Raw genomic sequence first — 72,089 nt, 5'->3', positions numbered from 1 at the left:
CTGGGTGGCTCAGTCCTTAGCCTTTGGCTCAGGGCACGTGATCCTGGAGTTAGGGGATGGAGCAGCATCGGGCTCCCTCCTGGGAGCCTGCTTCCTCCTCTCTCACTGCCACACACACACACACACACACACACACACACCCGCTTGTGTTCCCTCTCTTGATGGCTGTCTCTCTCTCTGTCAAATAAATTTTAAAAATCTTTAAAAAAACAAACAAAAAACAAAAAAAAAACAGCCTGAAGAAGAATTTAGCTCAGAATCATCTAGCTGGATTATAGCAAAGCTAGGACCTAAAACCAGTCTCCATCTTCAGACTGTGCGCCTGGTTGTGTATAAAGACATGATGTGGCAGGGGAGGGTGGTTTTGATTGAACTTGTCTTTTGTTTCAATAAACATACATTGTATAAAATTGTACATAGATATACATATATCTATGTATACGTATATATTCCATACATATACGATATACAGGCTTGACGTTATTCCAAGCAATATCCTCAAGTGTGTAAATGGACAAACTCAAAACTGTGGTATTGTGACCAAAGATGAGAAGGCAGATTTGGCAATTATTATGCCTGTCTCACAAGGAGGTTTTAAAAGGAATAAAGTGACCACTGTCCCCAGCGGCGTGATGGAACCAGTTTATACAGGCTGTGACATATTCAGGAATTTTGCACACCGGTTACTTTCGGGTAGCTTGGAATCTACCTGGTGGGACAGTCACCATGACAACAGCAGGTGCTACACATCAGAGTTTCGGTTATTTTGTTTTTATTTTGTTCTTTGGGAGTACTGGCTTGCCACTAAGTAACTAACCCTTAGAGAAGTGGCACTTCATCAGTGTTAACCCCTGCTGGTGCTGGAAATTCATAAAGTGAATTAAAGCCATTGAGCAAATAAAAATTGCTAGAATCAAGGGCACCTGGCTGGCTCAGTCAGTAGAGCATGTGACTCTTAATCTTGGGGTCGTAAGTTCGAGCCCCACATTGGGGGTAGAGATAAAAATAAAAATCTTAAAAAAAAAAAAATTCCAGAATTGAAATGTACCCCCTCATGAGATTGGTGATTTCATATCATAACACTTGTTGGCTCCAGAGGAAACCGGGCAGCTCCTTTCTCCAGTACCCCCCCCCCGGCCTTTTTTAAATTTTTGCTCTTTGTCTAAGTGATTTTGAGGAGTGCCAAATCAGTATCTTCCCCTGAATGGCATACTGAGTGGCCTTGTTAATTTCCTCCTCACTGCTCTAGCCCTTCACTGTCGTGATTCACAGCACAGGCCCTTTACAGGAATGCAGACACTTAGATGTCTGTGTTGTTCATCGTAGTCCCAAAAACCACAATGTGACTTTCCCCCCGGGGCGATGCCAAGCATAGTCTAGGTCCTACACGCCTCCAGCACCAACTTGCCTTTTTTCTCCTCCCATATTTAGGGGAAAATAATAGACTAACGTAAGTTTTCTTGACTCATCTAAGACTTCTTTATGGCACTAAATATTTTGCTTCTTAATTGCAGACCAAAGATGAACTCTGATATGCAAAATACCTTCCCTTCAAATAATGGTGCTCTGAAGACTCTTCTTAACTGAAAAGAAGAATGTTTTTTAAATATTAATTCCATGGACAGTATAAAATCCACTGTGTGATTGGATTATGAACATATGTTTCTTCTTATGATGCAGTATTCCCATAACGATCCTTTAAAGCATGGTTTTAAAATTTTATAATAAAACCACTTTTATTTTAAGGGCCTGTGTTGGGCTGATTATTAGCTGTGTTTGGACTGTGGAGCGGTGCCCAGAGGGGGGTCTGGGCCCTGGCCTCCGTGTGGAGCATCACGGCAGCCACCACTCACCCGGACACATGGTTTATGTGACAAAGCAGTGAACTGCGGTCTTTATGCCACTGTGACTTTGGATATTCAGTTTCATGGCCAAACATGATTCTAACTCCGGTACCTTACAAGGCCTTTCATAACCCGCTTCTGCCTGCATCTGTAATCCAGTTTCTCACCAACTCCTAACATGTACCCTGAAGTCCAGCAACACCAGTCCCTTACCGTTCTGTTGAGGCCTTGCTTCTTACCTTCCTTGGTTATGCTTTCTCTTCGTCTGGAATGCTAGGACTGTCTTCTTCTGGCTTGGATACCCTCCAGTGCACACCTCAGGAATCCCTCTTCCGAATCTCCCCATCTGCATACTTGTATTACTATTGTTAACCCGCGGTGTGGTAGCAATCGTGTCATTGCCAGATTTGAAGCAACTTGACTGCAGAGACCATGATCTTCCAAGTAATCCAGTAGGGGTGCCTGTAACTAGAAAGACTCAATATCGAATGGGTGGATATTGAAAAATCACCTTGAAATGTGATTAAGAGAATTAAAAAGGAGCTAGAAAGCTTAACAGTGAAACCATAATATAATGTCCTACAAATTCCTTTACCCAATAGTTTTCCCTTTCATCTACCCACTGGTTAAATAATCTATTGCAAATTTTTTTAATCGTGGGATGTATCCTATACACAGAAGAATATAAACATATCTGCATCTTGAAGGTAATTATAAGAAAACACCCGTGTAATTACTGACAAAGATTCTTTGCTTGACCAAGCTTCAGTCTAGCTCCTGAACCTTCAAGGGCTATCTGCACTTCCTTGTAATATCTGGTTTGCACAAGCACTCAGCTAAGTTGGTTTAGAAAGAATCCCATCCTCCATATCCCATCACTCTGTTATCTAGTAGGGTTCCTGGTCCTCCACTATCCCCCAGGTGATTAGATCACACTGGTATATTCTCAGCAAGAACCCTGTTAGGTCAGATTTGCGAGAATCCCCCCATAACCCCAACAATTCCTCAGTAATTTTCTATCCAATGACCTCCACCCTGTTCCTTGGCTGTATATTCCCACTTGCTCATGCTGTATTTGGAATTGAGCTGGTTTTATACTGAGATCTCCTTTCCCCATTGCAATAGTCCCGAGTAACAATTTTTTTTTTTTTTTTTTTTTTTTTTTTTTTTGGTGCCACTTTACTGTTTAGCTCTGATTTGCTTTGATATTACCATTCGGGTTCAGAACGGAATGCTGCTGGTTCTTTAGAAGTGCCGTCTGTCTCTCACCCTATTATCTCCTGCTCACCTGCTCCCATGTGACCACTACTGTGATGGCTGTGACCACCTTTTCTTTGCACTTAATTTACAGTTCTACCACCTACATATACTTCCCTAAGCAATGTAGTTGAATCTTGCCTAATTTTAAATTGATATAAATGGAATCATACTGAACATATTTCTGTTGTTACTTGCCGGTTAATGCATATAGTGGCAGTACATTCATTTATACATGGACACAGGATTTCATCAGACGAATAGGATTGCTCTTTTACCCATTCTATTGTAGATGGACGTTTGGGTTGTTCCCATTTTTTGGCAATTCCAGTGAAAGCTACTATGAGCATTCCTTTTCATGTTTCCTGCTTCATGTTTGAAGATTTATCCTTTCCTTTCGCATTTTTTGGCTTCATTTCCAGTTTTGCAGGAGCAGGTTTGGCTAACAACCTCCCTCAGCCTTGGGCAGAGCCGACCTTCCTCTTGGGCATCCAGGCGGCAAGGCCAGTGCACTGAGAGCCTTCTCGAAGCCTGACTGCCTGGCCGGTGCCGCTCCTGCCCCAAATGATGATGATTTTAACATGGAGGAATACATCAATCTTTTCTTTTATGGCTAGTGCTTTTTGCAACTTGTTTAAAAGATCCTTCCTTATCCCCTGAATCATGGAGGGTTTCCTATGTTATCTCCTGTGTAAGTTTCCTAGGGCCGCCTCGGCAAATTATTATAAACTTGGTGACTTAAAACAGCAGAAATTTATTCTCTCAGCTTTCTGGAGGCCAGAAGTCTGAAATCCAAGGGGTTGGCAGTGGTGGTTCCTTCCAGAAGCTCTCTCCCTTCATGCCTCTCTTCTAGCTTCTGGTGGCTTCTGGCAATTCTGGGTGCTTCTTCGCTTATAGACACATCACTCCAGTCTCTGCCTAGGTCTTCATAGTGGTCTTCCCCTCTGTGTGTCTCTGTATCTTTTCCTTCTCTTTTATAAAGACACTAGTTATCAGATTTAGGGCCCACCCTAAAAACAGGATGATCTCATGTTGAAAGTTTTAATTATATGTGTAAAGCCTTTATTTCTAAGTAAGTACATTTCACAGGTAGGCATGTTAGGACATATCTTTCTCAGGCCACTATTCTACCCGCTACGTCTGAAAACATTCCTTTTGAAATTAGGAACATGAGGATTCCCACCATCACACACTACTGTTCAACATATTGCTGGAGGGGGCGCCTGGGTGGCTCAGTCGTTGAGCATCTGCCTTCGGCTCAGGTCATGATCCCAGAGTCCTGGGATCGAGCCCTGCATTGGGCTCCCTGCTCTGCTGGGAGCCTGCCTCTTCCTCTCCCACTCCCCCTGCTTGTGTCCTCTTTCTTGCTGGCTGTCTCTCTCTCTCTGTCAAAAAAAACCTAAAAAACAAAAAACAAAAAAACATATTGCTGGAGGTCTGAGCAAGCACAGTAAATGTAGAAAAAAAAATAGAAAGTAGGATTGAAAAAATAATAAATAAAACTGTCATTAAAGGCAGATACCAGCTTCAGTACACAGAAAACCCGAATGAATCTACAGATAAATTGTTGGAATTAACAAGAGGATTTTGCATTTGCTAAATACAAAACCAACATACAAAGTTCAATTACATTTCAACATACCAGTTAGTAACAGCAAACGAAATAAAAATGTTTAAGATAGCACGTAAAATAGCTTTGAAAACTATGAATAACATATTTGAGAAACTGACTAACAAAAATGGCAAGATCTTTACAGAGAAAATTATAAAAACTTAAAAAAACTAATTTAATTAAAAAATATTACATCAAAATCAGTATGAAAGATGTTATTTCTCCACCACATGGTGTATAGACTCAATGTAATCCCAACCAAAATACACCCTGACCCTATTTATGTGGAACTTTGTGAACTTTTTCTTTAAAAATGTACAGGCTTGTGAAGTACAGGAAAAATTAAATGCTCTTCAGGAAGGATGAATTGTGAGAACTTTCCCCACGATGCAGCAAGACTTTTATAATGCTATAGTATTTAAGACTGTGTGATATTGGTGCAGGGATACAAAATCCAGTAGGGGTGCCTGTAACTAGTTCTACCACCTACATATACTTCCCTAAGTATATACAACAATAACAGAATAGGGCTGCATAAACAGACGCAGACCCGCGTGTATGTGGAAACTCAACCTACAATCAAAACAGCAGGAAGGCTGGAGAAAGGTTGCACATTGCAGTGCAAGGAGCTGGGACACTTGGGTTTAATGATTCCAATGTGTGGGGGGTTCCCCACACTACCAAGCAATTCTCAGACACCAATTGGTTACAATTCAACTCCATCCTGACACTCTCTACCTAAAGATGCCATCAGATTCCACCGGTTAAGAGCTCAGTCCCACAAGACTGCCCTCCACTTCAGACTGCAATCTCAAATCCAGGTTGTTACCTGTACTTCTGACCAACTGGCTATAAATCACAGATTACCATGACCCCTTCTTTGGTTTCAATTAATTTGCAACAACGGTTCACAGAAATCAGGAAACCAGTTTACTCACTAGATTACTGGTTTGTTACAAAGGATATCAAAGGCTATGAATCAACAGCCAGATAAAGAAATACATAGGATGAGGTCCTCAACAAAGGTGTTCTTGGGCCCAGTGGCACATGGTTCAGGCTCATCAGTCTGGAAACTCTCTGACCCCCATCCTTTTGGGGTTTTACGGAGGTTTTATTGTGGAGACACGACTGATTTAATCACTGGCCGTTAGTGATTGACTCAACCTCAAACCCCTCTTCCCTCCTAGGTAGATTAGGGGGGGTGGAGCTAAAAGTTCCAACTCACTAATCACCCAGTTGGTTCTCTTGGCAGCCAGACCCCATCCCTAGCTACTCTACAAAAGTCGCCTCATTGCCATCACAAAAGCCACACTGATCACTCTCTTTGAAAATTCCAAGGGTTTTAGGAGCTGAGTGCCAGAAATGGGGATAAACACCAAATATGTATTTCTTTTTCTTTTTTTTTTAAACATTTTATTTATTTATTTGACAGAGATAGAGACAGCCAGCGAGAGAGGGAACACAAGCAGGGGGAGTGGGAGAGGAAGAAGCAGGCTCATAGCGGAAGAGCCTGATGTGGGGCTCGATCCCAGAACGCCGGGATCACGCCCTGAGCCGAAGGCAGACGCTCAACCGCTGTGCCACCCAGGCGCCCCCAAATACGTATTTCTTATTATAAATCACAATATCACAGGTACCCATATAGGGAAGAAAAGCAGTTTGATCCCTAGCACACACTATATTCAAAGATCAATTCCAGCAAGATTAATGACAAAACACAGAACATAATATTTTTAATCAGCAAAGAGGTTGTCTCTACATTATGCTAGTAGTATAAACTTTAGTAACTGAAATGGCTGAAGAATTATTACTTCCTTCACTTTGTGGCTCTGCTAAATAAAGCCTTAGGAGTTTTTACCAAAAACTCTAGAAGTTTCCAGAACAGGTGTTTCTCATTGCACAAGTCTGTTTTCCCCTCAGCCTGAGAGGTTTGCCATTTCAATCCTTCACAATGACACTGCCACTGATGGCCTGTGTGTGTTCCCTGGGCCTCAAATGACACACCAGCATAGCAGGAATTCCTCTCCTGAACACCACATCTAGTTGGAAAAATAAGTGCAAAGTAGGTGCTGACAGGGTGGGATTCATAACACACCTCTGCTTGTCTTACAAATCTGTTGTTTAAGTGTAAATGAGGAGAGCGTTGAGATTCCGGTAAGGAAGTCAGGAGGAGTGACTTTGTTGAGCATGGAATGTGTGACCTGTTGATGGATGGTAACCTTGGCAAGTCTCAGGGGTCAGTGTCCTTCAAAGTCTGGGTTAGAGAACCAGAGAACATTTGAGTTAGGGTATGAGAAATTGACTTGAAACCTTCATATGCTCACATAAGTGTATATAAATTTTTCCCTCTCCAAAAAACATTTTCTGCAACTGTATCCCTTTTCTGCAATTTTTCCACTCAACAACACCTCAAGGATCATGGGAAGATATGCCTGCAGTTGTAATGCTCCTTGCGGTGTGAGAAGGGAGAAGACTGGCATGTCCCCAGATCTACCCTACCCATCAAGGGTTCATAGTAAAATAGTCCTGCCACTGATATCACAAAAAAAGAAAAACAAAAACAAATAAGAAAACCACAATACATCATGTATCTGTTTCTGAAAGAGGACTTTCTCTACCCCCATTTGGAATGCAAACCTAAGTAAGTTCTTTCCAGCTTTCTCTTAACTTAGGAAAAAGACCCTGAGGACAAAGTATCCCCTGCATGGAACCAAAATTACCCCCTCAGGCAATAAGAACTTCCCTGAGCCAAAGGACCCCCTGAGATTGAGTCCTCAACGATGATTGACCTGACCTTCAATGTCCACCTGTGTGTACCCACCAATCTTTCCTCACATTTTCCCTATGTAAACCTGGAAGTATTTTGACACTTGGGAGATAGTCTCTGAGATGCTAGTCTACTGTCTTCTGGGTGTTGGCTTCACTGAAATAAACTTTCTTGTGTCACCACCTCTCGTCTCTCTGCCTTTGGATTTTGTCAGTGGGAGCGGCTGAACCTGGTCTGTTTGGGACTCCAGGAGCCAGGTGCTCTTGCTCCCCTTCCCCCACAAGCTACCTTTCCATAGTCTTACATTATATTTTTCTTAAAAAGAGTATCTTGGATATGGAGAGAGAATACGGCTATAAAGGGTAGTATGAGGGATACTTTGGTGATGGATCAGCCCTTTATCTTGATCATAGCGCTGGTTAGCGGAATATAGCATGTGATAAAACTACATAGAACCACACACACATGCGTGCACACACATGCACAAATGAGTGACAGGAAAGAGGGCAGTTACCACCTGCACTGGGCTTGGGATACTGATTTGCCGGGCATGATTCCACACACAGGAGGCTCAAGGTAAAACAACAACGACAAGCACCCTGCCTTCGTGGAGAGTTTGCAGTTCAGTGAGGGGACAGACGCGGTCACAGTATATTAGGGGACCAGGATAGAAGGATAGGAAGAGTGGGTGAGGTGATTAGGGAAGGCTGCACTGAGAAAATGACATGTAAGTGAGGACCCCAAGGAGATGCCACTGGAGGAGGAACAGCCAGCACAAAATTCCTGTACTGGGGGCATGTCTGGTGGGTTCGGGTGTGAGGATAGCAAAGAGGCCTGGGTGCCTAGAGCTGAAGGAGCCAGGGAAGATGACCAGTAGGAAACAAAAGGTAAGAGGTCACAGGACTGATCATATTGTTAAAAAGAAAACCACAGACCCAGATGGAGTCACTTACAGTAAGACCCCACATCAGCAAACCAAGACTTACTACTAACTTGATTGCAATTTCAATCCCCACCAATGTAACCTTTAACCAGTCAACATGGAATTCCCCTGTCAGCACTACTGACCTAGGAAATTTACTGACAGACCCCTTCGGCTCCTCTTAGGAGGAGGACCCTGCCTAAAACAACGCATTACTTGCTAACAACTTCCTTTCCCCCAACCCCCAACATTTAGAAATCTTTCTTCTTCCACAGCTTTTATTTGCTAGTGGATTCTGCCCCATTCATGAATCATTCAATAAAGCCAATTTGATCTTGTAGGGCCCAAGGGTAGGTTGCCTTAAAATGTGCCATTTTGGCATATTGGTTATTTTAAATAAAAGTTACTTATGAGACAGCCCATGCAAGGACACTCAGACCCTCCTCTGTCCCCCTGAAAGCAGGAAATGAATCTCCCCTGTGAAAGGCACTCTCCCTGTACCAGGAGGTAAAGTGTCATCCTTATCACCAGAGATGGAAAATTTAGAGCTGAGAAAGCTATATAAACAACGTTTGTTACCTTTTACTAATTTGCTTCCATGACCCAAATTCTGTTTAGAATTCTTTACTGATCGAAGGTCCCGAAGTTTTCTTTGTCCTGTCAATTCTTCACAGATTTATTGTCTTTGTCTAAAGAGTATAGTAATTGCCTGTCTTGATCATTTCTTTAGGTCTCAATTTCATAATTGGACCTCTGTGCACATGTAATAAAACGTTGGGTTTTTTTTCTCCTGTTAATTTGTCTCATGTAAATTTAATTCTTAGTCCACCTGGAAGATCTCAAAAGATAGAGAATTTTTTCTTCTTTTCAATCTGTTAAATTAGTCAGCTGAGTTTTTATTGTTTGACAATATAAAACCAAGGAGCTAAAATGGCAGAGTACGAGGAGGACCTTAGGCTTGCCTCGTCCCTGGAGCACAGCTAGATACCAAATCATTCCGAATACCTGAGAAATCGATCTGAGGACTGGCAGGACGAACTGCACAACTAGAGGGAGAGAAGAGGCCACATTATGGAATGTAGGCAGTATGTAGACATGAACTGGGGGAGAAATGGGCCACAGGTGCTGCAGAAGGGAGGGAGCCCTGTCATGGAAAGAGAGAGAGGAGCACACAAGTGTAAGGAAAACACTTCCCAAAGCCACTGATTGGGAAAACGAGAGGGGCTGATTTTTGTGAGTTTTTACAACCAGTGGGGCTCAAAGACTGGAGTTTTAGAGGTCTGCGGCCGGATGGTGTGGAGCCCTGAGGGCTCTGCAGTGCTCCTGTGGAGAAGGAGGGCAGGTAGCCCGGGAGCAGACTGTGCAAGCTGAGGATCCCCTGGGATGCACTGGGGGAGATGGTTCCCCCTTCTTGGGGTGCATCTGGGAGAGGTGGCATTGCCTCTCTGGGACAAAGGAGCTGGAGGTTGCCATTACTCACCCCTGCCCCTCACCATAAGCACAGAGACAACTGCTGAGGGCTGCTAACCTGGACACTGGCTCTTTCCTGCACTTTACGCCAGACTCCACGTCCTTCAGCTTTGGGGCAACTGCCCTTCTGGGACAAACTGGCACCAGCCGCAGCATGGAACAACCTCCCCCGGAGGATTTGTGTGGGTCTGTGCTGCACTGGGTCCCTAAAGTTTGGAGTTTTAAAACTCAGTCAGCCTGCCAGGGATAGAACACGGGTGCACTGCACTGCACGGCCGGGTGGGCAGGGTGAAGGCAAGGATGTTAGGGCACCTGGGACCCACGAGGGGAGACTGTTCGCTCTTCTGGGAGGGCTTCCCAGATACCAGTGAGTATGAACTCCCCTCTCTGGGGACAAAGAAGAGGGCAGGTGCCATTTCTCTCCTCTGCCCCCAGCATAAACTAACTTTGGTAGGTAAGCAGCATAGTGCCAATTCCGGCGGCCTAAACTGCTTACACCAAACCCCACCCCCCTGAACTCTGCAGGTGCTGCTTTTCTCAGGCAACTTTGCCTGAGAACCAGTGCAGCGGACCCCTCTCGCAGAAGAGCGGCACAATCCCCCGCCCCATGCACCATGTCTACTGGCCATAGAGCTCTGCAAAGCTTCAGCTCTAGTGGAAATAGCATCAGGTCTCTCTCAAAAAACAGAGCAGGGCACACCGAGTTAAAACTTGTCACACTCTGGCCAAGGTCCTAACACTCCCCACTACAGGCAAGGAGAAACTCTGCAGAAGACTGACCCAAGGGAAACAGCAGCCAAAACCCAGCAGCAGAGTGCATACAGCACACACCAGAGACACTTCCTAACTAAGTGCCAGGCCCTGGACAGTATATGACGTCTTCTGTATTAAGCTATTACTCTCAGTAGCAGGAAACATACCAGGCTTTCCTAACACAGAAGAAGACCGAGACCTAGACAAAATGCCAAGATGGAGAATTTCACCTCAAATACTCTATCTAGCAAGGCTAGCATTCAGAACAGGAGGAGAGATAAAGAGTTTCCCAGACAAACAAAACTAAAGGAGTTCATAACCACTAAACCAGCCATGCAAGAAATATTAAAGGAAAATATTGAGTGGGAAAGAAAGACCAAAAATGACAAAGACTAGAAAAAAACAGAAAATCTCCAGAAACAACAACAAAAAAATAATAAAATGGCACTAAACTCGTATCTATCCATAATGACCCTGAATGTAAATGGAATAAATGCTCCAATTAAAAGACATAGGGTGTTAGAATGGATAAAAAAACAAGACCCATCTATATGCTGCCTACAAGAGACTCATTTTAGACCTAAAGACACCTGCAGATTGGAAGTGAGGGGATGTCCGTCTTTCATGCAAATGGACATCAAAAGAAAGCTGGGGAAGCAATACTTATACCAAACAAACTAGATTTTATTTATTTTATTTTTTAAAAAGATTTTATTTATTTATTTAACAGAGAGAGAGAGAGAGAAAGCGCACACGCAAGGGGAAAGGTAGGCAGAGGGGGAAGGGGAGGGAGGCAGAGGGAGAGGGACAAGCAGGCTCCCCACTGAGCAAGGAGCCCCGATGATGGATGATGCGGAGTTAAATCCCAGGACCCGGGATCATGACCTGAGCCAAACGCAGACACTTAACCAATTGAGCCACCCAGGCACTCCCAGTAAAACTAGATTTTAAACCAAATACTGTAACAAGAGATGAAGCAAAGCACTATATCATAATAAAAGTGTCTATCCAATAAGAACATCTAACAATTGTAAATATCTATGCCCTCAACATGGGAGCACCCAAATATATAAAACAATTAATAATAAACATAAAGGAACTCATTGATAATAATATAATAGTAGGGTACTTTAATACCCCACTTACATCAGTGGACAGATCATCTAAGCAGAAAATCAACAAGGAAATAATGGCTTGGAATGACACACTGGACCAGATGGACTTAACAGATATATTCAGAACATTTCATCCTAAAGCAGCAGAATACACATTATTTTTGAGTGTACGTGGGATATTCTCTAGAATAGACCACATACTAGGTAACAAATCAGGCCTCAACAAATACAAAAACACTGAGATCATACCATGCATACTTTCCGACTACAATGCTATGAAACTTGAAGTCAACCACAAGAAAATAATTGGAAAGTCCACAAATACATGGAGGTTAAAGAACATCCTAGTAAAGAATGAATGGATCAACAAGGAAATTAAAGAAGAAATTTTAAAAATGCATGGAATAAAATGAAAATGAAAACACAGTGGTCCAAAACCTTTGGGATGCAGCAAAAGCAATCATAAGAGGGAAGTATATAGCAATACGGGCCTACCTCAAGAAGCAAGAAAAATCTCAAATACGCAACCTAACCTTACACCTAAAAGAGCTAGAAAAGAACAACAAATGAAGCCTAAAGCCAGCAGAAGAAGGGAAATAATAAAGTTTAGAGCAGAAATAAATGATATAGAAATAAAAAACCCAGCAGAACAGATCAATGAAACCAGGAGCTGGTTCTTTCAGTATTCTGAAAACTATAGAACGCTTATGAAAGAAATTGAAGATGACACAAAGAAATGAAAAGACAGTCCACGCTCATGGATTGGAAGAACAAATATTATTAAAATGTCTACACTACCCAAGCAAGCTACACATTTAATGTGATGCCTACCAAAACACCACCAGCATTTTTCATAGAGCTAGAATCCTAAAATATCTGTGGAACCACCAAAGACCCCAAATAGCCAAAGCAATCTTGAAAAAGAAAAGCAAAGCTGCAGTCATCACAATTCTGGACATCAAGGTATATTATAAAGCTGTAGTGATCAAGACAGTATTGTGCTGGCACAAAAACAGATCAATGGAACAGAATAGAAAACCCAGAAACGGACGCATAACTATACGGTCAACTAATCTTCGACAATGCAAGAAAGAATATCCAATGGAAAAAAGGATAGTCACTTCAACAAATGGTGTTGGGGAAAGTGGAGAGCAACATGCTGAAGAATGAAACTGGACCACTGTCTCACAAGATACATAAAAATAAATTGAAAATGAATTAAAGACCTAAATGTGAGACAGGAAACCATTGAAATCCTGGAGGAAAACACAGACAGCAACCTCCTTGATGTTGGCAATAGCAATTTCTTATTAGGTCTCTGGAGGCAAGGGAAACAAAAGCAAAAATGAACTACTGGGATTTCATCAAAATAAAAAGCTTCTGCACAGTGAAGGAAACAAGCAGCAAAACTAAAAGGTAACCTTTAGAATGGGAGAAGATATTTGCAAATGACATATCTGATAAAAGGTTAGTATCCAAACTCTATAAAGAACTTAGTAAAGTCAATACCCCCCAAAAAAATAATCCAGTTAAGAAATGGTCAGAAGACATGAATAGACATGTTTCCAAAGAAGACATCCAGATGGCTAACAAACACATGAAAAGATGCTCAACATCAATATCCAGGGAAACACATACCAGAACTACAATGAGATTCACCTCACACCTGTTGGAATGGCTGAAATTAACAACTCAAGAAACAACAGATGTTGGCGAGGTTGTGGGGAAGGGGAACTCTCTTACACCTTTGGTGGGAATGCAAACTGAGGCAGCCAATGTGGAAAACAGTCTGGAGGTTCTTCAAAAAGTTAAAAATAGAGCTACCCTATGATCCAGCAATCGCACTACTAGGTATTTACCCAAAGGATAAAAAAATACTGATTCAAAGGGATACATGCACCCCAATGTTTGGAGCAGCATTATCAACAATATCTAAATTATGGAAGGATCCCCAATGTCCATTGACTGATGAATGGATAAAGAGGATGTGGTGTACACACACACGCGCGCGCGCGCACACACACACACACACACACACACACACACTGGAATAGTACTCAGCCATAAAAAGAACGAGATCTTGTCATTTGCCATGACATGGATGGAGCAAGAGTGTATTATGCTAAGCGAAAAAACTCAGTCAGAGAAAGACAAATACCTTATGATTTCACTCATATGTGGAATTTAAGAAACAAAACAGATAAACTTAGGGACAAAAAAAAGAGGGACAAACACTAAAACAGATTCTTAACTATAGAGAGCAAACTGAGGGTTGCTGGAGGTGAGGTGGAGGGGAGGACGGGTTAAATGAGTGACAGGTATTCAGGAGGGCGCTTGAGATGAGCACTGGATGTTATGCACAAGTGTTGAATCACTAAACTCTACTCCTGAAACTAATATTACTGGAATTTAAATAAAAACTTGAAACTAAAACCAAAACAAACAAAAAACCAATATAAAACTTGGGGTCATTGTAAGGGCTTCGGCTTTGGCTAGGAGATTGGAAGCCTCGGGGAAACTTTGACAGGGGGTGTTTACATTTCAACCAGGTCCAGCTCGTTGTTGTGCTGAACAAGCAGCAAAGAAGTGGAAACGAGAGTATTTTGTAGAGTATTTCAATAATCCAGGCAGAGTTGATGGGGGCACCCAACCAGGCTGCTAGATGCAGGAAAGGCGGTTGGATTTTCTTTATATTTGCAAACAGAGTCAATAGGAATGACAGACCTGAGTGCGAAAAAAATCAGAGTTGACCTCACGTTCACGGACCTGCGCATCTGTTGGAATGGAGCTGCTGGGATGGGGAAGGGTCCAGCGTGGAGTGAACCGGGGGTGAGGCAGCAACTGGAGGTGGCTCAAAGCCCCGCCCCCCGTCGGTGAGTACCTGCTGCTCCGTCCCCCCGGGAAACGGCTGGAAAACTCCCGCTCCCAGCGTGCCCCGCGCGCCCGCCCGCGCGCCCGGGGGGCGGGGCCTGCGCGCGCGTGCGCCGAGGCGGAACGGGCTGGCGGGTGCGGCGAGGCGGTCCCTTCGAGCGCGGTAGTTTGTTCTTTGAAAGGAGTGAGAACGGTTAGGCGCTCTCGGCCACCTTCCCATCCCCGGTAAGTGCGGCGGCGGTGGCGGTTGGCGTCGCCAGGTGGGGGACGGCTTCCAGAAAGGGTGCTGGCGCTTCTGGCGGGTCCGACTGAGACATTTCGAGCTCGCGGCCGTCGCCCCTCGGGGGCTCTTGGTCGCCTCCGCGAGGCGGTCGGTGTATGCTCGCTGCCCGCGGGCCCGGCCGCTGGGGTTTCGCCCGCCTGGCCGATGGGGAGGCCGGAGTGAGGGGACAGGGCGGGCGGGAAGAGCCGAACCGCTGGGAGCCGTGAGGGGTCGCGCAGGGCCCTGGGGACGGCCACCGCGCAGCCCCGCGCACGCGCGCCAGTTGAGTGAATGATTGGAGCCTCAGGTGCCTTCGAATCCCTGGGGGACTTCGCTCCGAATTTCTGCCCTGGGACCGCTCGGTGTCTGTTGTGGACCCGGCCGGATTATCCACTCTCGGAGGACTTGAACTCTTAACGTTTGTTTTTGTTTGCCCACGACTTGCAGCATACTGCTGTAGATAATAATGCTCAAGCATGTTTCTGGTTGGAAGTTACGGTGATTGTGGCATTTCGGTCCTTCCCCGTGAGATGAGATCCCTTACTGCACGCTGAGCTTGAGGAGTAGGACTACTGCAGGTCACTCTTGAAGGCTCGCGATATGGGGACATTGCGAAGTGCAGAGACTACCGACTCCTCGTCACGGTGTCTCCGTACCTCCCCCTTTGCAGAGCCAGACTTGTACCCTGCCGTAGGTGAATTCAGAACCAGAGGCTGTAGCCTGGACTGTCGAGACCAGGTTGCGGTGGGATCATGCTGTTAGTAGTGGTAGTCCAGAACACGTGCACCAGTCGTGAATAGATGTTCATCAGGAAACCTGGAAGGGAGTAGAGTTTTCCTGGGGAAAACGACAACAACACAAAAAACCACACACACACAAACCCAAGTTGATGAGGAGTAGTAGAGCATTCTAGACTGAGACATTGGTTGAATACGTGTGTCTGATATTACTCCCTCCTGAAATCTCACCAAAACTACATTAAAGAGGTTTTTTAAAAGACGAAAATCAAATGATGGAGAGAATGGGAAAGGCAACAATAGCAGTAAAATATTGGGGTCTGGAAAGCAAATGTTCTTCACAAGCCTTAGCTTAATTCTAAACCTGCAACAAGGAATACTGTGGAACAAGTCTCTACAAACCACACAAAAACTGGCAGCACCAGATGCCTTGGGACCTGCCAATGAAGGAAATGGTATTGGGTCTGTAGGTGGAGGGCTTAAATAAAGCTAACTTAGGTGAAATCTGTTCTAGAAGCAATTAGATATCTACATCTCCTTCCCTATTTCACATTTTTGGGTGACTGCCTTTCTCCCATTAGAAGGCAGGAGGCTATTCACTTGAGAACATAAAACAGGATCTTTGAACCAGGGGACCCCAGGCACTCTTAATTATTTATGAATTTATGAAGCAGCGACATTGAAGGCTGAGGTCCTTTATCCTCCTCCTCCCACTCAAATCCCAGAATTTTTGTAGCCAGGCTAATTCCTCTCAGGTTCAAAAAAGAATTTTTCCACATACATACACATATGTGGAAAGACAGTAAGTTGGTCACAGTGGTTGCTTCTGGGGAAGGAAAGGAACTAGGTGGCTGGGGGAGAAGGATGTGAGGAGACTTGGCTATTTACATTTTTGTTCTTTTAAAATTTTGTACTATATACATATATTACCTATTCAAAAATCAAATGTATTCCTTAAAAAATATAATTTCAAATGAATATACCCTTTAATACAGCAATTCCTCTCCCACGAATTTATATAGGTTTGTCTACACACATGAGAAAATAATGTAAGTTCGTGCCATTCATCACAATATTTTAGCAAAAGATTGGAAACAATCTCGGTGTTCATTAATAGATGTTGGTTGGTGAAATAAATTATGTACGACCCTTCCTTGGAATATTCTGCAGCCATAAAATACAATGAAAGAAGTTCATTGTATAAAGAAAAAAGTAAGCACAAAATGTATTTTAAGTAGAGAGGGATTAAAAAAAATCATAAGTTTATTTTTAAAAATGGAGGGGTATGTGTATATATGTATAAAATACCTGAAAAGATATGTAAGAAGCAGGTAATTTTAGCTGACTTTGGAGAAGGGACTTGGGTAACAAGGCAAAAATGGAATGAGTGAGGCTTTTCACTGTATATTTTTGGTACCTTTGAACTTTGAACCCTCTAATTGTTATCCAATGAATGAATAAATAAATGTTAACAGGAAAAAACAGATGAATAAGGAAGATTCTGATGTTGGTAATACCCTGAACAATAAAAGATCTCTTACAGTAGGAAGGAATGCTGCATAACAATCCCAAAATCTCAGTGGCTTACATTTCATGCTCTTGGTTCTTCAGGCCAACGTTTCTTGGTTCTTCAGTGGCTTAGATCTTGGCTGGATTAGGCTGGACTCCAGACTTTAGTTTTGGGTTCATATCTGCAACATGTATCTTCGTTCTGGGACCTACGCTGAAAAAGCAGAAATACCTGGAGCATGCTTTTCTGATGGCTGAGAGTGGGAATTCAGAAGGGCTTCTTGAAATTTGCCACGTTTCTGCTCAGAAGTGACACATTACAACTTTTACATATATTCCTTTAGTTGAAGCAATGTCACATAGTCAAGACCCAGATCAATAGGGCACAGGTGTATGAATACTCTGCCTACTGGGAGGTTCTGCAAAGTCACCTAACAAAGGGTATGGATATATACTTCTGTTGCAGCGCAGGAGGAGGAGTTGGGAAAGATAATGATGAAAGAAATGGGTTAACAGAAAGATACTATTAAATTAAATTGAAGATAGTTGGTTGAGAATGAAGATACTTAGGAAAAAAGATGCATATATGCCAAGATACAACATTCTACTTTGATATGAATTTCCTTAAGGTTTCCATGTCAAGGTACCACATTGGCTTTTCTTATGTAACATCTGCCATCCCCATACCTGGCCCTGCAACCCAATTCTGAGTGCCCATGGTTTTACGAAGCTCGAAAGTAATTAAGGAAATAATGCACCTGTAAAGGCACTAGTTCTTAGAGAAGTAGTTCTAAATGTGTTTATTTCAGCTACTGAATGTGTTCATTCATAGTTCTTAGGTGATATCCATGTCTGCCAACCCACCTTTCACAACAGAATCTTCTTTTCAGGGAGATGTCCTTTGCTTCTCAGATGTAATGCACTTTAAGTTTGTTATTCAACAGTGAAAATGAGTCATACAGAGGTAATACATATTTTCATATGTTCTGCATCTTCAGGGTTCCTTTTTTTTTTCTTTTTCTTTTCTTTTTTTTTTTTAAGTCATGTGGCTCCAGAGTAATTTTCTTATTTTTAACTTGTACTGTGAGAGATAGTATAGCATTAGTGGTTAAAAGGAAGGACTTTTGGAGGAAACTGCTAGAGTTTGAATCCTAGCTAGTGGCTATATAACCTCGGGCAGATTTCTTAACCTGCTGTGCCTCTGTTTTCTCATCTATAAAATGGAGGTGATGATAGTACTTGCTTCATAGAATTATTAGGAAGGTTAAATAAGTTAATACATATAAAGCACTTATAATAGTACCTGACACATAATAAGTACTTAAATATTAGCTATTGTTAATATTACTTTTTATTTAGAGGCCATGTGAATCATGGGTCTCACAGAACAAACATATAGTTATTTAGTTGTCTGAATAGGCAAGGAAGTAATTTGTGATCCCTTTATTCTCTTGAATTCCAGGTAAAATTAAAAATACCTTTTGGAAATAAATTACTAGATGCTGTTTGTTTGGTACCTAACAAGAGCTTAACATATGGAATAATTCTTACACATGGAGCGTCAGGAGATATGAACCTTCCTCATTTGATGTCACTGGCATCCCATCTTGCATCTCATGGTTTTTTTTGCCTGAGATTTACCTGTAAAGGCCTTAATATTGTACATAGAATTAAGGCATATAAATCAGTTTTGGTAAGAAATTTTCTTTATATTTACTTATAACAGAATTTTGTTTTAAAATTCTTAATACATCTAAGACAAATTCTATTAGCAGTCATTTGGTTTATTTTAAAAAGCTTTTAATGAATATTCTTAGAAACTCAACAGTACATGAAGGCTGTATAGTAGTTAGATTTCTCTTTTTTGCTCTCAGTTTCCATGGAGATGAATGCTCACATCATAAATGTTCTTTCATGGGACTACCAAGGAAACTATTTATGATGTAATTTTCTAAATGGAATTATATAACTTCAGAATATAGTTCTGGATATTTGTCTATTATACTATGAATTAATGAATATAGCACAGTTTTGAAACTGTAAAATCCCTGGATAACACAAATTTGAAATTTTTAAAATCCAGATTATTTCAAACTTGCTACGTTTTTCAAGCCTTTAAATTAGATTTTACTACTATTCTGTATTAGTTGGAAGCTTTTACTGGTTGGTTTTTTTTTAAATGTAATTCTTTAAAAATATTTTAGTATTTAAATTTTTTTTGGCAGGTAAAGTGATTTTTTTTTTCTCATTTATTTGCCTGTATTTACCCAGCTATGATTTGATAGTGACAGCATGACCAGAAGAGCATAGAACTGGTTACCTCTTTTAAGAAGAATCCCTTGAGATTTTATGGTTGTCTTTGCAAAGAGTTTTATACATTTCACTAATGATGAGAAATATATGTTGGTTTTCCAGTGGAATATTTCATAGGAGAAGTGATAATTTTTTGGTTGGTTTTTCTAGAATTACCTAAAGACCTCGGGAGAATACAAACTGGCAGGTGTTTTCCTTGGTGGTAAGTTGCAATGCTTGCTTTTAAATCTACTCATACTAACACAGGAACAGGTGATCAAGAATTAAAATTAATTGACGACAGGAAGCTAATTTAAGGATTTTTTGTTTTGTTTTGTTAAGTCACTTTCTTCTATAACATCAAGGTACTTTATATATATATATATTTTTTTTTTTAAAGCAAATTTAAATTTCATAAATAGGTGTTGTAACCCAAAGATCTCTCCTTTTATTTATATCCCTGAGTCACTGTCTCTGAAATGATTCTTCACAAGGATTGTCCTTCAAGTATTCCTCAGGAAAAAAAAATTCCTTTTTTTTTTTTTTTTTAAACTTGGGATCAATTTTTAGCATTTCATGAAGCTATAGATGTCCATTATGGGTATTACAACTTGTTAAGTGCCACCTTTTGGAGTTAAGTGATGGAGTTATGATGGATGAACAGTAAATGAAATCTAATTTGCCATATTATCACCACTTCTGTATATGAATGTTTATATTTCAAACTAAACTTAATTTTAATTGATTTTAGGTCGTTCAATGGGCTCAAGAGCAGCTGCTTCTGTAATGTGCCATATTGAGCCAGATGATGCTGATGATTTTGTTCGAGGTCTCATTTGTATTTCTTACCCACTGCACCATCCAAAGCAGCAACATAAACTTAGAGACGAAGATCTCTATCGTATAAAAGATCCTGTATTGTTTGTGTCAGGCTCAGCAGATGAAATGTGTGAAAAGGTGAATTATAACTTGATGTTTGTGTAAATGAGAGAGTGAATGAAAGACAGTGTCTTGGGAATAAGATATTACCTGCAACATTCAGTCTCTTTAAAAGGTGCTGATGGGACTAATGCTAGTTTTGTGACTTATTTACCTGTTGCTTTGGAGAACTGAAAAATAAAAGCACACTGACAGAATTCATCTCCCTGGAAAGAGTTGCTAAATGGATTGACTCTTATTTGGGAATGAAAGATTAATATCTGAATCTTGTGATTTTGGGATTTATACTAGACTGTACATTTGGTTTATCATTTCAACATTCAAGCAGATTCTTCAGTTCGTTATCAAATTGACTCGAGAAAGAGTAACTTGTACATGATACTATATTATCAGTAATGAATGTTTGATCTGTTCTGTGGTATTGCTGTATTGGAGAGCTGTGGGCTGCCACTTCTGTGGACATTTCTTTGCATATTCCATTGCCTTGAAAGTTGTCTGTAGAGTAGGTATTTAATGAATATTTAGTGAATGGATGCCAGTATAGGCGGTGCAGGAGAGAGAGAGGATCTTTATTAAACCCTAAAAGCACATTAGTCTAGCATCCTCTTCTTTTTTCCCTTTAGAACTTGTTGGAGAAAGTGGCACAGAAAATGCAAGCTCCCAGTAAAATCCACTGGATTGAGAAGGCAAATCATTCCATGGCAGTGAAAGGACGGTCAACAAATGATGTTTTCAAAGAAATAAATACACAGATTTTGTTTTGGATCCAGGAAATCACTGAAATAGACAAGAAATAATTGTATTTAGCTAAAAGCTATGTTATTTTGAATACAAATACAGTTCATTTGATAAAGAACAGCATACCTCTCAGCATTATGAGATATTTCAGATGAATTTAATGTTCTTTAATGTTTTCCCCTTTTTAAAAACACATTTTAATTGTGAAATTAATGTCCTTTATAAAATATCTTTTGAAAGCACTGTTATAGTTGTATAAAGATAATGTACAAATATTGAAGGTGGTCTAAATATAATTTATTTTTATTAATACAGTTATGTTTTGAAAAAAATTAAACATTTGAATTTTGTTACAATGGAACTTTTGTCTTATTTGCTATGCAACTGAGAAAGTACTCTAATTTTGCAGACCAGTGTCTTTAAAAAAGGAAAACAACAGTTTAATGTGGTAAATTTAGTTTTATAGAATGTATGCATTCATTCACCTAATCTTTTAATCTCAAGGGATAGGAAGGAAGATACATTTTCAAATATGGGGACTCTGAACATTGTGTTTGGAATGAAGTAACTTTCATTCAAGAAATGTTTTCTTTTTTTTTTTTTTAAAGATTTTATTTATTTATTTGACAGAGATAGAGACAGCCAGCGAGAGAGGGAACACAAGCAGGGGGAGTGAGAGAGGAAGAAGCAGGCTCATAGCAGAAGAGCCTGATGTGGGGCTCGATCCCAGATCGCCGGGATCACGCCCTGAGCCGAAGGCAGACGCCCAACCGCTGTGCCACCCAGGCGTCCAAGAAATGTTTTCTTGAAGGCCTGTTATAGGCAAAACCTGATTCGGTTTATGAAGATGAGTAAATACTTAAGAGCTTAAATACAATGGAGGAACTTGATGTCTAGACCTCTCTCTGATTAAGGGGAGAATGAAATAAGGACTAAATAGTGGGACTAACATCTGTGCTGTATCTAGGGAGAGTTAGGGCACTTAATTTTGGCTTGGAAAGTTCAGTTAATACCTGGACTGGACTTGAGTGGTATTGAGTTATATATTAAAAACATAGTGTTTGTATTTCCTACAAAGGGCACAAAATGTGATGGGACAGATACATAAGTTTCTAGTAAAGGGCAGTTTTCTATAGTAAGATATTAACTCTTTTTTCCTGGCTTCTCTACTGCTCTAATATTAGGCCCTTCAGCCAACCTCAGAGTGGCCTGAGCAGCCTGTAGATTTTTGAGGTCCCTTATTCTTCCTTCTCTGATGGAGTCAATGGATTTTAATTATTTGTTAATTTTTCTAAATAGTACATAAAGAACAGAAGCCTAGATAACAATGTCCAAATTGTTTTATAGAATGAAATATGAAATCAACTTTCTGTATCACCCAGTGTCTAATATTTTTTGACTAATTTCTCAAACAAGACCTAAATTTTTAAAAATAGTATATATTTAATCATTGATTAACATTCAGAACTTTTAAACACTCCTGATGTCAAAATATAAACACATAGGGGCGCCTGGGTGTCTCAGTCGTTAAGAGTCTGCTTTCTGCTCAGGGTGTGATCCCGGGGTCCTGGGATCGAGCCCCGCATTGGGCTCCTCCACTGGGAGCCTGCTTCTTCTCTCCCACTCCCCCTGCTGTGTTCCCTCTCTCGCTGGCTGTCTTCTCTCTGTCAAATAAATAAATAAAATCTTTTAAAAATATATAAACACATAAGAAACATCCAGAGCTGGCACATATAATCATGGTGTATAAACAAGTATAAATCAATTGGGAAATATTAATACTGTAAATCAGAAGTAAAACTAATGGGAAAATGAAAAGGAAAACTTATAGACCAGACCATAATATAAAAGTACAATGAAGAAATAGATTGAAAAGGTTACTAACCAAGTTATATAGTTATAATATTCAACTTTGCAAATTAATCTATGGGCATGATACAGATGAGCAAAGATAACTATATCAAATATAGAGATAACGTAGAAGGTCATTTAAAGTTGATTTTTTTTTCCCTGAGTGGCCTACAAGAAACTTCCTGATTGATGAAAAGTCTTGTCATTTGAGAACTGTGTACCTAGGCAGGGGTGGGGAACATATAACTCCTAGAGAGATATCAGTGATCTGTGTAAGGCTGAAATGAACATTTGTGAAAAGGTCCCAGCTGCTCTTCACTGATTGGCCACATCTTGCAGGGAAAATGTGCAGCTCTTTCAAGTTTGAGATTATGGTCAAAGAGCTGTCCTAGCACCTCCTGTAGTAGGAACCCCTGATTAGTGGCACAACCACTACCTAGACCAGTAGTTCTCAGCTAGTGACTTTGCCCCTAAGGAACATTGGACAGCCTCTGGAAACTTGGTTGGCACAACTGGGGTGGCGGTGCTACTGGCATTTGACAGACGAAAAGGACGCTGCTAACAGTCTATAATGCACGGGACTGCCAGCCAGAGCAAGAAGTATCTGATCCAAAATGTCAGTAGTGTCCAGGTTGAGAACCTTGTCCTAGACAAACCTTAGCTGTGGGGATAGCTTGAAATCCTTTCTCCCTCACCATTAGCTTTTCTACCCTCTTCCAAGTCCATTTGCTTCCTTTCAGTTGCCGAAGTCTGGGTTTTCAGTCTCAAAGTCTGATTTTATCCCCTCTTCTGTTTACACTGCCATCACTGTAATGTAGGCCTTTATCAATTCTCATCTGCATAATTGCAGTACCCTAATTGATTTTCCTATTTAGTGGTCTCCTTGCTTCAACAAACCAACTGACACCCTCAACTCAAAAACTGTTGATGGATCTCCAAAAGTGGCTATTAAGGCTAAAGTCTTTAGTTCAAGGCTGTCCGCAACAGGCTCTATCAACTTTTTAGCACATTTCCCCATCCTCTGAACGTGTACAGCACAGTACTCCAGTTAACCTGGACTATGCAAAGTTCTGGGACAACGTCTTTCTGCCTCCTCTTCCTGCAACTTTCTTGTTAGTCTTTGTTACCAAATCCTCCTCATCCTTTAAGACCCTTAAATTCTTTTTCCCTCTTTACAGCTTTTTTTGAATTACCGCAACCAAGTATCCCTCCTTGGAACCCATATAGCATTTTCCTCTCTTTGTTGTTAATCACACTCCACCTTCTTAGTACGTTATTGGCATATGTATATTTGTGCCATATCACATATTAAATACTCCATGTCAGGGAATGGTTTTTCCTGATCTTTGTATTCATGGAGCACTTTTTAATTAGTTGTTCAGTGCCTTACATATTCATTATTCAGTATGTATTGTATTGAACTAAGATATTTAAAGGGATAATTTTTAACCATTATGAAGAATCTTTGGTTTTATATTGCTATTTTATATACCTACTATTGGGGTTTTTTCCTGATACATGAAAAAAAAGCCTATTTCACAATGTCCAAATAGTGTAAAGAATGTAACATTCTTAGATATAATAGATTTTTTAAAAGCTTAAACAATTTTTTGGAGTGTTCTCTTATAGTGTCTACATTACTGTTAGTGATGGGGTTTCTCCGGTGTTATTTTATTTTTTTATTGTCTTCATAATTTTTAAAAATAAATCCAGCTGAGCACTTACTTTTTATGCTGCTTACTTGAGATTGACATGAGAAGAGGTTTCTGACGTAAAGAACAAAGGTGTCTACACTGAGAACTAGGTGACTGTACCTTTTTAGTAGGCAAGGACAATAGGTTACAAACATGACAAAGCCCTGCAGGAGGGTACTCTTTACCTCTACATTCTTCCCCATCAGCAGGAGTGCTGCACAGAAGTTCCTTTTCAGTTCTTACAGAGCTGGTCCAGGAGCTGGTCCATGGTATACTAATCAGGGATTCAGTGCCATAAAGCTCTGAAAGATCTGAGGAACTATAAAGTGTTAAAACATTGAATACAGTAGTTAACATTAAATGAAGTAGAGAATGCCTGCTATCAGGCAAGAGAAATTGAGTATTTTGCCAGCTGTATTAAATTTTATAGAAAAACCCAGCAGAATGAAATCACCCTGATTGTATATGGGGTAGGGGTGTCAGAGAGAAGGGTTTACTTTATCCTAGAAAAATCCAAAGGAATTGCTGAAGTTTCTTCAAAAACTAATGAATGCCTGCCCTGCATTCTGGAGGGCTGTCCTTTGGAAAGACAAACCCCAAGATGATAGTTAAATCGAAGTAAAGATTGTAAATACCTGTAGGCCATGGTCCAGTAGACTGGAAGACTGTAAACTCTGATGCTTGGAATGTGCCACTGAGCTCATTAGTTCTGATACTCCAGGAAGGTAAGAGCTCAATAAATCTTTCTTTCACTCAGTTATACTTAATTATGACAGAAAAGACCTGAAGAGTTAACTCCAGTGTAAAGAATGTACTTCTTTCCTGAACCCACCTTGAATAAGCGAAGACAAAGAAAGAATTAATTACATCTTCAAAGAGAAAGTACTCTAGATCCAAGGTAGTGTTAACACTTTTTATTAATAATCTAGACCGTCTTGTGTTTGCTCCGTAAACTTACACACCTACTCTCTAGACTTTGAGGGAAAGCGAGCAGTACCGAACGCTGGCTCTGCTCTGTGCTAATTCTGACATCAGGACACCTCACGCCTAGCTGTTTCTTGGAATCACTAGAGACAGGGCGAAAAGGGAATTCACCAGGATACCATTCCAAAATCTAACTTTGGTTTTCAGCGTAACAGTAGATTGTTAACAGGAACATTGCTAACAGATCCCTCTAGCAAAAAGAATAAAATGAGACATTCTATCAAAAAAAAAAAAAAAATCAGGCAGGCCCATAAGAGACAAACTATGCTACCTAGTGACACTGAGACATACTAAAAAATTATTTAGTATTTATCTGAAACTCAAACTGGGACATTTAATTTCATTTTTTGTTTTGTTTTTACTAAGTCTGGCAAAACTACATATTTTCCAATCACAAGCGTAAAATACAGTATTCCTGGTGGTTATGTTATTCACATTTGTTCTGCATTATTTGAATTACAGGGTAGTAATAATCCAACTGTGCTAAGGGCTTGTTTATAAAATTGTTATCTTTTTGTGAAATTAATAAAGGAATATTTAAAATTTTTAAATTAAAAAAACTAAAGCAGCATACATGTCTCACCAATGAACTTTCATTATTGCTAAAGTAAGTTGACATGAGCTCAGTTGAATACCCACTATGACACGTACTCCCCTTACTTAGGCCCAGAGCAGGCCCTGCTGCACTTGATCAAGACGCAGAGCAGCACTGGCAATTGTTTTTCTGGCGGATCATTGCATGTGGTTATGAGATGGGCATACCACCTTTTTGTGTTTTGGGGCATCCAAAATCGAAGACTTCAGAATGAGACATCAGTCCATCTCACATATTACATAAAAATGTCAAAGCAATTTTATTTCTTTAAAAAAGCAGTGCGAAATAGACTGGAAGATAACACATTTTGGACATTGTGGGAACTTGTAGAGTCCTGGACTCAAAACGATTGGATGGCAATCTTTTTTATAATTTTCCTAGGGATTATTCTTGAGATCATACTCATAAAGATTTGTACATCCTTTAATAAGAAGCCTGCACTTCCAGAAAAGGGTAGTTCGAGTACCCAGGAGGTAAGAACAAATGGTTGATTTCTTTCTCTCCTATTTTTCAAAGTCATACGTAAGAATAACTTATAAAACTGTAGAACTCTGATATTTGGATTACTCCTCTAACATTTGTTTTATTAATCTCCCTTGAAATAGAGGGAAGACAGTTGCCTGAAAAGCATGAAATTTGGTAAATATTATATCATTTCATATTTTAATGTAAAACTTGTTAACCTGAGCCTCTCCTATTAGTGCTCTGACCTTTTTTTTATTCCCACTTATCTCTAGATAACTGTCCAATTCCTTCATCTTCAGAAGAAAGGTAAGTGATATATTTTGAAATTAAATGAAACAGGTTGGTTTTGTGCTATTCAAAATTGATCTGAATTACAGAAAAGGATTTTCCCATATATAGAGAGGACCACAGCTACTTGACATCATAATTCAATCTAACATTGATTTTATTTTATATTTTTCATTTTTTTAATTTAAATTCATTTAGCCAACATATAGTACATCATTAGTTCCATTGTAGAGTTCAGTTAATCACCAGTTGCATCTAACATTGATTTTAGTGGTTGCTCTGTTCCAAGCTGTGTTAATGGCTTTTCGTGTACTATTGAAATTATCCTTCCAAGTAGGTAGTATTATTACTGTTTTTACAAATGAGGAAAGTTTACTTTAGTATCTTGCTTCCATATCCAACCTCTCTCTCCAGTGCACATGAATAAGTAGTAACACCAGTTCTGATAACTCAATTGAAAAAAACATCATTTAGCCCCTACTGTGAGCCAAGCAAACCCTGAGCAAGGTACTGCAATAGTGACATTCTGTTTGTACAGTCAGAATCCATCAGCATCCCAAAGATATACCAGTGCTAGGGATTCAATATGACATAACTACTCTTGTTGCTATTAATATTTTAATTGCTCATATCAAAATTTATCCAACAATCATTAGATATCTACTCTGTGATGGACATTGTGTTTGATACTGGGATACAAACAATAAGACAGTCTCTGTTCTCTAGAAGCTTACATTCTTGTGGAGGAGATCTATACCTAAAGGATGATTGCCTTGCAGTATGATAACACAGTGATAGAAGCATTAGGAAAACATTTAGGAGATACCTAAGCCGGCATAGGGTGTTGGGGATGGCTTCATGAAGAAGGTTATGCTGGAACTGAATTTTAAAGGATGAGTGAAAATTAGTCAGAAAAAGACAGCAGGTTAGGAGGGTAAGGAGGGCATTCCAGGACATGAGTAGAGGCAAGGAAATAAGAAACAGCAGGGTATGTGCAATAAATTATGACTACTGTTAGGGAAGAGATTTGGCTCCTATGGTGGGCAGCATATTATAGTGAAAAAACACAAATTTTGAATTTAAAAAAGCCTAGGTTTATGTCATAGTTCTGCCTCTTAATGACAGTATAGACTTAGGCTTCAACTCACTGATACTCCATTTCCTTACTTTCAAAACAGCAGTTAGAAGAATTACCTCTTAGGAAATCATGAAGATTGGCTAAAATGATATGTGTAACAAAGCAAAAATACTTTACCCTGGCACCAGAATTATTTTTGAGGGCAAAACCGTATTAGGGAGAGCATCTTAAGTTATTTTGAAGTGAAGCTGCTTGAATATTGGTGGAAGCCCAGGCATCACGCTGGTCAGAGTGCATTGCATCAGAGACTGAGTGAATTCTGTCTTGCTTATGAGGTGGGAGAGAAGAGAAAGGTGGAGGGATGGGCAGAGAGGAGGGAGGAGCAGGGGAAAGGACCTGAGGCTTGGTACTGAATGGCATAAAGGACACCAAAGGATGAGACCTCCACTCACTATCTGAAATCAGAGAGAGTCTTGCTGGCCAGATGCAGTCTCAGTGAGCAAAGCAAACTGCTCATCTGACATCGATCTGGTTTTGGGGAATGGTTTGTTTCAGGGTTGACATCAGCCTTAGAAGGGTGTTGGGAAAGCCTGCCACCATTATATGACTTTCAAAGCTTGGAGCTGTCACTGACTGGTTGGTTTCAGAAGCGTATTTCCTAAAGGGTGTTATCATTGATAAAAATGTTTTAAAACAGAATTGGTATTTATTTGTTACCATGACCTTAGGACTGTACTGTGACTGTATTCCATTGAGTGGTTTAACGGATTTACAACTACTTCTGGTATTTACTTGTTACTATGGCTATAGAACTGTCAGTCTTTTCCTAGAAGTGTGGGGATTTCTTTTTAAATTTTCCAAGGCCAGGGCGCCTGGGTGGCTTAGTGTTTAAATGTCTACCTTCGGCTCAGGTCATGATCTTGGGGTCCTGGGATCGAGCCCCACATCAGGCTCCCTGCTCAGCAGGCAGTCTGCCTCTCCTTCTCCCTCTGCCCCTCCCCCTGCTTGGCATGTCCTCTCTGTCAAATAAATAAATAAAATCTTTTTAAAAAAATAAAAAATAAATTTTCCAAGACCAGTTGACATTGCTGGAAGAGGCCAAAGGACTTTGCAAAAATGGGGAGACACAACCAGTGTTTAGGTGGGTATTATTTGTATTGCTGTAACCAACTCCCTTCCATTTCTGCCTTCAGTTCTGAGCCACTTTTGTGGGTGGCTTGCGTATGTGGATTTCCCCCCTTACTGAACTAAAAGAAAGGGTTGGGGTGTATGTCTGGGTCAGCTTGCTGTGGGTGAGCGTTAGTAATCAGAAACCTACAGTGAAGAGTGGTCCCTCAGCAAATAGTTACTGAGGGCCTGCTATATGCCAGGCATTGTTGTATGTCCTTGAGATATATTAGTGAATAAAAAAGACAATGATTCCTGCCTTCCATTTTAGTTGGAGGGAAGTCTGATAATTAAAAACAATAGGATAAAAAAAGAAATAATAAAGTATGACAGAACATGATAGGATTTATGGTCAAACAAAAGATAGAATAGGGTAAGAAGAATGAGGTGCCAGAAGTAGGGGAGGAGAGGTAGGTTGCAATATATATGGTGGAATTTGACTAAAGCCTTGAAGGGATAGGGGAGTTAAGCAAACAGATAAGGTAGAAGAGTATTCCAGACAGCGGGACCGACTAGAGCAAAGATCCTAAGGGGGAGAGTGCCTAGTGTTTTAGGAACAGTAAGAAGGCCAGTGTGGCTGGTGCAGGGCGTGGGGATGACATATAGAGCATGGGGTCTGAGAAGTAAACGGCGACCAGATCGTGGTTGGGCCTCTTAGGCCACGTTAAGGACAATAGCTTTTACTCTAAGTAACGATGGAGAATCATTATAGAGTTTTGCACAGGGAAGTAATATGTTCTGTCTTACATTTTTAAAGGATTATTCTGCCTGCTGTGTTGAGAGTAGCCTGTATTTGGTCAAGGGTCTAAGCAGATGGCAGGCTGATGCAAGTAACCCAAAGTGAGAGATAAGGGTGAATGACACCAGGGTAGTAGCAGTGGAGGTGGGGAGATGTGGTTGGTTTCAGGATATACTTAGAAAAGTAGAGCCAGCAGGGTGTGGATGTGAGAGAGAGGAAGCAAAGATGACTCCCAGGAGTTTTGGACTGAGCAAGTAGAAAGTGCAGCTGTCAACCCAGATGAAGAAAACTGTGGGTGGAGCGGGTTTTGATGGGGAGATCAGGAATTTTGTTTCCTATTTGTTGAGTTAGGGATATTGATTTGATATCTAGTAGAGTTAGTGAATAAGTGGTTTGGGAAAGATGTCTGGTGGAGGTAATAAGTTTGGGGGTTGTTGGCTTATGGACAGTATTAAAAGCTACAAGAGAGGATGAGATTTCAAAGGGACTGTGAGAAGAGAAAAGGAACAAGGACTGAGCCCTGAGACACTTCAAAGAGGTCAGAAAGAAGAGGAGGAGCCGTCAAAGGAGACTGAGAAGGCGCTACAAGGGAGTGAGGAGGAAAGCCAGGGGATTTATGATGGCCTGGAAGCTTGCCAAATGGAGAGTATGTGGAGCTGGTATACAAGATAGATATCAGACCCGTGTCCCTTCTAAATAGAAAAGCAAAATCCTTAATAAGATACTAGCGCACCAAATCCAGCAGCATAGTAAAAGGATTATACACTGTGACCCAGTGGGATTGTTCCTGGGAATGCACAGTTGGTTCAACATATGAAAATTATCAGGGCGCCTGGGTGGCTCAGCCATCAAGTGTCTGCCTTTGCTCAGGTCATGATCCCGGGGTCCTGGGATTGAGCCCCACATCGGGCTCCCTGCTTGGCAGGAAGCCTGCTTCTCCCTTTCCCATTCCCCTTGCTTGTGTTCCCTCTCTTGCTGTATCTCTCTGTCCAATAAATAAATAAAATCTTTTTAAAAATATGGAAATTATCTAGCATTGTTTTATTATGTTTAAAAACACAGTATTACATTGCTGAAATCCCTGTCTTGCATTTCACCTTTCCTTTTTCCTGAAATGTACAAAAATTAATTCTTTTTATGTATTATATTGTCTCTATTTGTTTTACTTTTTTAAGTGAATAATCATATTCTTGTCCTGATGAAATTTTATCCTAATTATGTCTGGACACTGCTACAATTTATTGGGGTCACTTGATTCCCCAGAATGCTTGTATATCCTACCTGTATCCAGTTAAGATATTTTAATTCTCAGGTAACAGAAGACCATGATTCAAACTGCCATACTAAGAGAATGTATGGTATTATATAGTAGGAAATCCTGAGGTAGACTAGGCTGCAGAATTGGTTGATACAGTGGCTCAACAATTTCATTAAGGTCCTGTGTCTCTCCCTCTGGCTTTCTCAGTGTTAGTTTTATCTTGAGGTGAATAGAAAGGTGGCCACTAAAGTTTTTAAAATCAGAACAGCAATGTCCAGAGGAAGTGAGAGGCCATTTTTTCCTGTGTCTTTCTTAGGAATGGGGCGTTTTCCACAAGTCCTTGAAAATCTTTGTCTTATGCTAGGATCAGTTCATGCCTGCTCCTAAACCAGTCACTTGGAAATGAGATTACTGTTAGACCTAGCCTAATCATTTGATGTAGAGTAGATGGTGGGGAGTCCACTTCCATGATCATTATTCCAATTCAAAATGTAGGCTTTTCTCTCTATCAGAAATATACAGCTGTTAAAATAATCTGGATTTATGTATAGAAAACAATTGCTTATGGTATTGGACATTCTTCTGTTGTATCTAAATTTTCATAAGAATATTTTTATCCTTGTCAAAACTTTCATACAGAGAGCAGAAACGAACTGATATTCTTTGTAAAAGGATATGATCTTTTTAAAAAAGATTTTATTTATTTGAGAGAGTAATCATGAGAATGAGTGCACAAGCAGGGGGAGGTGTAGAAGGCGAGGGAGAAGCAGACTCTCCACTGAGCAGGAAGCCCGACACAGGGCTCGATCCCAGGACCCAGAGATCATGACCTGAGCCGAAGGCAGATGCTTAACTGAGCCACCCAGACGCCCCTGTAAAAAAGGATATAATCTTAACCTGCAACTTTGACTCCTTGCTGTCAAAACCAGACTTTGGATGGGTTTTTGAGATACAAAAAAAAAAAAAAAAAAAAAATCCCTCATTCTCTGAGAAATGAAAATAATTTACTTCACTTTGTTAGTGGATTAATTTATGAAATGAATGTAACCAGGTTACAAATTATTTTGTAATGTGGATAATGACTTTTCAATTTATCTTTCTGTTGAGCTATGTTTCCATATACTATATTAGGTTTCCATATACTATATTAGGTTTCCATAAAGAGAGAGTTCTTGTATGAAATATGTCCTAAGTGACAACTCATTTATGTACTGTTTTCTTACATTCAGAGTTGACGACTTTTCAGAAAGAACAATTACTTCATCACTTACATCTGAAGAAAATGAAGGTAACTCTGAAGATAGGGTTTCAACAGCAGATGAAGTAATATGGTCAAATACCAGTGAAAGTAAATATCAAGTAAGTCACTTTAGTGAAAGTCATATGATATCCTCAAATGGCACTAGCTCATCTTTGTCACTGTTTCATTCAGAAGTAAAGGAATTTTTTCCAAGCCGTGGAGGGTATCCAGAAAATGAACATGAAACAATACAATTTTCATCCAAGAAATTATTTTCAATAATGAAAGCCAACAAAAATAAAAATTTAATATTTTCTTCTGACTTTAACTTTTCGAGAAGTTCTAGAATCACTACAGAAAGTGAAGACCTTGATGTGGCACCATGCCCTCCTGCCCACTTATTTCTTTCTAGAGACCAAGTCAGACTTCTGGAAGAAAATGTGAGAAATCAAATTGCTTTAAAATCCAAAACTACATTAGAGGGTAAAACTATTTATCTGTACTCAAGACTTCAAGAGTCCTTGATCCAGAATCAACAATCTGTAAGAATGGATATTTCTGCCCAACCACAAGATTCTTTTCCAGGACAGAATGCTCCTCAGAATCAAGGTTTTTATGAAGGCAGATTTACTAGTCAAGCCCAACAATTTATTAACAACCAAGAATCAGTCAATAGCCAGCCTGAGATCATGGCCAGATACTTTGCTCTACCTCAAGATTTGATGAGGAAGCCATTTTCCAGCAGCACACAAGACTCCTCCCAGACCCAAGATATGGACAGAAGCCAACATTTGGTCAATGTCACATATTCTGTTGAGACTCAAGATTCAATCAAGGGCCTAGAGTCTGATAAACACTTTGATGAGGCCCAGTGTTCTGTTTGGCTTAAAGATACAAACAAGATTAAATATTTAATTCAGGGGCAAAATGCTATTTTTAAGAATGCCAGATTTCTAGTTTTAACTCTAAGTCCAAATTCATTTGCAGAAGGGGTGCTACAAATAAAGAGTGTAAAGCCAGGGGGCCAGAAACAAATTGCTTCGTCAGAACTAAGTCAGTATTCTGTATATGGCTCAGGGCCTCTTTCACCTATCCTTAAAAGGCAGAAAAACAGGAGAAAAACATTACACAGTAAAAGTAAACTTAGTCTCAAAGTTCCATCTCAAAAGTCAAAGAAAACACCAACTCCATGGGTATTTCAAATGACTGTTTGTCACACTTCAAAATCTAGCAAGTTAGGCTACAAATATAATGCCAAGAAGGATGAATTACATCAAAGAAATGGTGTCTCAGATATGGCTTTGCATCTTACTTATGTTTCCAAGCTTATTCCTCCTTATGTTAAGAAGTATTCCAGAAAAAAACTAGTGAAAGTCATGCCAGGTGTAACAGGATGTAGACATTTTCTGTCACCAGATGCAGAGAATGTCAATTACGTGGGGTCTATTGAGAAAAGAGGAACCACAGGCAGTACTGAAAATATAAAGCAGCATGGCAGAGAAAATAAAGGACAAAAAACCATTTCACCAAAAATCCCACCTCAGCTAGAACAGTCTTTCATGGTCAATACTTTTCAACTAAAATCACCTTGTTCTTCATTAATAGAAATGACCTGGAAGAATAAAGAGTCTCTTAAAGACCCAATTACACAAGCAAAGGAAATTGGCATTGCAGAGTTTCATGCCCCAAATAGTAAAAAAAAATCTGACCTGCATATTCCAAAGCAGGGGTCACCTTTAAAAGAAGCTTTATCAGAACCTTGGCAAAAATTTGTCTCCTCTCCCGAAGTGGAATCAAACAGAATGAAAACACAGGAAGACCTAAAAAGTGCAGAGAATTCCCATCTTCTACTTTCAAATGGAGAGAAGCTACCAACTAGTTCACCACAAATGCAAATGTGCTTTCCAGACGGAAACATACAAAAGCAAAAAGAGTTTCTAGAAATCGTTCTGGAGACCTCAGACGTTAATCTGCTTATTTCGCTAGGAATCAAAGAGCATAAAAGCAGTGAACAATCAGTAAGTGTAAAAACTCAAGAGAGTACAGAAGATGTAATTATGAAGGAAAAGAAACGACTACTAACACTTCATGTTACAGAATGTGATAACCTAAGTGAAAGTGAGGGATTGGAACGCAACACTAGAAGCAACATAAAAAATACGCAAGGTAAAAGAATATTTGCTACATTTCACAGTGCCACTAATGCTACCATTTCTGAACCACCTGATAAGGAAATGCATAGCAGATTAAAAACCAAGACAGGTACATCAACAACAGGGGTTAGTCATTCAGGGGTAAAGCCAGAGAAATTGCCAGATGAAAGGAAAACATGGGCTGCAAAATACATTGAGAAGAGATGTACATTTAAAAAGCCACAAGAACATGACAGAGAAGAAGAGGAACAAACTTTACAAGAAGCAGTTCTACAGCTGACAGAAGATTTCAGCATCAGCCTGCAGCTAAAGCAGAAGCCTAAATATGTCAGATTTGAAATAAAACAGAGCAGTTCAGGAAGTAGAAAAACTCAAAATAAAGAGCAAGAGGTACAACCACAAACTCTTCCTATAGAAACAATTTTGGGGACTAGTCCATGCCCCACAAGGGATCCATTTCAGGTTGAGATACAGCAAAGCAGAGACGGGCCCAGCGGCAGAGGAACTGCAGATCCGGAGAATCCTCCAGGGCTGGAGAACGCACGAGCTGGTGAGGTTCTCATCGAAACAACAGAATGTGGTGTCCCATTTGGTGGAAGCCCCACAAAGATACCAGATGATCATATTACAGAAGAAAAGGCAGACCTCCAACGAGTGTTACCTGCAACTGCCCTGGAGTCTTTCATTATCCATATGCTTCCTTTCTCATATTTTAAAAGGCAGCAAATCAGAAAAAAATTATCAGGAGCCAAAAGGGTATTTAGTCCCAAATCTGTAATTATGAAAGTAAAGAAGCCAGCAAATTTACTGATGCCTAATATTAGTAGGCATGGTACTACAAGTCTTAGGAAGAGACTGAGAGGCAATTTTAAAATCCTAATGAAAGAGATGCTGCAGGATAAAACTGTGGCAGACGTGCTTGTGAATGTTACTTACCCTCACATGTCTATTTTGCCTCGGATTAGAACACACAGTCAGACCAAGCTAAAACAAGAGAAATCAGAAGATGAAAGGGAAGAAAAGTATTTAGAGTCTATTAATAAAGGCAGTGACTCTGGCAACTCTCTAGAAGAAGTTAAATTGCAAGATGAAGTGAGAGGAGACAAAGAAGCTCCACCAGAAGCAGTCCTTCCTGATGGCTGGACCCTCCGAATGGGTGCAAATCCAGAGAAGGAGCTCAAAACACAGCAAGAAATACCTCAACAAATTACACCCATGGAAACCCTTACGGAGTCTGTTTACTCTCCCATAATGCATCTGTTTCATGTTGAGAATATGAAGAAAAGCCTAACAACACAAGCCGACTTAAAATGCACTGCAGATTCTGAGCCACCTCTCCCAACATCAGAAAAATCGCTGGCTGGAGACCCTTCAAACCAAACAAGAGAAAGTGATGTTCCAGCTTGTGGAAGTGATACAAGGGAAATGGGTTACTTTTCTGCAGAAACAAATTCTGTAGAATTACCAAAAGATTTACCGGCAGCTTTTCCAGAGACTTTTAATTGCCATGTGCCTATTTTAACTCATTCTAAAATGAATAAAAACAAAGTAAGATTCTCACACACAGAAGGTTCAGTGAATCCCAGATCTGAACATACGAAGACAATGAAGCCATCAGTTTCACAAGTATTTAATAGCGCAGGTCAGAGAAAGAAATTGGATTCCAAATTTAAGGCCAAGTTGGAGAAGATCAACCAAGCTAATGGATTGGTATATGAATTTATAAATACCCTTTACTCTCCCATGCAGAGCTTCTGTCATGCTCAGTTAAAGCAAGGAGAATTAGAGGAAGTGAGACCACGATATGTTGATTTCTTTAATAAAAGCAGTGCATTCCATGACCGAGAGGAAAAAGTGGAAGATGGAGAGGAAGTGGAGCAAAAAACTTGGCTAGAAGCAGCTTCACAGCATACCCAGTGTCTCTGGCCTGATGCCTGTCGAGGGAAGGAGACCCACTTTGACGAACCAGACTCAGCACTGGACTGTTTAACCCACGAGCTGCCTGTTAATGAGCAAGATGGCCAGCACCAAGCATGGCTTGTACAAACTGCTTTGCAGACTGGCCACCAGATGGGTCCTAGAGAAGCTGAGGAACTCCAGAAAACCAGTGAAACAGAAAATGACATAACAGCCCCTACGGGTCCAAAGATTCCACCTCCCGAAGCAGAGAACTCATCATTTGATACACGTTTGAACACCATGACAGAGTGTGGCTTACCATATAGTGGAAAGCCTGAGAGGGTACTAGATGATTCTTTTGTGGAAAACAATTCAGAGTTACCGAAAGGTTTGCAAGTGACATGCCTGAATTCTTTTGATTCTGTGGAGCCCTTTGTTTCTAAGTCTGAAAGAAAGAAAAACACATCTGAATTAGGGAGGAGGTACACAACAGCGAGTCACAGATACAGAACTGTTAGGGGGGAAAGGCCATCAGTTTCACATACGTTTAATGGCACGCAGAGCAAGGGACTGCAATGCAATTTTAAATCAAAGATGAAAAATCCACAGCAAAATAAAAACAGGGCAGATGCATTTCTCAATGTCATTCAGTCCAAGATGCCCATTTTGCCCAACACCAAAATGAGTAGCAGGTTAAATGTAGAGACAGATATGCAGAGGATAACAAAACTTGATCATATGCAGCCAATGCAAGAAAAATTGCTAAATGGAAGAAAAGTATGTTGCCCAGATTATATTGTGAGTACTTTACCCAACAGTGTGAGAGATGAGAAAGAGGAGGAAGGGAAACATGAAACGTTACCAGCTCCAGAGAATAGCCGAGGCTTTATATTCAATGCATATCAGAAGGAGAATTGTGACCTTGTCAAATCAGATGAGGAACTGAAACAACCACAAAGTATAAATATTCAGGTACAACCACAAATACATGGTACACAAACTATTTTAGGTTCTGCTTCAAGCTCCATATTGGATCAGTTTCGAAAAAAAGAGCTAGAGAGTTATGCTAGGTTTTCACCTCCAAAGTCAGGGGAAGCAAAGATGGATGAAATGATTTTTTCTGCAAGAGAATGCAGTGTCCCATCTGATGCAAATCATCAAAAGGAACAGGCTGGTGATATTGAAAAGAAAGACACAGTGGCTCTTGATTTCTGCATACCTGTTTTATCTACATCCAAAAGGAAGAAAAATTTAAAAAAATACTCAGACACGAAAACTTCAGTGAATCCCAAATGTGGAATTTTAAAAGCAAAGAAACCATCAGTTTCACATATATTCAGTATTAAGGGTGGTGCTAGCCCAAACCATAGAAAAGAATTGGGATATAACTCTAAAAGCAAAATGGAAGAGATGGATCAAGATGGGAAAATGACAGCTAAAATGTATTCTTTCATGAGTAATACACCTGACATTAATATATATAGCAAGACAGAAAGAGAAAAAGGTATGTTAGGAGAAAGAAGTCTCAGTTCTAAACAAGTAAAGCAGGCAATATCACCACATGAAGACAATATTACTTCAGATGACACTAAAGAGAACAGTCTTCAAGATGCAGAGGAAGATAGTAGTGAACAGGAGACATTAAAAGTAATTCCACAGCACAGCCAACAGTCTGAATTCTGTTCAGGCCAAAGGGAAGAGCTTGACCTTCATCAATCAGAAAACCAAGAAAATGGGAAAATTCTCTTTGATACTGAACAAGACTTCTCACAACAAATGCAGCCTATAGATTCAATGCAGGGAGAGAAGCCAAAGAAAAGCTACCAGTCACAAAATGGTGCAACATATACAGCAAGTTCAAAGCTTCCTCTTCTAAAGTCAAAGAAATCACTAATTGGTCAAGTTTTAATGGATACAGTGAACGGTGGTGTCCTAAGTGTTGGGAGCCATATGGGGGGATTGTACAGTCATGATAAAGAGGAAAATGCAGAGTTTAAAAAAGATCTACAAGCAACTGTCCTGGAGTCTTTGGATGTCTCCACACCTGATCTATCTGAATCTAAAAGGCAGAGAAAGACATTTACATGTAGAGGCTTAAAAAATAAAATGGGTCCCAAATGTGTAATTATGAAAGCAAGAAAGACACCAATTTCACTGATATTTAATATCTCAGGGAATGGTTGTCTAAAAAACCTACGTCCAAAGACCCTGAAATCACAGATTATTGACTTGGTAATTAAAATAAAATGCTCTGGGGTACTGGAAGATCTTATTGCAGAGAGAAAGGAAGGATTAGCACAAGAATTACCAGCAACAATTCTGGAGTCTTCGGATTTATCCACACTTGCTTTACCTGCATTGAAAAGAAAGAGAAACAATTTAAAGTATATAGACAAGAGAAATAAAATGGGTCTCGAACGGGTAACTTCGAAGGCAAAGAAGGCAGCAATTTCCCAGACACTTAATATCACAAAACGTGGCACACCAAGCCACAGAAGACAATTCAAATGCAACTTCAAAATCATGATGGAACAAGGGAAACCCATGGCAGACATGACCCTAAATGCCATCTCCTCTTCTGTTCCTGTTTTACTTGACATGAAAATGCATAACAGAATAAAACCAGAGTCAGATGTGTCATGGAAAATGAGATTCGGTCACGAACTGCAACAACAAGAGCAATCACCAGATGGAGAGAGAGTCTGCTGTGCTGATTCCAGTGATAGGACGGGCCGTGCCTCCAATGACACGGAGGAAGTCAAAGACCAACGTGAAGAAGCAGCCCCGCGGAATTCTCAACTCTCCAGTTTCATTGCTGGTAAAATGAAGGAGCCTCACTTTCTGAAGTCAGAACTAGAACTGAAGAATGCAGCAAGGAAAAAAATTGCAGAACCACTTAACACAGACCCGGAGCTGCAGCAACAAACACTTTTCACACAAAGTGTATTACAGTGTGTTTCTTGCTCTATTTTGAATTCACTTCCCCTTGAGAAGCAAACAAAAAGGACGAAAACACAAAAGGGCTTAAAATATGCAAAGAGTCCAAAGATTTTATCTCCAGTGGTAGAGAAATCAATTCCCAAATCTTTAATTGTTACAACACAGAGTCACATCCCGTTTGAAAGAGGCCCTAGAAAGGAACTTGCTAGTTCTACTCCAGAGGCAAAGATAAGGTTGCGAAAGGATTTACAAGCGAGAACCCTAAAGTGCTTTGATTTCTCCATGCCAGCTTCATCTGAATTTGAAGGTCGGAGAAATGCAGCACAAATCCCTAAGTCCAGAAATGGGAAGGCACAGATGGTATCAATTTTAAAGACAATCAACATCGCTAAGTCTGGAGCTCTTAGCCATGGAGAGGAACAGGACTTCATCTTGGAAAACATGGCCAAAGAAATATCTCAAAGTATGTCAGATATATTTGTGAATACCTTCTCTTCACCTACACCTGTTTCACCTGCCATTAAAACGTATAAAAAAGTAAAAGCAAAGAGAGACCCATTAAGAAATAAAAGCAATATTATACAGCCAGAACAACATGAAGGGAAAAGACTGTGTCCCTATTCTTCTAATAAATGGAACAACTCAAGCAGCACATCAGAATCAAGATGGCAAAATGAAAAGGAAAGAGAGGGTGACAGAGTTTTACTTGAAGGAGGCCTACAATTCCTGTTTAATACAGGAAGGAGAAGAGATCAAAATATGGTTATTACAGAGCAGGATATGCAGCGACAAACACTGGTTTCAGAAAATGAATTGGAATCTACTTGTTCTCCTCTGATTCCACTTCAAACTGAAGAGCTGAACAAGAATATCCCATCACAAAAAGACATGCCACATAGAATAGGTCAAAAGATTCCATGTCCAAAATCAGGGAAGGCAGCGTTTGACCACTTTTCAATTGATGAAACAGAGTGTAGTACTATATCCAATGAGAGCCCTGCAAGGAAGCGAGATGTTCACCTTGCAGTTTCCCTACAACCTGAAGAAGAAGAGGAAGACATAAAAACTCAAAAAGTAATGAAACACAGAGTTGATCAAAATATCTTATCTACCAAATCAGGGAACTCAGTACTTGGAGATTGTGATAAAAGCTCTAGAAGGAAAATGGGTGGTCACATTGCCAAGAAACGTAGGGTGTTGCAAAGAGATTTACTAACAATGTCTACAATATCTGTTTTATTTGACTCTGAAAGTCAAGAGAAGATGCTAAAATTTTCAAGAAGAAGAAATCTTATGGGTCCCAAATGTGTAACCATGAAGGCGAAGACGCCTCTTTGTTCACAGATGCTTCATACCACTGAGCATAATCATCTCCACTGTAGAAAGGAACACGACTACAACTTAAAATCTACAATAAATGACGTGCAACAAAATAAAAGTATAGCGAATGCATTTTTGTCTCCCAAACCTGTTTCAACTGATAGCAAAATAGATACTGAAATGCATCGCACATCAAAAGCAGAGATGGATCAACCAAGAGTAAAACTACACAGCCGTACCACTGCAGAGCTAGGGAAATCACCATGTGACGGGGAAGTGTGGAAGGCCAACTCAACCGATACACAAAACAGATCAAGCAACGCAATGACAATGAATGTGCAACATGAAAAGGAAGAGGAAAATATCCAAAAAATGTTACCAGAATCAGTTCCACACTACAACCAACATTTCAGTTTCAGTGCCCATCATATGAAAAATCCTGGTTCTTACCAACCAGAATCTGAACTGAATAATTTAGAAGTCAGAAGCACTTGGAATTTGTCTTATACAGCACAAAAAATAAGGCAAGAAAAACGCTTTAGAGAAACTATTTTGGAGCCTGTTTCTAGACACGTGATGAATTTTCTTCAAGTTGAAACAATGAAAAGTCTTCATACTCAAGAAGGAATTAAATGTATGGGAGGACTAAAGACTCCATTTTTAAAAGCAAGGAAATCAGAGACTGGTTCAATACAATGTGGCACTCTCTGGGGTGGAAATCCTAGGAGAAAATGGGATAGTTCTATTTTTGAGAAAAAGCCATGGAATCAAAATGCCTTCGTAAGAACAGTCTTAAAATCTTCAGATTTTTCCAGCCTTGATTCATGTGAACCTAAAAGCCAGAGCTACACATTAGAGTTTGTAGGCAAGAAAAGTATAATAAGTCCCAAGTACATAACTTTGAAGGCAAAGAAACGACCGGTTTCACAGTTGCTTAGTATCACAGGATGTATTACAGGAAGCCATAGAAAGATGAAGGGATGCAAATTTCAGTACAAGATGAAAGCGAGGCAGTGGTTTGAAGGAGTGGGCGAGGCATCACTCCTTGCTGTTGAGGGAACTAAGATTCCACCACCCAAGTTAGTGACCGATGAACACTCCTTCGATGCGACAGCAAGGGGCACTCTATATAACAGAACACTTGACAGAAATCTGCATGGTCATATTACAGAGGAAAAGGCAGAGTTACCGCAAAATTCAGCCACAACTTTCCTGGAGCCTGTAGATTTCTTTACACCAATTTTATCTGACTCTGAAAGCCAGATAAACCCAGTACAGTTATTAGAAGAGAAAGTCACATTGAATCCCAGACATTTAACAATGAAGGAAAAGGAGCCAGCAATTTCACAAATACTTAAAATCAGAGGGCGGTTTACCATAAAGTGCAGGAAAAAACTTAGATCCAATTTAAAAACCAAAATGCAACAGATGAGTCGAGGTAAAAATGTGGCTGATACATTTCCAAATACCATTTACTCCACACCAGATACCTCTGACATTAAAAGACAAAGCAGATTCAAAATAGGGATGGACAGAGTATCAAGGTTTAGTCATGTACAACCAACACAAATGCAGTTGCCAGTTGAAGGGCTAGTGATTTCACAACCACTTAATACCACCGGCCATGCTGCTTTAAGCATTAATGAGCAACAGGAAAAGAAGATAGACAGAGAGAGAGAGAAAACTGTATTAAATGTAGACTTCAAATTTGTATATGATTCTATGCCTATTTTATCACACATAAAAATGGAGCAGTCACCTAGTACCTGGGATATCTATGAAGAATCTTCTGAAAAGAGAAATGCCCTAAACAAAGCAGATGCTAGTTCTGCTTATGCCTACCCACTTATGTGTCCTAAAATCATAAAACATAAAGCTAAGGCAAAAACAGATGTGAAAAACACTATGCATATCAAACGGGTGAAATTGAAGGCCAAGAAACCACCTGTCTCCCAGCTGTTTAATACTATAGGATGTGGAACCAGAAGAAACAAAAAGGAACTGATATGTGACATTAAGAAACAGAAGGAGTTCCAGCAAGATAAAACCAAAGCAGATTTATTTCTGAACACTGTTTGTGATTCTGGATCTCTTTCCTCTCAAATGAAACGATTTACAGAAGTAGAAAGGGAGGAAGACAGGCCAAAAAAGCCCATATATATTTCTGCTCAGCTAGAGCTGGAGAAGTCACTAAACAAAAGAAAAATGCCCTCTTCAGAGTCCACTGATATAAGGAGTGCTATATCAAGAAATATCAAAACACTGAAACAGTGCATTAGGGAGCAAAAAGAAAAGCGCCAAGTTGTTTTACTAGACAGTCTCCCACAATGTAGAGATCAGTTAGCGATTAGCCAACAAGTGAAGGAGTTTGACCATGTGAAAATAGGAGTAGCTTTGAAAAGAGAAGTATACCCTGTTCTAACTTCCCAGAAGAGGGAAATCAATTACACTAGGTTCGACATCCCAAGAATCAGAACACATACAGAGTGTGAATTCCTTCTTGCAGGAAGAGTAAAGCACAAAGATGCAGATGTTGTCAAACATTCAGTTTCAATTCCACGGGGGAGAGGAGTATCCAAGAAAACTGAGGTTTCATTAAATTCAAAAGGACAGAATATATTTCTCACAGAGTTGGACGCTTCTCAACAGCAGACTCACAAGGAGCAAGAATTCCGGAAACAAGGAAGTATTTCACTGACAATTCAGGGGTCTGTTGCCTACCCCATTATGGAACCTCCTCATTTGAAAAACACAGGAAAGGTAGCTGAGGAAGATATGTACACTAACAAAAGGAATATTTCACATCTATTGAGAAGAGAAGATAGAAAAGAAACTGATATCTCACAAGGTTCAAAAGGACAGAAGTTTTTTCGTACCAACCTGGTGGTCCAGCAAAATATGTCTTTAGTGCAGAAAGGAGAAGTGAAACCAGATGGCGTTACTGAAAGCACTGTGGATTCTGTGTCTCGCCCAAATAGGGAACGTCTTCAGGTAACACAGGCAGTAAATATAAAGAGGGAAGATGTAAGCACTCCTATAAGTTTACACGTAAATCCATGGAGAAAAGAGCGATCAAAGTTAACGGATATTCCATTAAGATTAAATGGACAGAAAATGACTTTTTCTGAAAAACTGAGGGCGAAGCAACTACATAGTCCTAACCAGAATAAAGAAAATATTCTGGAATCTGTTTCTTCTTGCATATTGGATCAACTCTATAATGAAAAGTTAAAGAAAGAAGTCTCAGCAAAAGGAGTGAGTTCAAAAGTTTTGAGTCCAGTGGTAGACAAAGCATCAAATGAAGCAGATACTCCAGTAGATCAAACTTATATTAACTTGCAGAATAGAATAAGAGAAGAACATCAAAAAGAAAGTTCATGCAAGGTTTGTCCAACATCTGTTTTGCATTCCTCGATGGATGTACTTCAGGTTAAGCTGCCGTGTGTAAAAAAAACATTAAAGGCCCCAACATACCACACTTCAGATACAGAAGGAACTGGCTTGCTCATTGGGGGAAAAGAAGAAGAGCATCCAGAATGTACACACCATATTTCTCCAAAGTCTACTTCTCACTCTTTGAGGGATGTATTTCAGAGTAAGATATCATGTGAAAAGAAGGCATCAGAAGTAGTTAGCACTGTGGATTACATTCCAAGTACAGAAAAAATCAGTTCGCTCATTACAGGAAAAGAGAGCAAGGTGCAGACAGGTCAAGGTAAATCAGGTATGAAACCGACAAGCTTGTGTACTTCCTTACCATCTCTATCACAGACTAATGTGAATTCAAGAATAAAAGTAGGACAAGATAAGTCAGGAATACCAAGGAGCTGCCTTCCACCACTAAAGCTCCAGGTATCACCAAATGTCAGGAAAATTTCATTTGCAAAGTCAATTAATAGAGATAGTTTAAGCAATGTAAGAGAATCAAAACATTTGCCACAGGGAAAAAAGGAAGATGGAAAAAATGTAGTATATGTGAAAGACATAAAGGGCCTCAAATGTGTCACTTTTAAAGGCAAGAAAACACCTTTTAAACACACACTGCATGGAAAAGAACCAGAGTGGAACAACAAAGAACAAGAGGAAATGATGCAGAAAGATAAAAGTGATCTAGACACAGCTCAGAGTAAATGCCATGCTTCCATTCCTTCTTTACCTCATGTAGAATGGGATCCCGGAATAAAAGAGGTCCTGATGCGAGGAATCACAGGATTTTGTCTTCCATCACTGACGCTCCAGGAATTATCAGATGCAATGGGAATATGTGAGGAGCCAGCGGATGATATTTTAAGCAGTATAAAAAAGGCAAAGTATATACAGAAAGATAGAGTGGAAATGGCTTTGGAAGCAATCAGGCATCCCAAAAGAATAGCTTTGAAGGCAAAACAGACTCCAACTGGACAGAAATTACAGTCGAACATCAAAGAAAAAGAGGAAAAGAGGCAGGAAGATAAAGATAGAAAAGTTGGGATTCAGAGCAAATCTTGTGTTTCCATCTCTTTTCCACCTTACTCAGAAGTGGACACAAGAATAAATGGGGAAGAAGCCTTGCTAACAAAAACAAGATCCTCTTTCCCACAGACAAAACTCCAGGAGTCATCAGATATAGGAAAAATGCCATACAAACAGTCTATTTATGGTGATAGCTCACACAGTGTAAAAGAAGCCAAGGAACATTATATAATGCAGGAAGAAGAGGAGGGAGTAAAAATGGTAAAAGTCATACTTTTGAGGAAAAAGAAGTCACCAATTTTACAGGAAATCCAGCTGGATATCAAAGACCAAGAGGAGAAGATACAAAAAATTAAAGGTGAGCCAGATGTCCTCGTGACCAATACTAGCACTTGCATTCCCGCTCCTTCTCATTTACAATTGGATACAAGAATAAAAACAGATTATGTAACTGAAGTAACAAGATACTCTCTTCCAGAACCATCACAGCAGAAATCATTAGATGCAGTGACCAAAGCAAATGAAAAGTCCACTGATGGTGATATCACAAGTGATGTACGAGAAGGAAAAGAACATACACCACAGAAAGTGGAGACTAATGTAGAGAAATCAGCCAAGAGAGACATGATGCATCCAAAAGATAAAGATTTGAAAAGAAAGAAAGCACTATTGCAGGACATACCATTGGATCTTAAAGAGCAGGTGGAAGAGGATCCAGAAGTTGAAGAGCAGGGGGAAGTGGATGGAGGAGGTAAAGGTGAACAAGAAGTAGTTCTGCCCACAAATCGGGCTTCTGAATCTTCTCTAACACACCACGAATTGAACACAAGAATAGAAGAAGGGGAAGACATCCAAGGAAAAACAAGATGCGCTGTTTCACAACTACAGCTACAGAAATCATCTGATGCAGGGGAAATGGCATATACAAAGCCAGCTGGAGATGATATTTCAAATGATGCAAGAGTAGTACAAGAGTATGAGCCACGGGAAGGAGATAGAAGAAAAATAGTAAATATGAAATCCATAATGTATCCCAAAGGCACAACTTCCCAGGCAAATGTATTACCACCTCCACATGTACTCTCTACCTCTGGGGGTTGTGACCCCCAAATTAGAGAAGTACAGACAAGCATAAAAGAAAAATTAAGATACATACAAGAAAGAAGTGAGCTAGATAAGGTTCTGACAAGAACTTCTCTGCCTCAATTTAAATTAAACAAAGGTATAGATGGCAAGGAAAAGAAACAAGTAACAAGACCCTTCCTTCCACCCTCATGGCAAAGGGAATCATCAAACACAGAGAAATTAAAAGATACAGTACCACCTTTGAGCGATATTTCAAACAATTCAAAAAGAACAAAATGCATGACGCAGAGAGAAGAGGATAAAGCAAATACTTTTGAGAAAGACATAATGCATCCCAGGTATATAGCTCTGAGGGCAAAGAAATCTCCCCTTTCCCTTGTACTCAAAACAAAGAAACTGCAAGTGAACATCAAAGAACAAGTGAAAGCGGGACAAGAAGATAATAAGGAAACTGTTGTGCTTCTGAGCAAAATTCATCCTTTTCTCACTTCTTCAACTCATCTTAAGTGGGACACAATAAAAGACGAGGAAGGTGAGCCAGGAATAATAAGAAATGAGGCACCACATCTTGAGCTCCAAGAATCATTGCCCTCAGGGCAAACAGCATCTACAGAGTCACCTGAAAGCCACACGAAGAAAGGAGAACAACACCCACAACAGGCAGAAAAAAACAGAGTACAAACAGAAGCCATGAACGGCTCAATGCAGCCCTGGGGCACAGATTTTAAGGCAAAGACATCACCACCTCCTCATGCATTCAGTGTCACTGAGCTTGGTGCTTTGGACAAGAGAAAGGAACCACAGTGGCGTACGACGGAGAAAGTAGAACAGGGTCAGCAAAGAACAAGAGATCCTGACGTGGCTCTGACAAAAACTCCTCCTTCCACTCCTTCTCCATCTTACCACAGATTGGACACAAGAACTGAAATAGACAAAGACTTGCTTGCGATTACAGGATTCTCTCCTTCACAATTGCTGTGCCCCAAGTCATCAGGTGCAGGAAAAAGCAGACATGCAGATTCCAGTGAAAGCATTATGTTATGTAATGTAATAATAAAAGCTTATCAATGTATGCCATATACAGAGGTAAAAGACAGAGTAAAAATAAAAGGTGGGAAAGGTAGAAGATTCCCCCAAATAATCACCTGGACAGCAGACACATCCCCACTTCCACATCTACCCAGTAGAAAGAGGCTACCTTTGAATATTAAAGAGCAAGGAAAAGAAGTGCCAGAAGGCAAAAGTGAACCAGAAATGGTTCTGAAGGAAACCTGTGCCTCCTTACCTTCTGCATCTTACCTGAAATGGGACACAAGGATGAATGAAAAGGAAGACACAGTAGGAATAACACAATCCTATTTTCCACCAGCAAAGATTCGGGATCCATCCAGTTCAGGTAAAAAGCCATATGCTAAGTCATTTGATGGCTGTGTGTTAAAAGAGAAAGATAGACTCAAAACAGATATTGAAAACAAAATGGTCCCAATACCTATGGCCCTGAAGGCAAAGGAATTACCCCTTTCACATATACTCGATACCAAAAAATTGCAGTGGAAAATTAAAGAGCAAAAGAGAAAGGTGCAGAAAGATGAAAATGACCTAGCTACTCATCTGGAAAATATCTGTATTTCTTTACTTACTCTACCGTATCTTAAATTTGGTTCAAGAGATGGAGAGGGGTACATGATGAGAATTATAAAACTGCCTCTCCCTCAACTACAGTCCAAAGAATCACCAGATGCAGTGAAAACAGCATACAGAGAAACAACTGATGGAGAACTTTCCAATGATGTTAACACATTAAAAGAACACACATTACAGAAAGAAGTGAGGGATCGAGAGAAAAATGTGGATATGAATAGTATAGTGGATCCCAATGATAGGTATTTAAAAGCAAAGAAATCACCTAATTTACTTAGATACAATCTAAGTGATCTTCAGCGGAAAACTAAAAAGCAAGAGGGAGCAGCTCAGGAAGGTCAGTGTGAGCCAGGTGGTGCAATGCTGACTAAGACTTGGACTTGCAGATCTCCCCTACTTCACTTCAACACGAATACCAGAGTCGAGGAAAAGAGAATGCCGGTATTACCAAGATCCTCTTTTTCCACAGTCAGCTCCCAGGAATCATCAGATTCTGAGGACAGGGAATGTATAGAGCCCATTACCAGTGATATTTTAATCAATCCACAAAAAGGAAAACATCATATGCCCCAGAATAAGGAAGAAGATGGAGTAGAAATAATAAACCTCATGTTTCCCAAACATCAAGAAAAGAAGATGCAGGAAAGTGAAGATGAACCAGGTGTGGTTGTGGCCAACTCTGCCTCTCCATTACCGTCTCTCCCTCACCTGCAGTTGGATAAAGAAATACAGGTAGGTGACAAAATGCTAGGACCTACAAGGCCTATTGTGCAGAGAGTATCAAATGCCGGGGAAGTAGTACATACAGAAGCAATCCATGATGATGTCATGAAAGACAGTCAAGACAAGAAACAACTTGTACCTCAGGAAGAGGAGCAGGACAGAGAAAAAACACCAGATATGAGAAACAGGACACACACCACAGAGATAAGTGTGAAGTCCAGGAAATCACCCCCTTCACTTATGCTCCACAGAACAGAATTGCATCTGAACATTGGAAGGCCAGAACAAAACAAACATGAATGTCCAGGTAAACCACCTGGTACAGTGCTAAGAAAAATTTATGTTTCCAAACCTCCAGCTAAACTGGCATTGGATAAAGGTATACAAGTAGATGAAAAAAGGCTTAGAATTAAAAGACCCTCTCCAGTTCCAAAGATGGTTTCAGCAGTATCAGATACAAAGCCGAGAGCAGGTACAAGGGCAATTTGTGATATAAGAGAAAGAAAACAACATATGTCACAGAAAGAAAAAAAGCATGAAGTGAAAACAGTAGATATGAGGATCAGGTTGCATCACAAAGAGGCCAGGATTTCATCACTTTCGCATATCTTTAACACAAAAGAATTTGTGTTGAATATTAAAGAGCTAAAGGAAAACATGTACACAGGTAAAGATGAGCTATCTATGGCTCTGACAAGGACTTTTCTTTCTGTCCCATCAGCACCTCCCCTTTATCTGGACTCAGGGAGCAAAACAGACAAAGATGCGCCAGGACTTATAGGATCGTCTCCTCCACAGCAAAATCTCCAGGAATCATCAGATGCCCAGAAAACAGCAATTACAGAGGTGGTTGCTGGGGATAGTGAACTCGTTACAAAAGCAGACCACTCGGTGCCGGAGGAAGAGGCTGTGGAACAGTGGACCTCAAACTTCATGATCAGTGTTCGGCAAAGGAATGAACCTCCCCGAGTCAAATCTGAAGGGGATTTGAGTCAGTTAGTTTTAAATTCACAGCACGAGGACGTTTACTTAACAGGTTTTGGGACCATACGTGGGAAAAGGCTGGAGTATTTCTTTACAGGGCAAGAGGTTCAGCCAGAAAAATACAAAACAGAAACTTTCACTACATTTCTGTCCTACCCCACAATGGGGCCCACTAAAATTGGAAATCTGAAGAAACAAGCTGAAATAATGGATAACTTAAACCATAAAATAAGTCCGAAGGCTTTAGTTTCACCACCGAGGAAAATATCCAAGGAAGTCTATATCACATTTGGTGCCCCTGTAAGTGCAAAAGGATTTTCCGTTTCAGAGCAAGATGCCCACCAACAAAAAACTTTATCAAAAGCATCTCCAGGATCTGCAGAGTCATATAAATTTCATAAGCTAGAGAAAGATGTACACAATAATGATGAAGTGAGCAAAATGCTCTCTCCCAAAGTGTTGGCCCCACGGACAAAGGGATCACTTGAGAAAATCAATATCTCAGGGTCTGATACCTCCCCAGTTATAGAGGAACAAGAGATTATTGTGAAAAGGCAAGTGGTGCTACAATCTGAAAGTGGACATAAGACCTGGCTGGACTCCAGCTTTTCTCTTAAGTTCCCACTTCAAAATGGAAGGCAGAAGATGCCACTGGAAACAGATGTACACAAGCAAACTATAGTGTACCCCAGAATACAAATACTACCAGGAATACACATGGATGTTACGGTGCTTGATACCATAGGAGGGAAAAAGGAGCAGGGACTGCCAGTTCCACAACAAGAGGAATGTATTCTAGAATCACTTCAGAAGTCTTTTCCTTCCCACTGGACTTTTCCACTTCAATCTGGAGATCTGGAGGGAAAAAATAAAACGGACACAAGCACTACTATAAATCTGGAGCAAAAAACATTAGAAATGGAAGAAGGGGAGTTAAAAATAGACACAAACATAGCTATCCATCTGGCAGCGGACAAAACAGAAATATGCAAACACACCATGGTCAGTCTGGAGGAGAACAAGAAAAGGGACACAAGCGATACCATAAACCTGAACATTCCATCTCTAAAGGCACAGAAACCTCAAATTAACACTCAGGTGATAACTCCTATAGCAAACAGCTGCCCAATCAAGCAAAAACATAAAAAGGAACTAGAAGTCTCTGGTGCAAAACCAAATATTCAGCCACAGATATTGTTTCAAAAACATGTTCTGGATTCATTTTATGCCTATATTCCTCTTTCTTTCAAAGTTAAAGGCTGGAAAGGCAGATTAACAGTAGCAGATTTGAAAAGAGAATTGAGCCCCAAATATTTAACCATGAAAATCCCAAATCATCCAGTTTCACAGATTCTTAACAACATGGGACGTGGCACTCCAAGCGATAGAAAGAAATTAGAGTATGACTTTAAGAAACCAAAGAAAACAGTTTTGCGGAGTGAAGATGCCTCAGGAATATCTATCAGAAGTCTTTCTATTTCTGCGATGAGTTCCTGTCAGACTGAAGCAATAGCAGACTCTGAGACAAACCTAGGAAGAGAAAAGACACTCTGTCTTTCTGAATTCCAGCAGAAATCACCACACACTCGGGGGAAAAGCTCAAGCACCGTGAAAGAAGGGGACCAGAATTTTACAAACACAGTTCCACAGGTTTCCCAGCCCTTTGTGGTACAGGAGCAGCAAATGGAAAAACTTCCCAGCATCAGATCAGAAGCAAATCTTTGCAGCGAAACAAAGGAAAACATTTTAATTCCACAAACAAAAGGAGAAAGGGTTGTTCCAGGCTGTGACAGCTCGAGGATCATAAAAGAACCTGACTCGCTTATGACTGACGAAGAAGAAAAGGCACCAAAACCCATTCTGACACCCACAGAGGGTTCACTCTTGTCTGATGATCCAAAGGCCAATGTGGAGGCCCACGTGGAAAGGACCCGAAGTATGAATATTTCCCCTCCAGGACTAGAAGAACCACAACACGGGACTCAGCTCTTCAGTACCATGGAGTGTCTCTCACCCCCTCAACAAGGGGATCGGAGTGAACCCATCCAAGACACAACCGCACAAAAGGTCCAGCAACAAAAAACTTTTCCAGGAACTGGGCCTATCGCATCCCAAGTTAAAAGTAGTGAAATAAAAGGAGTGGCCGATGGTACAAGTGCAGAAAATTTACTTTCTCTTTTTGAAGCCATTAAAAGTATATTTGAATCCCAGATAAAAAATATGATCCATGGCAAAATTTGTGAGGATATACTGAAAAAAGTAAAAGCCCCCAAACCTGATGATTGGAAGTCACCCCCGTGTGCAGGGAGCCCAGATACCACATCTACAACAATACCTCCCCAAGTGCAGCCCAAACCCATTTTAGAACGTTTTACTCTCAAAGAAAACAATAAGCTCACGAATCATTTCGAGTCAAAAGCATTTGAAATAAAACTGAATCGGATACCAGACATGGCAAAACAATCCTTCCGAAAGTTCAGCTTTTATCTAACACAGTCTATTTCAGAAGATAACAGTTGGAGGCTATATCCAAGACATAAAAAAATGTGCTTTTTGTCTCTAGAAGGGACTGACACTATAGAACTTAACTTAAAACAGAAATACACCGAGGAGTCACCCCCTGTTAGCCGTATGAAGACCTTGATTGTCAATGCTTCAAGTGACAGCGAAGAGATCACGGCAAAGTTAAAGAGTGTTAGTAAGCTAGAACGTGGAGCGTCTTCTGTGACTTCTGCTAAGCACATGCCATTGCCTCATATTCTTCAAAACTACTCAGCAGAAGAAAAAGACAAACTGCTCGTACACTTTTCTATGAGAACATTGGAGATTCAAATGAAAGCCTTTCCCAGAATTGTAATAGAATCTTATGCAATGGCCAGTCCTCAGAATATAAGGAAACCTTTATCTAAATGTATTCATCCTGGTTTCAAAGTACCAAAACGAAAAAACAGAATTTTGTTACTTTTTGAGGAAAAATCTCTTCATCAAATAGATCTTGATTTACAATACAAATATCTTCGTTTTCTCCTGGGGCTTCCAGTTGGAAGTATATTCCCTAATCCAGCTGCACTTCCCAAACAGATTCTGAAGTTGAACACAGTTGCAATATGTGAAAATGTAGATAACAGGGGAGAAAGTGGTAGTGGTCTTTGCATTGACACGGAACTGTTAGAACAGCACATCTCTTTCAAAAAGCAAAGTCCTCATGAAAACTCATCATTGAGAAAATTTCTGGAGCCAACCCTTGGGTATGCTTCTGACCCTGATCAACAGTGCACAGTGCAGAAAGATACCATAGCTCCTTCAGAGTTCAAATCTCACATGACTATGGAAAAAGAGAAACAATATCACGTATGGTTTCAAGAAACAGATACATGCAAATCTTTTGATTCAAATACTCAGGATAGCGCTCCCAGTTTATTTGATTCCCATTCAACTCAGATTTCTGAAGATTTTACTGAGAGTCAGACAAATATTGAGAGTTCAGCCAACTTGGAGGAATCCTCAGCTCTCAAAGCACGTGAGAGTGAAGAATGTATGTTTTTAGAAGCCAACCCTTATTTAAGTCAGGAATCACAAAACATTCTATTTGAATTACAGAAAGGCATTCCTTTGGAAAATCTCTACAAGATGAAAAAAGGCAAAACTAATTTGAAACCATTGTACAGGGAAGATTCAGGTTCCCATCGTATTAGAGGCTGTAGAAAACATTCCTCAATTGTCACACCTTCCTATGAATCCCACAAAAGCAGGAAATACAGGTCATCCTCTAACATGCCATCTCCTGACTCATTGTGCCATCGTTCATTAAACGCTGTAGAAGTTCCGTCTAGATCATCTTCCATTCCATTTGGTGAAGAGAAGACTTCATGGACCGCAAGGTGCAGGACCAACCATTCTTTAGCTCCCTTAACAGAATCGAATATCAAATTGCATCTTGCAAAAAGCCAAGGCAAACCTCACAGGCATCAGGAAAGCAAAGAAGGGAAGAAGGCCAAATTTGATTTATTTAGAAAGAACAACATTCATTGGGACTGTGATTACAGTTACACATGGAATAAAGAGAAATGCACAAGAAAGAAGAAAGTCCGTAATTATGAGTCAGAAAGATCAAATTACTTCCCAAGCAAACCTAAGTTACCATCAAAGCTTCATCAAGAGGATATCAACTTCCACTCTGAAAGAAAACAAAACCAGCCATTTTTTTATGCCTGTATACCAGCAGATTCACTGGAGATTATGCCCCAAACCATTCGCTGGACTATTCCCCCAAGAACTTTAAGGAAGACAAACTTCAGAGTACCTCTGGTGGCAAAGATTTCAAGTTCTTTCAATATATGGACTTCATCCAAAAAGTTCTTGGAGTCCCTCTTGGAGTCCTTCAGTCCAGTTCATCCAAATTGATATTAGCATATCTAGATTCACCCAAAGTGGAAAGCTGGTTTCTATTGTGTTACTCTGTGAAAAATAAAATCAGATAAAGTCAAATGGTTTCCTCATGAACTGTTTTCTAAACTGATATATTTGATTTCTGTAGTAGATTTGCACAATTTTTCTGCGAGGACGGGATGGAAGAGCAGATGACTTTGGGCTTGATCCCACTGTACAGTGGGAGCTCCTTTTAGTTTAAGCTGGCTCCTCATAATCCCACAGGACAGAGACGTGGAAGCCCTCTTTCCAACCCACACAATGACTGAGGGTGAGTCCGAAGAAAGGGAGCCTATAAATGAGATTGGGAGAGAATGACCAGAAAGTTGGGAGGGCATAGAAACTAAAGGGAGAGAGTTTTAAACAGCAGTGAAGGTTCAGTAATGTCAAAGGTCACAAAACATGGGTGTAAGTACTGGTTTTGAGGAACCAGATTCCTGTGATGACTTTGTCCTCCCTCTGGACCTCAGCGGTGGCTCATTGGCCTGCACCTGATCACTGTCTGCCATTGCTTTCGGGACCTCACTCCGGAGCACCTGCCACTGTGCAGTAACATCCTCTGGGAGGAGCAAGAAGTCATCCTGCAGCACCACCAGCGGAAGGGAGACTGCCTCCCAGTGCACCTGCGAGACCTGCCTTCCTACGGCCACCTGACCATGCACTTCCCTGCCCTGGGCTTCAGGGCCCCTGGCTCAGGGGTGCCGCAGGCTCACCTGCTGGTGCGAGTGACCGAGAAACTTCACCTTCGCCCTCGGGGCTGATGACCCCTGCTCAAGCTCTTGCAGGAGGTCCAGACACCCGAGTCGACCCAGGGGCCGGCAGGAGAATAATACAGATGTGTGGGATTAGGGTGGGGGGTGGGGCAACAAGATTTTTAGCAACAAGTGAATATTTTAAAAATGCATTTTGGGGATACCTGGGTGGCTCTGGCAGTTAAGAGTCTGCCTTCGGCTCAGGTCATGATCCCAGGGTCCTGGAATCTAGTCCCACATCTGGCTCCTTGCTCAACAGGGAGCCTGCTTCTCCCTCTGCCTGTTGCTCCCCCTGCTTGCACTCTCTCTCTCTCTTCCCCTTGCTCTCTCTCTGGCAAATAAATAAAATGTTTAAAAAAATGTATTTTGTACTGGCTTATTCCTAGTATGTGAATAAAATATTGGTCTCATTCAGAAGATAAATTTGGGGGGCTCAGAAATATTCCATAATGTTAATCATTTTGTTTTAAATGACAAGATAGACGATAGTTTTTCATATCATCATTATGTTCATGCTAGGAATAACAATCCTTTCTTTATTAAAAATGCTACTGGATCTTTTTAAGACACATATTTACCATGCTTGGAATATTTGGGCATGCTTAATAAAACAATTACAAAATATGCCATTTTTTTAACTAAGCAAAGTACATAATGTTATACAATTTACACACAATTTTAATGTTAGCAATAGAAATAATGAAATTATTTCACTTTTTGATATTTAACAATAAAAAGACTTTAACTCCCAAGACCTGCACTACAACCAATTTAATAGATTCTGTCATCAGAATGGTGGTCTTGGCATCTTATATGAGTTCTGTCCATGGGGTTTGACAATCAGATTGAATATGTAAATACTTTTTATTATATAAAATATTGAACATACACACACACAAAAGACAGAATAGTAGGATGGACCTCTGTGTACCCCTCACCCAGCCCTCGAACTTCAACCTATAGCCAAACCTGCCTTATCTACTTCTCATCCACTTCTCCATTAGTATTTTGACATGTCAGATATATAATATTATCTATAAATATTTTCTATATATCTACAAGATAATTATTTTTTAACAAAACTATCTCACATCATAAAAAGTAACACTGATTTCTTTTTTTTTTAAGATTTTGTTTATTTATTTGACAGAGATAGAGACAGCCAGCGAGAGAGGGAACATAAGCAGGGGGAGTGGGAGAGGAAGAAGCAGGCTCATAGCGGAAGAGCCTGATGTGGGGCTCGATCCCATAACGCCAGGATCACGCCCTGAGCCGAAGGCAGACGCTTAACCGCTGTGCCACCCAGGCGCCCCGTAACACTGATTTCTTAATATCAAATATTCAGTTACATGATTTCCAATTATTTCATAAAGTCACTTTCTAAGTTTGAATCAGGATGTAAAGAAAGTTACACTTTGCGCTTGGTCTTTTAAGTCTTTTTTAACCCACAGGCTTCTCATTCCATTAAAATAGTGTAATTTCCTCCCATAAATGATACGGAGGGATTGAGTGACTCATTCTTGCATCGTGAAGACATTTTGCATCAATAGAGAAATATAAAATTCTGAATGTAAAAGTAGATATGAAAGGGCATATTTAGAGTAAGAAAAGAAATCAACACACAGTTCAAAATTGGTAAAGCTGATCAAATCCAAACCACCATAATCCTGAAAAATGATATTTTTGTTAACTGCTCGATATACTTTTTTCCAACTTTTTTTTGGCTGCACACTCTTTGATCACTTTTTAAGAAAAAATTTTATAATATAATTTTGCATATAGAGATCAAAGGTAAACCAATCTTCTAATGGTTGATCAAAATTTATTACTGATAATGTAGAAAATGCAGGCACTTTTGCTGACTCAGTGACCATTCTGCACACCATTTCATCTAGAACCACCAGACTTCATTAGAACATCACACATCAGATCAGTAAGATCCAAGCTGACAAGCTAAGATACATAAAACGTGTTACTTTACACACAGATGTCCCTGCCGTTTGTGGTACTGGTATTGGTTCGTACCACAGCAGCAAACGGTGTTAAACTCTGTATCATGCAATCCCCATGAGGAAAGAAAGTATGCTAAACGTATCCTGTATGCTTCACTCTTTTGAGTATATTCTTGTCAGAAAAGAATATCCTTTTTGACTAGGTGTTATAGAGAATGACTCATCAGCTTATATTTTTACACACCTGATGGAAGATTTTCTATAGACCAGTTTCCTGTACCTCCCCTCCATGTCCCATTTTTCCTCCGTAATGGACATTCCTCCTGTACTGGGCACTGAGGGAGGCTTTCACATGACTTTACTCAGACTTCATGTCTCAACCTAGGATGTTTCCTTCACAGTGGGCAGAAGGATTCCCAGAACCCATTTCTACACTGGGGGGCTAGCATAACTATAGACAAAAGTGAATGTCAATCACAAACATTCAGCTCCCAAACTAAATGCACCCTAACTCCACTTCCCCTGAGATGGAGCCCAAAAATGTTTGCAGCCTCTCTGATCTCACCAAACATGAAGTCAAATATGACAGAGGGAAAGGCAAAGTAGAAAGAGATATTTTTAACTAAATACAATGAAAATACCTCTTTGGGGGCCCTACAGCTTAAGTTTCTTCAGCTTTTATGGTACATCTGCTTATGCAAATTAGATAACAGGAATTTATTAATTTCCATATTCTAACATCAAACAGTCAGTGTCTGCCATGTACCAGGCCTTGTCCTGGGTACTGAACTTAACAAAAATGAAGAAAGCGCAGTCTTGACTTGGGAAGCTCACAGTTGCCGATCAAGAAGAGATGATCTTTGCAGAGCGCTGTAACAGGCTCACACATGCACACATACATAAATACAGCTTAGCGGCATCTCGTTTCCCCAACACACAGGCATTCGTTCCTATATCTTTGCTGGAGAGAACAAAAACAGTTCTAAGGCCACAGTTATTTGGCCTAAACCATCTATCAAGAATTACCCTTTGCAGTCAATGTTGGCAAAACGATTAACACCCTAGCCAAGTCTTTGGTGATCCACATGGCCCGGTGTCTCTGAGATACAAGACTCTGGGGGAGCTGAGAGTCCTGTGTTTCCTTTTGGCTTTAAATACCAGAGTTAGAACAGATGCTGATGGAGCAGCCAAGTGCCATTAGAACGGGGAAGAGAGATTTCCACTCAAGTTTCAGGGTAATGAGGGAGGGAGGATTTTTCATAAGCTATCCCGTGCAAGATTTAGATTTAGGTGTGAGAATTTCCTAGTCCTACTGAGCACAACTACATCCCCCAAGGGCCTTGACCCATTACATGGAAGAAATAAAGGAAGCAACAGGAGTTCATCCTCAAATCAGAGGTTCCCAAACTTTCTCAGCGCCTGTAGTGTCTCCGATTACACCTGTAGACCAATATAAATAGCTAATAATTCTTCATATTAAGTAGCTTATTCTAAACAACTTCATTATTTTTCATATCTTAACAACTTAACAGTTGTTTGGAAAAACAATATAAATTTAAAATTTTTAAATTTTATTCTTAAATAACCACAATTACTTGCTAGAGGGATGTGTGTAGCTGTTGGGCGCTGCAGAACTTTTCCAACTTTGGAATCAAATTGGAAGCTCCAACTGATTTCTGTGCAGTGTTTTATTTCAGCAAAGCTAGAAAATTGAGCTTCACAAATAAATTGAGGAATGGACAGAAATATAGAACCATCTAGTAATCTAACTGAACTACCTTGAGCTAGTAGTTCACACAGTATCCAACAGATGTCGCTGCGTTGCCCTCACAATTTAAAAATACTCCGTGTGGCCACTGGGCACATATTTGGAACTGCCACCTTAAGTTTGTTGCAATGCTCTATTTTTGTAGTTTGTTCACGAGCAGGTCTTTAAGAATAATAGGACAATGAAGGTGGTATAAGTGGGGCAAAGGAACAAAGTCGTGAGAGACTAAAGCTGGATGGATTCATTTCTTTCTCCAAGCAGATTATCCTACATACACATAGTCACTCTATTTGTGTCATCTTACTTTTGCAACAACAAAATATGGCGGGCCTTAGTACATTTCCATAATCCATTCACTCCCAGATCTCCTAGCTGACTATTTTACACCTTTACTTCTCTCCTCAAACCTCTAGTACCTCCTACCCCACCCTCACAAGCAGCTGTCCTTGTTTTGTACCTTGCTGAGAAGTGAGGATATTTTTCACAGACTCTTTTCCCATCTGCACCCACCATGGATGGACGATCCCCGCTGCTATCTCAAGCCAATGCCTCTGTGCATTAGATCCCATTCCTTCTCCTCTACTCAAGGAATCATTTTAACATTCTCCCCTCTCTGTACTACATCATTATCTTTTCTCTCTCTACTTGATCATTCCCAACAGCATATATGCTATTATTTCTTCATCTAAAAACAAAACAACAGCAACAACAAAAATGGGGCGCCTGGGTGGTTCAGTCAATTGAGCACCCAACTCTTGGTTTTAGCTCAGGTCATGATCTCACGGTGGTGGGATTGAGCCCCATGTTGAGCTCTGCGCTCAGCGTGGAGTCTGCTTCAGATTCTCTTTCCCTGTCTCTCCTGCTCTCTTTCTCAAATAAATAAATAATCTTTAAAAAAATAAATAAAATAAAAACAAAAAACCAACAGAAAGCCCCCAAATCATCTCCTAACCTTTCTTCTGCTGCCAGCTACTTCCCCCATTTAGTTTCTCCTTTTTGCAAGAAAAGTTCTCAAAAGGATTCTTCACTCACTATTCCATTCCTCTATTCCACTGTCATATAAATCCATGCCACGCATGTTTTCCCCACCATTCGACCTAAACTTTTCTTATGAAAGCCATGAGCAACCTCTGCATTGTGAAATTTAATGTTTTAAATCCAAATTACAAAACCTCTTCCATTAGCAATATCTGACCCAGGGGAGCTCTCTCTTTCTCTTGAAGCAGTTTTCTTCAGTTGGTTTCCATGATACCACAGACTTTTGGTTTTCCTCCTGCCTCGCTAGCTCCCTCTTCTCAGTCACCTCTGCTCATTCTTCCTCTTTTCCCTCATCTCCTAATGTACTTGGTTTCCTTCCCGCTCCCTTGGTGATCTCATTCAGTACCATGGCTTGAAAGATCTATATGTTTGATTACACCAAATTTATATCACCGACTCAAATATCTCCCCTCAACTCTAGACTTATTTATCTAATTGCCCTCTCAATTTCTCCTCTTGAGTAGCAGATGTTTCAAACTCAATATAACCAAGACTGAAGTCCTGATCTTCGTGCACAAACTTGATCTGCCCATAGCTTTCCTCATCTCAGCTGATGTCAACTCTAATCTTCTAGTTGTTCAGGTCAAAAACTTAGGGTTTGTGTCTTCTGGTTCCAGATAAGATGGAATAACATATGCCACCCTACTACTTCCTTTAAGTATTGCTGAAAACTCTGGACAAAATACATAAATATCAGAAGACTCTGAAAGGTGGAAAAAACAAGGTGAATTAGCCAGGGACTTCAGAACCCAAAAAAAGGGTATGGAGGTGAGTTCTCTGTCTTATTTTTCCACCACACATCCTGCTCTGGGGGCTAGAGAAGGCCAGAACCCAGAAACACAAGGAGCAGACAAAATAAAAACCTCAAGAAAAGACATCCCCCCTGTAACCGAAAGACCAGGAAAGGGGAAGCTGAGCAAGACAGAACCCCTTTTGACAATACCTGCCCTACTCCTCCCAAATACCACAAATTAACTATATCCTTTCCTCTCTCCGCTAAGTACTATAGCCAGCACTGGTACTGTGGGCCCAGCCCTAATTCCCTCCTTGTCCTCTAGTAGAGAGGTGACACATCTTCCTCTTCCTATCAGCCTGTGGGTATGGTTTCTATGGAGACTGTGAGTGGCACCCAGACTTTCACTGCCACCTTGTAGTAATGAGGTAGTGCTTCTCTCCAGCATAAAGTGGGAAATGATTACTTAGAGAAAGGAGCGAGAGAAGAGTTCCTTACATATGCACATGAAGTACTAGGAGACTGTCAAGCAGCCTGTGCGTGAAATGTGCCAGAATCAAACAGCAAAAAGTTTTAGAAGTGAATTCCAGTGTGAAATGCTAACTGGGATTCAGATTGGCCTCTAAGTATGGGCAGACCAAAATAACAGTGCAAAAGCTCTGAAAACTAAGTTGACATTTCAACAAAAATGTAAGAAAGAAAAACAAAGTGAAAGTGGGCCAGGATATCTGTTCTAAAGGCAAATAGGGTAGCTACCTGCCAAAGCAGAAGAGTTAAAGAACTAGATTCTCATGATACCCAAAAAGTCCAGAACACAATCAACTATTGGTCACCACACCAAGATCCAGGAACATCTGACCTCAGGGAGAAGGGACAAGATCTGTCAAAGATTTTCAAGCAACCATCACAGATATGCTCCAATAAGCAATTAGAAGCAAAGAAAAAAAATGAAGTCTCAGAAAAGAAATAGAAGATACAAAGAACCAATTGAAAATTTTTAAACTGAAAAATAAAATTAGCAAGCTCACTGAATGGGCTCAATAGCAGAATGGAAATGACAAAGGAAACAGTCTGTGAACTTGAAGGTAGATCAGGAATCTGAGGAATTCCTAAAGAAATTCACGCCAAGATATATAATCATACAATTTTTGAAAACAAAAAACAAAGAGAAACATTGAAAGTATTCAGAGAGAATTGAAACATTTCCTATGGGGGAAAAACAATTAGAATAGCAGTGTATTTCTCATCAGAAACCATGAAGCCTGAAGAGAATGGCACCACATTTCCTCAGTGCTGAAAAAAAAAAAAAAACTTTTAATAGAGAATTCTATATTCAACAATATCTTTTTTTTTTTTTTAAGATTTCATTTATTTGAGAGAGGAAGAGAACATGAGCTGGGGTGGGGTGGGCAGAGGCAGAGGGAGAAGCAGAGATTTCCTGCTGAGCAGGGACCCCGATGCAGGGCTTGGTCCCTGGACCCCAGAATCATGACCTGAGCTGAAGGCAGACACTTAACCGACTGAGCCAGCCAGATGCCCCCAACAATATCTTTCAGAAATGAAGGTGAAATACATTCTCAGATAAAGGAAAACTAAAATAATTTGTCACTAGTAAACCTTCCTTAAAATAACTGCCAAAGGAAATTCTTCAAACGGAAAGGTAATGATAACAGAAGGAAACGTGGAACATTAGGAATGAATAAAGAATAATGGAAGAGATGAATATATGAGAAATACAACAGACCAGCCTTTGATGGTTGAAAGCAAGATGTGATTTTTCAATGTAAGAAGAGGAAATATTTAAGAAAAGTATATTTTAAAAGGGGGATTTGCAAAGGGACCTAAATGGTAAGGTTTCTTTTCTTTTTTTTTTAAGATTTATTTATTGATTAGAGAGAGAGCAAGGGGGTCGGGGCAAGGGACAGAATCTCCAGCAGACTCCCCGCTGAGTGTGGAGCCCCACACGGGACTTGATCCCATGACCTGAGCCGAAATCAAGAGTCAGCCATTTAACCTACTGAGTCAACCAGGTGCCCCCTAAACGGTAAGGTTTCTCTATTCCACTATTAACTACTATTTAAATATGTTTGTGACATTCCAGGGAGACTCTCAATGACTAATGCATGAAACCAACCAGAATCAACCCAAAAAAATTTTAGAAGTGAACTACCATGTTGCAAACACCCAGAATCAGATCCTGAAGTGTGTGTGTGAGATATACATATACATAAATTATATATACCATAATGTATTTTAAACTATACATATGTATACACACCCACATATATATGATATATTCAAAGTAATCTTCAGAGAAATCAAAATTGATTACCAAATATCTTTCAAGTAATTCCCTAGAGGAATGCAGGAAAAGGGAAACAAACAAAACACAGAGGGAACAAACATTTACAAAATACCATAAAATGGTAGACTTAAGTCCTAACATATTATTTCAGCCATAAAAAAGAATGAAATCTTACTGTTTGTGACAACATGAATGGATCTTCAGGGCATTATGCTGAGTGAAATAAGTCTGACAGAAAATGGTAAATACTGTATGGTCTCACTTACATGTGGAACCTAAAAACAAACAAATAAAAACCAAAAAAAGGAGCTCACAGAGAACAGGTTGGTGGTTGTCTGAGGCATGGGGTGGGTGTGGGCGATATGGGTGCAGGGGGTCAAAAGAAATCCGAAAGGAGGAGGAAGACGCCGGGAGAGCAACTGTGTTTCTTGCAGCACCCAGTGATAGCTCTATGCAATTTAACATCCCACTTCTTCTAAAATTCCCTACCGCCAAAGCTATATTCCTATATTTTTTCCAATTTCATTTTAAGATGCATACAAATTTCATATTTAAGATGTTTGCTAGTTTTCTTAAAATACTGTCAAATCTCTCTTCCCTGTCCCTTCTGCACAACATATGAACAATTCCATGGCTTTTACAGCAACTCAGATATGCTCCCTAAATATCTAGAAAAGCAGAATACCACATCTTAGCCAACTCATTAGTAGATTTAGAACATGCATATCATCATAGGATTACTAGGATTATTACAAAATAAGCCATATCACCTCTCCTTGCTGACAAAAATAGACTGGAACTCTGGAAAGGAAAGCTTGCCCTTCGTCCAAGAATCTCCACTGGTGGTGAGCTACCGCACAGGCCTCAGCGTTACTCCGTGTTCATTCTAAGTCAACGTGTCATCAATTCTTCAAAACTCAGCTGTTGCTGGCATATCATCTTCCAAAGGGAGTAAATAAGTTGCAACAGACATTCTAAACATAAATAATACTGTCCTGATGTACAGAGCAAAGCCATGGGACCCCACACCACACCATGAGTGGCCATTTCATTAGGGAAGTTCTGGTCCCACACATACCAGGGAGAGCACATCGGCTCACACATATTAGGCACAAGGCTAGATACACGTTATAGCGTCTACTCTTCACACAGACCTGGTATTACCACCCTTTCCATTTTGCAGATGAGGAAACTGAGGCTCAAAGTTTCAATAACTTGCCCAAAGCCACTGGTTAATGGACAGCACTTGAATTGTATGCTCAGTCTGATTTCAAAGCCTCATTAAAGAAAAATACAATTCATATTACCTTTAAAGATCAGGTATGAGATTTCAAAGGTGGCTACTTCAGGCTAGTTTGCCTCTGGTTAGAAAAGTTTGGGGAGCTCCGGTCTCCTCTCTGTCACTCCCTGAGCCCTCCCTCCAACCTCCACACTCCTGTTTTTCCAAAGGCGCTGCTCCTCCCAGGCTAACGGAAGCTAATGGGCACGTGGAGAAGCAGGGAGCTGACAGCCAGGAGACGTGGGGTTGGCCCCGTTCTGCTATCTGCTGAACCTCCCTGGGCTCGCCTTTATAAATTAAGCACAAATTAAGCACACACGATTTGTGATCTCCGCTATCTATATCCAAGAGCCTAAAAAAAGATACTTGACTTTTCAGTTAGCCTAATCTCAGCTGTATCCTTTCAGCCTAACCAACCATAATTTGCAGTGAATTCTCACGAAGCTTTTCTTGACAGCTCACACCAGCCCAAGCGATATCTTTCTGCTCTGAATTCATGGCTCATCATTTGCCATGTAGAATGCTGTCCTGACATCGTTCTTGCCCCAGGACCCGGGAAGAATACAAAAGGAGACCCACGTACCATTTGTCTAAATATGCAAAAGTTGTAAATCAAACTAACAAGCTGTTATTAAAAAATATGTTATCCTTCTGCTGTGACAAATAAATCTTCATAATACTCTGGAAGCCCAGGCTCAAATTCAGAATTCTCAGACTTCTTGGAGATCTGCTCTGGAAAAAGACAGCGCAGAGAGGGCTACTCTTGGTCCAGGATACTGGCCCACAGCCCACCCTCCTTCCTTCCCAACCTGGCTCCGTTCCCGCAAGGGGAACATCATGCTTATGGGTGTGGACACACTAGCACACACAGGCAAGCTTCATCAACCTTCCCCAACACACACACACACACACACACACACACACACACACACACACACACAGAAGTCCCTTGCCCACCACTGGGTCCTGCCTTGTGTGTTCATCCCCTGGAGAATAGACTTGGGAAGAAGGATGTTCAGATCCTAGGAGTTCACTCAGATCTGTTTGGTCAAGGTATAGTGTAGTCCCAGGAATGCAGAGCACAGTCTGGAAGAAAAGGGGTGGTCATGACCCTTTCTCCCCACCTCCTATCACACATCCTGGATGCTCTTTGCCTGGAAGGTGGACTCTGCATGGAAGAAAGTTGGGGGCTCTAAGACCTGGGTGCAGAGCAGGGGACCCTCTTGTGGTCATCTCTGGGTGGTACTAACTTTGTGGCATTCGTTTTATTCTCTCTTACTTTTATCTCTCCTATTTCTTCTTGTCAGACAAGATCTTCAGACAGCTTTGCTTCCTGTGGGTCCCAGACTTTTCCTAACTATCATTTAGGTAAGATAATCGGATATTTTACTTCCAGCCTATTGACAGGGTTTTCTTTGCACAATGCTTTTCTATTAGAAGATTCCTTATTTAGCATTTATACAGAATTCTAGAAACTTAAACAATCTATCAACAACCACTGGGAGTTAACCATATATCCCTAGAGTCATAGCTCAAAAGTATTCTCCACTTCATATTTTTCCATCTTCAAGTCGATTTTCTAATACATTATCATTTATTGTAGCTAGCTTTCTGTAGTCTATTCACCACATGGAGTGTGAGTGTCAGCCTGGAAACCACACGTGTCCCCATCTGTGTTTCTGTTGTCACCTGGTTAAGTGCTACTTTGGCTGGATATGGATTCTTACTCTCTCTTTCCTAGCCTCAAGTGATGACAGAGGAGACATTCAGTAGTATTTGCAAACTTTTTCTCCAGTAAGTTTATTTTTTAGTGTGGAAGCTCTTCAGTTTTGCCTTTAACCTTGCGGTTCAGAGCTTTTCTGGGACCTGCCCGCATCTATGTAGGTCTGCAGGCTTCCCTGGAGTAGGATAGCACTCAGATTCACTACTGGGGTCTCTCTCTTGCTGAAGGGTCTCAGTGTATATTCTGTTATTGCCCCTCTCTTTACTCTTTGTCTCCTCTGGAAAACCTAGTATTTGAAATAAGGTCTTTCAGATGTGTCTCCCACTGTTCTCATCCTTCCCTTCATGCTTTAGACCTGCTGTTGAGACTATCTTCCACTTGATCTCCTGGGCTACAAATGTGTGTCTTAGCAATGAATAACCTCTCCTTCAATACATCCACTGATTTTTTTAAAGGAATTGTTATTTTTATTGATGGATTTTTACAACATTTTAATTGAAGGGTAACACATAAATAGGCACAGATCCTAAGTGTCCAATTCAGACATTTTTGCAAGAATACACCCATCTAACCATCACCCAAATCAACATAAAGTTGCCAGCATCTCATGTACCTCTTTCCTGCCCCTTTCAGAAATTAGCACTCCCACATGGAATCACTATTCTGACTTTTATCATTATAGATATGTTTTGACTTATTTTGAACATTATACAAATGGAATCATAGAATATGTACTGTTTAAAAAAACAATCTTTATACCCAGCCTGGAGCTTGAACTCACAATCCCAAGATTGAAAGTGGCATGCTCTACCGACTGAGCCAGCTGGGCACCCCATAGAATATATACTTTTTGCGGGTGGCTTCTCTTGTTCAATATTTTATTGGGCCATTCACCCATTTAGAACTGGGTGGTTTAGTCTCCTATAATATTCCATAATTTATGTATCCATTCTACTACTGATGGACAAACAGATTGTTTGCACTTGTTGGCTTTTTCACTCATGAGAAACATGCCGGTACAAGCATTTGTATAGGGGTACACGTGTTTGTGCACACCTGTAGTGCATACTCTTAGGAGTGGAGTTGCTGGTGCAAAGGGCACACGTATGCTCAGCTTCATTAGATACTGCTAAGCAATTGTTCAAAGTCGTTGTACCAATTCAGACTCCCACAGCAGTTTATGAGAATTCCTGTTGTTTCCCATCATTGATAGCACTTTTATATAATAATTTTTGTCCCATTTTACCCATTCTGATGGTTACTAGCAAAATGTTATTGGGACTTTAATTTCCACAATTGTTTCTCATTTAATAAACTGCTATCCAGTAAACTTACTAAATTCAGTTATTAATTCTAGTAGTCTGCCTCTAAACCTTTTGTCTTTTTTCCCCACATACACCATCATATCTGAAAATAATGGTAGCTTTATTTCCTCCTTTCACTACTATATGCTTTTAAATTTTTTTCTTGCTAGAACTCCTTGCTTGGCAACGAGAGAAGTGGTGATAGCTGGTCACATGGTCTCATTCTCACCCGCGGAGGGAAAGCCTTCGGTTCTTTAGCAGGAAGTGTAATGGGTGCTGAGGGCTTTTTGTAGATGCTTTCTTTGAGATTAAGAAGTTTTCATTCTATTCCTAGTTTCCAACAGTTTGTTTAATCATGCATAGGTGTTAAATGTTATCAAGTGTGCTTTTCTAGATCTATGAGATGATCGTATAACTCTCCTCCTTGCCCCCTTTTGGTAACGTAATTTTGAGTATTAAACCACCCTGACATTCCTGGAACAAAACCCGTTTAGACATAATGTGTGCCCTTGTCATGCATGACTTGATACACTGATTTTTGCCTCCTTCAATTCCCTACTGAATTTTTAAATTTGAAAATAGTATTTTTTTGGTTTTGCTTTTTAGTTCCTGAGTGAATTCATATGCTATTTCGAGTCTCTCTGCATGTTCTTTTTTATGCACTTATGTTGGAGCCTACCATCTGGGCCCGCTTAGAAACAGCTCTCTGTCACTAGGCACTGCAGGTTCAGTGCGTTCTCCCAGTTCTTCCACTCTCTGGCTGCTGCATCCACAGTGTTCTCTCTTGCTCCTTTGTGGCTCTAGTCCCCCTGAGGGGCTCAGAGCCAGCTCCCGATGGTGTCATAAGCAACCGTTGTGTAAGTTGCAGGAGGTGGAGTAGCTTCCTCCCTAGAGGCAAGTTAGCTGTTCCCTGTGGACATGGGGGAGTCTATTTTCTCCTAGTCCTCTCAGCTTTACTGCCAACACTCTCCCAGTCTTGCAATTTGGGAGGGCTCAGTCCAAGTCTGCTCTTTCTCTGCAGAGCACAAGCAGGTAATCCTAAGGAAAGCCATGTGTCTTTCCCCTCTCAGACCTGTGGATCTGCACAAGCCAAGCTCCTTCCATGAGCCCATTGATCTAGACCATCTCGCGCTCTCCTCTGACTGATCCTCAGGCTGTCTTGTAGACCAGTGGTGGGGGAAAGCTAGCAATGTCCCTCCCCCTGTGCACCAGGCAGATTCCAAGGCCCCTTCAGCAAATCAAGGCAAACCATGGAAGTCTGGACGACCAGCAGCTATTTTGCCCAAAAGAAGTCTTGGGAGAGGAGGGTGTCAGGGCTGCATTTAGGTCGCCATCTTCCCAGAAAGCCCCCTACCAGCACTTTTTAAATGCATCAACTGAATCTTTTTTTAAAAAAAGATTTTATTTACTAACTTGAAAGAAGAGAAAGAGCATGAGCAGAGGGAGGGGGAGAAGCAGACTCCCTGCGAAGCAGTGAGCTCGACGTGGGGCTCGATCTCATGGACCTGAGCTGAAGGCAGACGCGTAACCGACTGAGCCACCCAGGCGCCCCACACCTACTGAATCTTGAAGGATTCATATGAATCACCCTCCTAGATGCCTTTCCCCATTCATATCCCATAAACAATACATGGTAGTGTTTTCTCCCACACCCTTGCAATGATTACATACCATCAAATCTCTAGAATATTTTCCATGTAATGAATGTTAAATGATGTCTCACTGTATCTCTCTTTAAATAGCTGTATTGAAGTAAAGTTGAAGACAATAAACCACATAAACTGAAAATGCAGTCTTCTAAGTTTGACTTACTTAAGCACAAACAAGGTGATGACCATATGCATCACTCCCAAAGTTCCCTTGTGCTGCTGTCTGACCCCCCACCATGTCCTCCTCAGCCACCCCACCCCCATTCTGCAGGGAACCGATGATCTTCTCTCTGATACTACAGACTGGCCTGGTTTTTGTAGAGTTTTATATAAACGGCACAATTATTTTGAGATTCATTCATGATGTTGCACGTATCAGTCACTCACTCCTGCTTATTGCCAAGTGTACTCCATTGTATGGCTATACCAGAATTTGTTTATCCATCTACCTATTTCTAGATACTAAGTTATGTTCACTTTTTGGTTACAATGAACAAAATTGCTATGAGCATACCTGTACAAATCTTTGTACAGACATATTCTTTCATTTCACTTATATAAATACCTAAGTGAATAGCTAGATCTTATGACAGGCCTATGTTTAACTTTTTAAGAAACTACCAAATTATTTTCTAAAGTAATTGTATATTTTACATTCCCATAAGCAATGTACGAGAATTCCAATTCCCCCACATCTTCAGCAACACTTGGTAGTATCAGTCTTTTAAATTTAAGCCATTATTATAAGTGCTTAGTGATATTTCTTGGTTTGAATTTATGTTTACTTAATGACGAATGATTTTGAGAAATTTTCATGTGCTTATTTGCTATCAGTATATCTTCTTTGGTAAACTGTGTTCCAGTCTTTTGTGCATTTTTTAGATCGTTGTTTTCTTATTGAGTTTTGAGAATTGCATCTTGTAGAACATTTTGTAGAATTGGATATAAGTCTTTTATCACATATTTGCTTTCCTCATGTTCTTTTGTTCCAGGCTTGCATTTAATTATTCTAGTGTCTTACAAAGAACAGAACAACAATAGTCCCACCACTTCAAATTTTAACTTTACTGTGTATCATATTTGCTTCCGGGTTTTGTTCTACGTATACAAGTAAAGGTCTCTTTCAACAGATGTGGTGCGCCAATCTTGGACTTTCTGCCCCTCAGCTCCAAACTCACCCTTTCTTGGCTGCTGTGAAAATGTACATGAGTCCTCTATAAATTTTTCCTTTGTCTGCTGGACTAGTACTGAGCTTTGTCAGTAGCGAGTGCAGGAGGAAAGGGTTTCGCCCCCTTGTTCAGGTGTGGCCCAGTAGTCCAGCGGACTTCCCCAGGGCCCAGCTCCCACGCAGCCTGCTGCTTCTCCAGTGCTCGGCATGCAGTGCCCGTGCTGGGGGGTCTGACACCAGCAGCACCCAGCAGCAGCTCCCCCAGACCCCTTGGGTAGTTTTGTAGCTCAGTCCTTCCCTCCAAACAGCTTTCTGCGGCACCCTCCAGGGCAGATTTCCCACGAATATGACCAGCACGACAACACTAGGGCAAGTTTTCTGCCGTCCAGTAAACCGCAGCCAGCTGTGTCTTCTCATAAAACTCTGGGCCTCAGCCCTATTGGTGCAAGGCTGAGAAGCATGGCAGGGAGTTTTATCCCAGCCCTCAGTGTCGTGGCTGCTCCTTACATTTGCTATATCTGTACTCTTCAGAGTTCTCTTCTTACTAGCTAATGCCTTATCATTCCAATCCCCTGTTACAGTTATTAATTCCTTACATTTAACTTTCTTTGTTAAATTACTGTGTGGTTTCTTTCTCTTTATTGGACCCAAGCAGAAATAGGTAGCCACATATGTCCCCTTCGAAAGTATCTTAAATTTGTGTTTTTCTAATAAGGCATAAAGTTAATTAATATTGCTGGTGTAGCTGCTTTTACATCTGGATGTTTGGTGGGGGTTTTTTCATGTTTGTGTGTTCTATGCTTGTATTTCCCTCCCATAAGTGTCAAAGGGGATGCTTCTGATCAGAAAGAGCTGATATAGAGAAGTGGCGGTCCTCTTGGGGACTCATCCTCCCAACTCCTCTGAGCTGTGTGTCACTGTGACTAATGCTTATGTCCAGTGGGCAAAGGGACACAGCCTCCACCTCAATGCATAAGCTAGGGGTGATGGACTTGTGACTTCCCTGGAGTAACCACCAAGCACACCCCTTTTGAAAACTGCTATTGACTTGCTCTCTGGCTCTGATTGAAGCTGCTCATCTGACTCATGGAGGCCGTGTGACCCAATATCCTCATCAGGGGGCAGGTAAACTCAGACTCGGTGACTAACAGGGTGGGAAGGACCCAACAAGTCTTGCTTGAAAAATGGCATCCAGCCAGCCTGGCCCCAGCAGCATCTTGGCTTTATAGGAAAAGATGGCTTCTAGCCCCTGAGGGAAATGTTATCCCCCACTTCACCACTGAAGCAAGCCTTGTGGTTCCATGGGGCCCTCATCTCACAAAGGGGCACAACTGGGGAATAAGAAACATATAACCATTCAATTCATTTAATGAGTTGAATATATGAGAGCGACAGAGAGAGGGAGAGAGACCCAACTCACCGGACACACTGGAAGTGTGTCTTCCTCCAAGAATTGGCAATTAAAAGAAAAGAATTAAGCACTCATCTTGCCTTTCAGGATAATCAAATAGCCCTAGTTGAAGAGAGAAAGTTCTTACTTTCAGAGGAACTCCAGGTAATAATTGTGGAAGGAATGATAGAATCAGAAAATCATCACCACTTTGTCACCCCAAATGAAATAATTGAGTCATGCAACAATCATCAAAGGATAATATCGCTTGATCAATGGTTGGTGGAAAGCTATAATGGGGAGATCAGGCTGTCACCACCCGAATCCTATGATCAATCTTAGCATCACTAAAAATAGAAACCAGGTGCCTCCTGATGTAATTCAATATGAAGAACACAGCACCAACTGTAACATATTCTTGCCACAAAAAAAAAAAAAATTAAACCTGATCTAGTCAATCCTCCCAGGTTAGCTGGAGGAAATACAGGGGATGGAGAAGGACGTTAAGTAAAATCACAAGGAAGCAAAGAAACGAATCAGAATGTGGGACCTTCTATGGGACAACTGATCTAGCTTACTGAAGAAGCCGTGGCAGGAGAAAGGGCGGAGAGGGGGGACTCCGTTTGATTAAAAGAGACTAAAAAACACAACAACCAAGTGTAATGAGTGGCCCTTGATTCCATCCTAATTTGAATAAACAATCTGTACAGATATTTTTCAGACAATTGGGAGAATCTGATCATGGTCTGATTATAAAATGATTCTGAAGAATTATTGCTAATTTTATTAAGTGTGATAACATTGGGGTTAAGGAAGATAAAGTTTTTATACATTAGAGACTGAAATATGTGGGAGGAAAATGACATGTTGTCTAGGATCTTCTTGAAAATAACAAAGAAAAAGGAAAACGGAAATGACAACATGAAACAGATGTGCGAAATCTCAGGACTGTTGA

General features: G+C 40.4%; 3 protein-coding genes across 4 annotated transcripts in view; all 3 read left to right on the top strand.

The window, feature by feature from the left end:
* Nucleotides 1-1,745, top strand: part of POGLUT2 (protein O-glucosyltransferase 2) — a 12,348-nt gene extending 10,603 nt beyond the window's left edge. Inside the window, exon 10 of the mRNA XM_008684984.2 lies at nucleotides 1,515-1,745. Within this exon, the coding sequence (XP_008683206.2) occupies nucleotides 1,515-1,532 (18 nt within the window). The 3' untranslated portion in view covers nucleotides 1,533-1,745. The remainder of the gene's footprint in view (nucleotides 1-1,514) is intronic.
* A 12,972-nt stretch (nucleotides 1,746-14,717) lies between these two features.
* Nucleotides 14,718-21,444, top strand: TEX30 (testis expressed 30). 2 transcript variants are annotated; one of them, XM_040624386.1, is made up of 6 exons: nucleotides 14,718-14,836; nucleotides 18,010-18,083; nucleotides 18,582-18,812; nucleotides 19,583-19,634; nucleotides 20,163-20,368; nucleotides 20,974-21,444. In XM_040624386.1, the coding sequence occupies exons 2-6, from the start codon at nucleotides 18,069-18,071 to the stop codon at nucleotides 21,145-21,147; spliced, it is 678 nt and encodes a 225-aa protein (XP_040480320.1). In that variant the 5' UTR covers nucleotides 14,718-14,836; nucleotides 18,010-18,068; the 3' UTR covers nucleotides 21,148-21,444. The 2 variants fall into 2 exon arrangements, with proteins under 2 accessions (XP_040480320.1, XP_040480329.1); XM_040624395.1 differs by lacking the exon at nucleotides 18,010-18,083 and having other exon boundaries at nucleotides 14,722-14,836.
* A 5,013-nt stretch (nucleotides 21,445-26,457) lies between these two features.
* On the top strand, nucleotides 26,458-54,098 carry CCDC168 (coiled-coil domain containing 168). Its single transcript, XM_008685042.2, has 9 exons — nucleotides 26,458-26,685; nucleotides 26,818-26,851; nucleotides 28,437-28,449; nucleotides 28,772-28,780; nucleotides 30,083-30,103; nucleotides 32,437-36,764; nucleotides 37,356-38,533; nucleotides 41,009-51,553; nucleotides 51,650-54,098. Exons 1-9 carry the CDS (start codon nucleotides 26,458-26,460, stop codon nucleotides 54,047-54,049), a joined length of 18,756 nt encoding a protein of 6,251 aa, XP_008683264.2. The 3' UTR covers nucleotides 54,050-54,098.
* Nucleotides 54,099-72,089: the final 17,991 nt, after the last annotated feature.

The sequence above is a fragment of the Ursus maritimus genome, unplaced genomic scaffold (genome assembly GCF_017311325.1).
Source record: "Ursus maritimus isolate PB19 unplaced genomic scaffold, ASM1731132v1 scaffold_10, whole genome shotgun sequence".
Taxonomy (NCBI): Eukaryota; Metazoa; Chordata; class Mammalia; order Carnivora; family Ursidae; genus Ursus; species Ursus maritimus.
The sequence above is the reverse complement of the archived record's forward strand: the minus strand, read 5'-3'. Positions and strand labels throughout refer to the sequence as shown.

Bases quoted from the DNA above. Each gene is read 5' to 3' on its own strand.
- CCDC168 (XM_008685042.2), top strand. From the start codon at position 26,458: ATGTCAAAGCAATTTTATTTCTTTAAAAAAGCAGTGCGAAATAGACTG. The intron at 26,686-26,817 runs GTAAGAACAAAT...CCCTTGAAATAG, and splicing joins GTAGTTCGAGTACCCAGGAG to AGGGAAGACAGTTGCCTGAA. The intron at 36,765-37,355 runs CAGAGAACTCAT...GGAAACATGAAA, and splicing joins AAAGATTCCACCTCCCGAAG to CGTTACCAGCTCCAGAGAAT.
- TEX30 (XM_040624386.1), top strand. The intron at 19,635-20,162 runs GTAAGTTGCAAT...AATTGATTTTAG, and splicing joins GGCAGGTGTTTTCCTTGGTG to GTCGTTCAATGGGCTCAAGA. The intron at 20,369-20,973 runs GTGAATTATAAC...TTTTCCCTTTAG, and splicing joins CAGATGAAATGTGTGAAAAG to AACTTGTTGGAGAAAGTGGC.